This window comes from Musca domestica, unplaced genomic scaffold (assembly GCF_030504385.1).
Source record: "Musca domestica strain aabys unplaced genomic scaffold, Musca_domestica.polishedcontigs.V.1.1 160, whole genome shotgun sequence".
NCBI classification, from domain to species: Eukaryota; Metazoa; Arthropoda; class Insecta; order Diptera; family Muscidae; genus Musca; species Musca domestica.
In genome coordinates, this window is record NW_026712220.1 from 1,026,234 (window position 1) to 1,091,724 (window position 65,491).

Consider the following 65,491-nt stretch of genomic DNA (forward strand, 5'->3'; position numbering starts at 1 on the left):
GTTCAAATCTTCGTATAGTCCGTATTTTCGTATTTTTTTGTTGAAATTTTTCAAGTTCCATCCAAATGGTGAAGGGTAGTAAAAGTTCGCCCCTGCCGAACTTAGCTGCTTTTTTACTTGTTACATTTGAATCTTATTTATAAAAAGTTTTTTTTTTATAATTTGTTTTTTTTATGATTACGATTTATTTACATGTCAATTTATTTATGTTATAAAAAACTAGAACTTATCACAGCAAACATTTAAATATAGTGGCCATGTTCTTAACCAATTGTTGTTCTTTCATATATACATATGTAATCATTATATATAATTATGTACAGTTTACACTTAAATGTTATACAGTTTATTATAGTTTTAGGATCTAGTTTACAAAATATATTCGGAAAACTAATTTTTTTTAAATCCCATGCAATTTTAACCAATTTGTCAAATATTTCAATTCCCCTCCCCTTACTACATTACGAATTATTTTTATATTCTATGAATACTAAATTTATAGATTGAAGTAGGATGTATGTGTTTAGCCTTTTACCAGTGCCTTCAATTGTTTCTTTTTCTCCGCTGCCAAACTGTTGGCAAATTGTTTGCTGGCCTCTTCTCTGTATTCTGCCAAATTGTATTTTGTTGCCTAAAAACATAAATTAATACCATTTTTTAAATGTCACTATAATTAAGATATTAATACAGACATTGAAAGCATCTTGAAACTCGATTTGTGCCAAACGATTGAGGCCTCTGAAATTACGTCCTAGAATGCGGCCAAGTTCGTAGCGTGATATCTGATAACGTTCGGTAGTGGTTTTCACTTCAGAACTATCCGTGCTATCTTCACTGCTCGTTTTCTGTTTAGAAAAAAAAGAAGAAAATGATCAAAAATCCATTCACAAAAGCTCTTCGCCTTAGTAAAAAGGCGAAAATTTAAATTATTTTTTTTTTTTTAGAAACTAATGTGCTTTTTTTTAAATTAATCATTATTTTCATTTCATTATTTTTCACTTGTGTGTCCAAATTTCCTCAAATTTGAACACTTTCATACAAACCGGTGCTTCAGTGCTTGTACTGCGTGGTGTGGGTTTCGACGGCGCTGGATCCGAAAATTGACTATTGAACATATTATACACCTCATTCAAGGTATCTCTCGTATCAGTATATTGCTATATGACGAAAATGGAAAATTTGATTTAATTAATACAGTAGCCCCTTCCGGTCACATTTCATACTTACCTCCACAATTAGATTTTTGGTTATGACCATTTTCTGAAAGAAATCCCAAATGCCGCGTTTCGCCCGATGACCAGTCCTTTCCTCGAGCTGGACTGGTCTATCAATTGTCGTCGAAAGTGAGTTGAAACCGTTTCCATCCTCATCGTTCATTTCCATGTGAAATGATTGGGAGACATTGAGTATGAGAAGTGCAGCTATAAAAATTAACTTCATTTTCGTTTCGCTGTAAAAAATTAAATAGATTTATAATTTAATTAATTTGTCATAAAAAATTGGAAAATAACATTTAACATTTTTTTCATCAAGTATGCAAAAATTCTGTAAAGAAAGGTCAAAAGTCGGGCGGGCCGACTTTATGATACCCTACATCAATATACGTATTTAGCAGAACTACCAGTTACAAATAAACCCTTATATAACCTTTTAACCTTTAACCTTTTTTAATCCGTATTATTACTTTGGAGCAGTTGTAATTTGGAAATAGACATTTAGGAGATATATCCAACTCTGAATCAGTTTCCACCAAATGTGATGGAGGCAATTGTACCTCTCGTGCCAAATAGCATTGTCATAGAGTGCATAATATGACATATTAAAATATATTTTTCGCAGCACCAGATATATCGGAACCGAGTTTCGACAAATGTCGTATTTACTTCTAAGATAAATTCTGTTGACTGTAAAAAAAAATCAGTAAATTTGAGCTGATTTACATATTAGGTGCACAATAACTGTCGAATCGGATGAAGATATATGGTAGCTATATCTAAATCTCAGTAGATGTCAATAAAATTTGGCTGAGGTATTTCTTAGCTGTATCTGATATCTGGTACCAAATATCATTGTTGTGGAGTTCATACTACGAAAGTGGGGGACTTAGACCTCAAATCGGTTGAAACATACACATGGGAGCTATAGCTATATCTTTACCGATTTTTTCATACCTTGAAGTATTTCCACCAAACTCAACTCCATTTGGGCCATTTAAATTAACGTCAATGGGATAAATATATATGTATAGCCTCAGTCAGTTATAATTATTCGAAATGTGAATCCCAGAATAGAAGAGATTCCAGAAGGAGTGGGCCGAAAAATTACATATTTATATAAGATCTCTATTTGACAGAAATATTTTGATAAACCACGTTTGAAAAGAATTGCAGACTTTTTTGAATGTTATTATAAAAATTTTAACCCTTTGTGGGAAAGGTGCCATAAGCAGTGAGCTGATGTACCCCTTCTTCACACCAGATCTTGTTATACCCTCCACCATTCTATGGAGGGTATATTAACTTTGTCATTCCGTTTGTAACTCGTCGAAATATTTATAATAGTATATATTTTCTGGACCAGCGTAAAATTTTTAAACGATCTAGCGATGTCCGTCCGTATGTCTGTTCGTCTGTCTGTTGTAATCACGCTATCTTCCGAACGAATTGAGATATAAGGCTAAAATTTTGCATACATGCATAGTTTACCAGTAGGCAGGTTAAGTTGGTAAATGGGCCATGTCGGTTCACGTTTTCGTATAGCCCCCATGTAACGATACCTCCCGATATTCGGTATTTTCATGATTTTTGCGATAGTATTTACAGGAATTATTTCAAGTTTCATATTTGAAGTTCGTAAAGGGTACTACAGTCCATGACAAAAATGTTTGTATGCAGGTCCACGTCTTCATATAGCTCTGATATAACGGTACCTCCCGATATTTGATATTTTCATGATTTCAGCGACATTATTTACCGGAGTTATAACAAATTTCATATTTGAAGTTCGCAATGGGTACTACAGCATATGACAAACATTTTTGTATGCAGGTCCACGTCTTCGTATAGCCCCGAAATTTCGTATTTAAAGTTCGCAATGGGTACTACAGCTTATGACAAACATATTTGTATGCAGGTCCACAGCTTTGTATAGACCCCATATAACGGTTGCTCCCGATAATCGGTATTTTGATGTTTTCAGCAACATTATTCACCGGAATCGTTTCGTATTGAGAGATGTTAATGGTTACTACAACCTATGAGAATAAATTTCGTATGCAATCCGTATATCGTAAATAACGGTACCTCCCGATATTCGATATTTTGATGATTTTAGCGACAATATTTACCGGAATTATTTCAAATTTCATGTTTGAAGTTCGTAATGGGTACTACAGCCTATGACAAAAATGTTTGCAGGTTTACGTCTTCCTATAGCCCTCATATAACGATACCTCCCGATATTTGATATTTTGATTATTTTAGCGGCATTATTTACCGGAACGGTTTCAAATTTGGTATATGAAGTTCGTAATGAGTACTACAGCCTATGACAAAATTTCGTAAGCAGGTCCACCTCTTAAAGTTTTTTTTTTTTAAATTTTTCAATTTTTTTCCAAATGGTAGAAGGTATTAAAAGTTCGGCCGAACTTAGCTTCTTTTTTAATGGTTTTACTAAAACTATTGGGATGTGTGAACTTTTTAGAGAATTGCATGAAAATTTTGACCCTTCATGGCGTAGTTACCAGAAGGAGTGTGGCGATATCTACCATCTCCACAAAAGATCTTGTGTTATATATAGAGTTGTGCCTAGTTTAAAAGAAATCGGATGCTCCATTCGAATTTAATGAGCTTTATTTCTATTCAAAATTTTGGCCCGTGGGGGAGGTAACAGAAGGAGTGGACCCATATATCCCATATTTACATCTGATTTTGTGTTACTTAAAATAGTGGAATGTGTGAATTTGAAATTGGATTCCTTTTTCATATTTTATTAGAGTATAATTATTCCAAATGTTGACCCTTCGTGGGGGAGGTACTTGATGGAGTGGGCCTATATTGTCCATTTTCGTATCTGACCTAGCACTGACAAAAATATGGGCAATTGCAATGTTTTCACAAAATCGTATGATATTTTCTCTTTCTATAAGGTAAATTATTTTCTTTAAAAATGTTGACCTTTTGTATGGAGTTGCCAGGAGGAGTGGACCGACATTGCCCATCTCCAAACTCGATGTGAGTTTGATAATAATATTACATTGTTCTAAGTTTGGACCAGATCGGATTCACCTTTCGAGAGATATCGTGCGCACCAGCCAGTCAGAAGAATGGACGGGCGGACGGATCGACTCCAAATGTTCTGAAATTCACACCTAAGGTCTAAAACCGTTATTTCGATGAAACAGAATGATATATACCCTCCGCAGGAATAACCAGAATGCAGGCTTTGTTACATATAGTTGTCACTACCAGGTTATATCATTGCTAGATCTATGTTTGAAAGAAAATATTATTTGCAAAAAACTTTAAGAAATTAAAAAAATATTACACATCTGCTTACGAAACTCAATATTTTTACAAGGGTGTATGGCAGGTTAAAGGAACATAATAATTTCTTCATGCACTGTCCATCATGGTTCACTTTCATACCACTTCTCCCCAAACTAAATATTCATCTTTACATCACAGATAGACATAATTTCCCCCCTCCCACATTTCTATTATTAACACACAAATCAATACAATTGTATACAATTTATTACCTATAAATTTCATCGGCTTAATTTTAATCCTCAACAATTGTAGCATCTGAAATATTTATTAACTTATGGATTTATACATACACGCATGTATGTGTATGTTGTACGATTTATTGTATTAGAATTTTATCAACCGCAAATCTTAATCGTTTTCTCATTACTATTAACATTAATTTAATTTGCAATGTTCGATTAGACAAACCAATTACGACTATTGTTGTGCAAATTAATTTTTAAAGTGTGATAAATCAATTAATTAACCATTTGTGGAAGGGCAATCCATTTAAATGGCTTTTGAACAGTCGTTGAGTCAGTCAGTCAGTGAGTGAGTGAGTTAGTCGTCGGTTTATTTGCTGCTGTTGTTCTTGTGATTGCATGCTCAAGTGATTTTTAACATTTCTCAGAGATTTTTACAAAGCACATCGATGAAAAGAAGTACTTACTTCAAGAGTTCTGCATTTGGAGTGTATTTACATTTCGATAGTAATTCAATACTTTAAGAATTTAATCAAACCGATTACAATAAATTGAATTTTAATATGCATGTGAAGAGGATTTTAATTAATTACGTTGGCATGGTGTTAATTGGGAATGTTGAGTTGAAAAAAAAAAAACAAAAAAAAACAATAGCTAAGTTCCTTGAGAGTAGCAATTTTGAGAGTAAAGCTTTTGAAAATATGTATGTAAGAAATAAGGCCCAGTATTTAATTTACTTATATAATAAGAAATTAGAAAAACCGTGGGTAGGGTAAGTGTGCCTAAGTTCGGCATGTCCCAGTAGTCGGCACTTTTTATTTTTAAGCCCAAATAAATGAAACTATTATAACTAAATCTATTTTGTTTACTTCAAATATATTGTCAGCTATCTTTGTGTACAATTTCGCTAAGAAAAGATGATTTATTCTAATAAAAATTAAGTTTTTGTCTGTGAAGGTCCTCAACAATCCATATTCTTAAGAAAGGTACAAAAAAAAACGTCGAATCAATTTAACTAAACAAAAATATTATATTATAATGAATTAATTTATTATTATTATTAATTATTCATACAAAAAAATTGGTATGCCGACTGTTGGAAAATGTCATACCGACAGTTGGCAAGTGGTGCCGTCTACTGGCTAAAAGCATTGTTTTAATAAAACTACAAATTTATATAATTTAATAAAAAGTTATTAAAACTTTATTTTTTATTACAAAAACTATACAAAATTTCGAATCTGAATAAATTAACTTTTTAATAATTGAAAAGTTCCACTCAGAATGGTGAGCGATTAAAAACGCGAAAATCCTAAAAGTGCCGACTACTGGTAGACTTACCCTATATCAAAACCTGCGTCAAAAAACCTGTTAAGTTCGGAGGTGCAGAAGTTTCAAAACCCGAAACCATCAGGAGACAACTCTTTTTTTCCAACACCTGCCATTCGTGTTTCATATGCTGTTCCTGGAGAGTATTTAGCAATCCATTTAGGATTTAGGAAATATATTCCGTAAAAATGTTTTGAAAAATCATCATATAAACGTATGAGAGAAGACTTCCTGTTTTTCAATGAGAGAAGACTTCCTGGATTTCAATGAGAGAAGACCTCCTGGTCTTCAATGAGAGAAGATCTTCTGGTCTTAAATGATAGAAAACTTCCTGGTCTTCAATGCAAGAAGATGTCGTAGTTTTCAATGCAAGAAGATCTCGTAATCTTCAATGAGAGAAGATCTTCTGGTCTTCAATGTGGGAACACCTCCTGGTCTTCAGTAAGAGAAAATACCATCTGGTCTTTAATGAAAGAAGACCTCCTGGTCTTCAGTGAGATAAGATCTTCTGGTCTTCAATGCGAGAAGATCTCCTTGTCTTCAATGAGGGAACACCTCCTGGCCTTCAGTGAGAGAAAATACCTTTTGGTCTTCAATGAGAGAAGACCTACTGGTCTTCAATTAGAGAAAATCTTCTGGTTTTTAATGAGAAAATATCTTCTGGTCTTCTATCAGGGAAAACCTCCGGGTATTCAATAAGAGAGAGAACTTCCTGTTCTTTAATGAGAGAGGGCCTCCTGGTCTTTTAGAAAAAAGCATCTCGTCTTTTTTGAAAAAGGTACATACTGGTTTTCTACGAGAAGACCTTTCGTTCTTTTATGAAAAGACTTCTGGACTTCTCTTAGAAATTATTTTATGAGGCGACCATCTTTTCTTCCAGAAGGGCATCTTCTCATTTCTTATGAGGAGACCCTATAATCTTCTATAAAAAGACCATCTAGAAAAAGACCTTCTGGCCTTATATGAGATGACTTACTTGGCTTCTTAAAGACCACAATCTGAACTGCTAGAAGACCTTTTGCTATGCTATGAAAAACCGATATGGTAGCGTAGCCCGACGTCAAGGAAGTGGATGCAAGAAAACGTGAGCTGAACATATCGCAATATTCCAATCTGCAAATATTGAAAAATGAGCTCGGGGTAAAGCCATAGAAATTCAAAAAGTGCAAGAACTCACACCGGAACAGAAATAAATTGGTGAATTGGTGAACTGCCGAATTTGGTTCACGCCGATGAGAAAACATTCGATGTCGAGCTGTTTGTAAACAAATAAAATGATCGTGTTACATGCCAAAGAGGTCAGCTGAAAATGTGCACCTTCGGTTGGCTACTAGAACTTTAGGCACAGGCCATGGTAATGGTGTGGGACGCCATTGCAGCCTATGGTCGCTCTCCGCTCGTATTAATCGACCGTGGCATCAGAATAAATGCCGAATATTATCGCGAAAATATTCTGGAGGGTGTATTAAACCCTTTTGGCCGCAGACCTTGGACTTTCCAACAGGACTCAGCACGCGCCACTCAGGAATCAGGAATGGATCTCCGGATACCAATCCGTTGGACAATTGTGTCTGGAGTATTTTTTGAAAGCGGACACTAAAAAATACCAAAGTGTCGATCACCTCAAGCAAGCGCTACGCCGGGAATGGGCCAAAATACCGCAGAGCAACATTGGGGCAGCGTGTGACGGTTTCATTGGCCGTTTGAAGGCCATAATTCGTGCCAAAGGTGCCCAATTCGAACAAATCTAAACTTATTCTAAAGTTTGATGCTATTTCCGACATTTTTTGCTTTAAATCAATAAAATTTAAAAAAAATGTGAATATTATGGCGTTTGACTTTGTTGCAGTTTTTGTATCTCATCCTGTATATATGTAAAATTTTTGGGGTGTCCACGAATATTTCGAGTTGTTACCATCGGAATATATATATATATATATATAATATATAATATATTGGTGGAGGGTATAATGAGACCTAAACCAAATACAAGGTATAATGAGACCTAAACCAAATACTAAAAATCTGGAATAGCTAACTTCGATCGATGTATATTAGTATTTTCAATGCCTGACATCCATAATAATATCAATGCCTGAACAGAATTTCAAACCACTTCGTGATTTCTAAAAAAGAACCTGGCTAATTCGATATCGAATTTTACATTTACGAAGAATATAAAGAGGTCTACAGGTTCAATATCAATTTAAATTTTGGCATTTAGATCAACTAGCGGTACCATAATTGTTGTATTTATGTTCCTAGCTACATTTTCCAACCAAATGTGCTTCAAATTGGCATTTTGGATCCAAATGGCAAAAACATTTTTTATTTTTACAAAACTTTCATGTGACGGTTATTCAAAATTTAACTGAACGATTTAACTATAAATTCAGGTTTTCACTGAAGCATCTACAACCTTCGTGTCGATTTAGTTTGGTAAATAATTATATGCACTCGTTCCGAAGGATGCAAATTGCTTTGTTTCCCAATTAATTGCTTTGTTTCCCAAAAGTTAAAACTGAGCTTAATTTTAGTTTATTTAGATATTAATTTAATAATACCATCAAAATGTGATAAAAAAAAATAATTAACATTTAACATTCCGCTTGACATAGATGGCTATCAATAAAATCGCTCATCATAATTAATAATTAAAAATAAATGTACAAAAATATATATGAAATTTAATTTATACGTGAAATGTTCAGAATGCTCGGTGATTTGTGCAAATTGCAACAAAAAAGAAACACACACACATACACACACTTTGCCACACATTCACACAATGGTTGTATAAATTTAAATTATTTTTTGATTAACTTAACATCGATGCAAATCCTCAATGGAATTTTCAATAAAAATATCTCTGATTAAGTTAGGCTGTATTTCTAGCCATTGTTGATTGGGATGATTGTATTGCTCGCTCTGTGGGTTATATTGCTATGGTGGGGGGTTTAATTTAATTGATTGTGTGTGCGAGCACGGTCAGAGGGAAGGCAGGTGGTGTCCTAGCCAGCCACCTAGGACAAGTGATGTTGCCGCGCAACTGTTAACAAATCGGCAAATCTGTTGCTATTGTTTATAACAATTTCGTATCGAAATGATTGGTATTTTGTTGTTATGCTATGGTATTGTTGTTATTATATATACGGGGCTTTTTTGTTGTTTTGTTGTTTGCAAATAAACCAAATTGCAAAGCATTACACAAACCCATTATTAGTATGTATAGAATTTGTGTTGTAATTGTATGCAATTCGTTATTACAAATGAATGCGTACTAATTAAATGCAGAAATGTGAACGCATTTTCAAACACCCACATGATGCGTGTATATGCAAATGTACACGCGCACATACATATATGAGGAGATAGAAATATACTCATCAATTCACCAAATTAGTTAGGGTTTGGTATGGAAATGAATAGAAGAAGCCTATTGCTTTTGGAGATGATCACAAAACTTTCGGAGGTTGCAACGGATCAATACCAGAAAAAATTCTTAATTTTGAAATGGAGGTCATTATCACGATTGGGAATTCCGCATGGGGCTAGAATTTAGGGTTAGGGTGAGGCTGAAGCCCAACAATTTGGATGATCATCGAATATTATCAAGTGAAAAAAATACAAAAATTTGCGCTAAGCCGTTAGTATTTTAATTTCAGCGAAATCACAAATACCTTTTCAGAAAAGATCACAACTGACCGTTACATGGATGCTCATGTCGTATATATAGCAAAATATATACAATCTCATATATCGACATGTAAAAAAGCTGTAAGCTTGGCCGACTTTGACTTTGAATACCCTCCACCATTTGAAACGAATTTGGCAATTAAAAAAAAATATAATAATAATAAAATGCATAAAAAAATCTGTTAAAATCTTACAAATACCGAATGAAGCCGTTAGGGTCTATGCGAAAAAAACGGTGTATAATGTAGGTAAAATTATCAATATAGGGAGGTAGTATGATATGGGGGTTATACCAAAATGTGGACCTGCACAGACACTTTTTTGTAATAGGCTGTAGTATCCATTTGAACTTCAAATACCAGATTTGAAACAATTTCTGTGAAAATGTCGCTAAAATCATAAAAATACTGAATATCGGGAGGTACCGTTATATGGGGGATATACCAAAACGTGGACCCACATGGACCTGCATTTCAATAGCAGAAGTCCTGCAGACATAATATACATTTCAGTAAAATTTTATCAAACTACTTTATTTCCTTCGGAAAATAGAGTGATTTCAACAGATGGACGGACAGACATCGCTGAATAAGAATATATACACTTTTTGGGGTCTAAAATGTATATTTCGGCAAACTTAATATACTTTCCATGTTATGTTGGAGGGTATAAAAAGGGTGGTATTGGTTAGACTGCTTATAACTCAAGAACCAAATCAGAATGGCCTGTTGACTGAAAAAAAATAAAATTTAGAAAAATCGCATAAAAAATGCCAATAAAAATATGGGTATCGTCCTTAAAATTTTATATTCGTTCCAATAGTTCGTATTAGTACTCAAATATATCATATATATATATATATATATATATATATATATATATATATATATATATATATATATATATATATATATATATATATATATATTTTTTTTTAGTACTCAAATATATCAAAACTTATATTTTTATAGTTTTGCCTTGTTAAGGCGAAGATCATATGTTTTATGATTTATGTGTTTGTTTTCTCTTTCGAGACGAGCTTAATGATCAGGAATTTGCAGTGAAAAGGAAAGCCAGATAGACACTATCACACACTCACCACTATGCGACGCGTTTCGCCGTTGGTTAAGCGGCTCATCAGGCATATTTGGTGTGGATGATGGCTTACAAGGGCCGTTCTCCGGAAAGTAGTATATATTTCGAACTTATTGCAAATTAGCATATGCGAATTATACACTAGAAACTCGACTCAAGTTCTATTCAGCCGAGCCTGGCTGTGGGATTTGAACCGCGGACCTCGGTGTGCAGCCAACTAGAAGTTGCCGTCTTTACGTTCAGAGCCATTGACCCGTCTTCCTAAAGCAGCACTAAAACAAGTGTATGCATTGGAAGCAATGTAGTTGTTGTGGACAAAAAATCCATCACTACAAAAACAAAACTTTGCTGTAAAAAAGATCTACCAATAGAACTTGAGTCGAACCTGGAGGGTTTCTAATGTATAATTCGCATATGGTAATTTGCAATAAGTTCGAAATATATACTACTTTCCAGAAAACGGCCCTTGTAAGCCATCATCCAAATATGCCTGATGAGCCGCTTAACCAACGGCGAAACGCGTCGCATAGTGGTGAGTGTGTGATAGTGTCTATCTGGCTTTCCTTTTCACTGCAAATTCCTGATCATTAAGCTCGTCTCGAAAGAGAAAACAAACACATAAATTATATTTTTATATTTTTTTAATTGCATGTCCAAAGCTAGCAATGACCTCAGTATCAAATTTCAACTCTTTGGCTCTATTCCTTAACCCAATATCAAATTGAGTAACATTTGAAACGTATGTCCAAAATAATTTACATCTCTCATTCCTAGACACCAACAATGATCCAAATTTGGTACTATTTGGTACTTTTCGTACAGTTATAGTACACATTTCTAAAACCACTTCCATATTTAAACTTCAGATACTAGTAGAGACCTTAATATCAAATTTGAGGATCCCTGCCATATCTCATCACCAAATAACAAATTTAGTACCACCACTAGTACTTTTCGTACAAATATAGGACCCGTTTCAGAACCACCGCCAAATGTCAAACACAGATACGATCAGTAATCTAAATAATAAATGTCATGATCTCAATCTCATATACCAACAGAGACCACGATACAATTTCGGGATACCAACTCTATTCCTTCGCCCAATACAAAACTTACTACTTTTACTACAATTATGGTATACATTTTTTAATGTACCACCTCCATATCTCAATTGCAGATACCAACTGAGGCCTCAAATTCAAATTGGAGGATTCCAGCTATATCCCTTCATCCAATATCCAATTCAGTACGATTTAATTGTAGCATACATTTCCAAAACCACCTCCATAAATTAATTCCAGATACCAACAGAGACCTCAATATCAAATTTCAGAATTCCAGCTGTATCCTTTCATCCAATACCCAATTTAGTATCACTAAGTACTTTTCGAACTATTATGGTACACATTTCCCAACCACCGCCAAATCTCAAACAGAGATACGATCAGTAATCTATATATCAAATTTCGGGATTCCAGCTTTATTCCTTTATCCAATGCCCAATCTAGTACCACTTAGCACTTTTCATATAATTATGACACATATTTCTAAAAACACCTCCATATCTTAACCACAGACAGTAACAGCGACATCAATATCATATTTCAGAATGTTATCTCTATGCCTTCACCCAATACCAAAATTAATACCTATTTTTTGATATAAAACCCAATTTCGTACCACTATGTACTTTTCGAATTCCAGCTTTATTCCTTTATCGGGATTCCAGCTTTATTCCTTTATCCAATGCCCAATTTAGTACCACTTAGCACTTTTCATATAATTATGGTCCACACTTCCAAAAACACCTCCATATCTTAGCCACAGACACCAACAGCGACATCTATATAAAGTTTCAGAATGTTATCTCTATCCCTTCACCAAATACCAAATATAGTACCATTTAGTACTTTAGTACAATTATGGCCTATCTGTGACCAACCGAAACCTCAATGTCAAGTTTCGGAATTCCAGCTTTATTCCTTCACCCAATACCAACTTTAGTACCTTTCGTACAATTATGGTACATTTTAAAAAATACCTCCACATCTTAACCACAGACCCCAACAGTGACATCTTTATCATATTGCAAAATTTTATCTCTATTTCTTCACCTAATACCAAATATTGTACCATTCAGTATTTTTCGTACAATTTCAGTAAAAATTTGCGAAAACACTTCAATATGTCGAGGCTACATACGAACATCGGCTCTAAACAAATTTCCAGATTTTGAGCATTATCTGTTTACCCGATTCAAAATTTTACCAAATACAGTACTATTCAGTACTCCTTGTACACCTGTAGATTACATTTTCAAAAACCCCATAGAACCCAATAAAAAATTTCGAAATTCCAATTTAATCCGAATTTCCAAATTTTGTACCATTCTGTACAGTTTGTAGACTTAGTACATATTTCAAAAACCACCTTCATATATGAAACTTACTTTCCCTCATTTATTCTCATATCACGTTGTAAGTTTTAGGCTCTATCCCTTCACGTAAGGCCAAATGGTATAATTTTAGAAGTTTAGTACAGTTTAAAGCCCCTCCGTTCACATAAGACGAAATGGTATCATTTTAAAAGTTAAGTAAAGTTTTGAAAGTTTAGTATCATTTTGGAACTTTTCGTTACCTTAAGTTGGAACTTGTATCCTGCACTCCATCGTTGACCCTCATTTCAAATTTCAGAATTCTAGCTCATTCTGTTTGCCAAATAATTTTACCCTTTTAGTATGACTCCAATACCAAATTTTTAAAATTCCAGCTTGATCCGTTCATTGTTCCAAATTTAGTACCATTTACTGCTTTAGTAGATACTTCCAAAGTTTTAAACTCGATCCGTTCGCATACTTTTCATACCCTTTTAGTACGAATTTCTCAAAACCTAGCCCTATTGTAATGTCTACTCACCAAGTCTGGCCCTCGTGAAAAAAATTCAAGGATATAGCTTCAGTCGATTTGTCTGGGCGTTGATTCTGACTTAGTGACCTCCTGACAAAAAATCGAAAATATTTTCAAAAATATTTGAAGGTCATCCAGACAAAACTAAAGACGTTTAGAAACATTTTTTAGATGTTCAAGTTCTAGGATGGGCTTTATCGGTTTCCTCCGGTATTTTGATAAGTGGGTGTAATTTTCCAAAATTGTCTGGAGACCCTAGCTTCAGTCGATTCGTTTGAGCATTGGTTCTGAGTCGGTGATCTCCTGACAAAAAATCGAAAATATTTTCAAGAATATTTTAGGGCCATCTAGACAAAACTAAAAAAGTTTTGAAACATTTTTTCGGTTTCCTCCCGACATTCGTCATTTTAATAATTGAGTGCAATTTTCCAAAATTTCCTGGAGACCCACTTTTAAAATTTTCCGCCACAGTTTCAAGAGCATATCTGTATATTTTGTTCTTGAACGCATACGGCTACATTCAATTCGTACAGTTCAAAGGGATTGCATTTCATTTTATCGTAATTTAAATGATTTTGCAAATGAATTCTCCACTAAATACGACCACTGGACTGTATGCAGTAGTAACCTGCACCGACACCAACACCATTACCATGACGTCCAGTGCAATCATATCCTGCAGGACATATGTGCAGCTGTCTGGCATCGTTTACGCCCCCGCCTACGCCTACACCCAGCTAAAAGCCAAACAGGCAACCTAACATTAACATTATCTGACTGTATGCGTGTGATACTACAGGTGTATTATTAGCTTCTCATGCTCATTTGCAATGTTTGTGAGAGCATATTAGGTGGCGTGCAGGCGGGTTATATATGCAGTGTTGAACCCCACACCCATTTGTGGCTCATGAGGCCAAAGGCAAATTACCACCCCATCGAATGCATCCAGCCAGCCAGTCAAATGTACGGTGTTATGTTAACTTAAATATTGAATACCTCAACCGACTAAATGCTCGACAATCTGTATAAATTTGAATACCGATGTGTGCGGAAGTGTGCGAATGAATGGTGATGGAGGATTAAAGACTATTTGAGTGTCGACTGCTTTTGTATCCTGGTTGAAATAATAATGTGTGAGTGTATGTGTGTGTGTGTTGTAAAGGCGCCATTGTACTTTTGTCAGTTTGTGCCCTGTGCATTTATGCAGATTACTTTTGATTTGAATAAATTGCTATTATCGTCGAAATGCATTGGTAAAATATCAAAATAATGAAGCATCTAAAGACCAGCACTTATGATTAAAATTTGAAGTAGTATAGAAATAGGTATGTTCACGGATAAGTGAACATCTTTTTATAATAAAAGAGAATAGCGGGGCTACCTAGTGTAGATGAGAGAGATTTGTTAAACTGGGATCTTCTTAATACAGTCCACATTAAATAGGATAAGAAAATGTGGTGAGCAGACCTTCGAGTTAGAAATAAATAATGTAGAATTTTCAATTGCTGCATGTGTTATGGTGGAGTTAGATTATGGGATGTAATCTTTACTCAGACTGATAAGCAAGTGTAGCATGTTTGCTTGCCACATGTGAGATAGCTATGCGTGTGTATGACCTCCCCCTAAGGTTTATGGTGGCATGGTGCATATGCATGTGTACAGTTGGTATCTATCTCTCTCTCTCTCATTTACACTTAATTATAATTTAGGTTAAGTCATATTATCACAACTAGTTCTTAAGAAATATTTTTAATAAATAAATTCAGTGTCTTACAAACGCTCAAACGGAAAAGACTTTTTGTCTTTTAATTGAACCCAGTTTACAAGGTACAAAGGGGTTAACAGTTTATAAAGGTAAAATGTGTCTAATCGGAATAGTGTCCTAATACCCTGTGTCTACATATCTGAATGGGAATATCGTTATTTTTTACCAAATATCGATAACGAACAACATCAGTCCATTTCTTCTGGAGAATCCGCCACAAAAGTTTAAAAATTTTCTAAAAATCTTACGGCTTATTCTAGTCCAAATTAGTAGTATTTCTATGGCTAGCTAAGAGCACCATTGATCATGGCCTTTTTTAATGGTGTTTTCAAAGACTCCCCAACTATTTATACAATACTAATTTCTTTCAAAGACCCATGATCCATATTTAACCAACCAACCAACTTCAGACTGCTGTCATTTCTAAGCCACTCGTCCGATAGCTGTTAAAGTTATTCCAGTGACAGCTTATTATATTGTTTACAAGCGTACAAAAGCATTTTGGTGAGAATTTTCCACAAAAAAAATTTTTCCGGATGGAATTCAAGCGTGATAGTGTGATTTCTTAATATTTGGCTATCGTATATTTTAGTGCCAATCTTGCTTTTCAAAATACTCCAGACACAATAGTCCAACGGATTGGTATGCAAAGATTTTGGTGGCCATTGTGCGCTGGAAATGAAAGTAAGGAACCTCATATTGTAACCATTCTTGGGTGGCGCGTGCTGAGTGCAAATGGTGCGATAATATGCGGCATTTATTCTGATGCCACGGTCGATTAATACGAACGAAGAGCGTCCATCGGCTGTTATGGCGGTCCGCACCATCACTGAGTTCTGGTGGCTAACCGAAGGTACACATTTTCAGCTGACCTCTTTGGCAAGTAAACACGATTATTTTGTTTGTTTACAAGCTGCTGGACAACGAATGTTTTCTCATCGAAAAAATCAAAATTCGGCAGTACACCACTTTCGGCCGAGCGAAGCAACTCTTTACCTCTTTTGCGGAGTGTATTTTCTTTCTGTTGCGGTGTAAGTTCTTGCCCTTTTTGGAATTTCAATGGCTTTACCCCGAGCTCATTTTTAAATATACGCTACCAGTATCACTGTAACGAACGATGGTACAAGCCACAAAAGATTTATTCACATTTAAATCACACTATCATGCTTGAATTCCATCACGAATAACTTTTTTTGGGGAAACTTCTCAACACAAATTGTGGAATTTGAAAATAATATATTTTTTGAAGACCAAAACTCGCGTATTTTTAAAGAATATTTTGAAGGACCTCAAGAGCAAAAATCGACCACTATAATGCTTTTTTTTTTTTTTTTTTTTTTGGTGGACGTCCTACCCTAATCTCATCCATTTCTTAAAATAATATTTGAAGGACTAAAAATTATTAATTGTTTAATACTGTATTTTGAAGAAGCCCTTTGTGAACATTGTAGGCTTTTTAAGAATATTTCAAAGGAGTTTCGCACCAAAAATCGTGGATATAATTTAAAACAGTTTGAATTACTTCCAGACCAAAAACGGTGAACATTTTTAAAAATTTTGCATTGCCTTTAGACCAGAAATCAAAAAATCAAAGAGTGTTTTTAACAACTTTTCGTGGATTTTCTTTTTTGCCATCGCTGAAAAACGTACTGTCCAAAAACCATTGATTTTTTTGAAGGATATTTTCAGGGGTAATCCTGACCTAAAATCATGAATTTTCAAAAAAACCTCAAATGATTATTTTTATCAAATACATAAAAGAGTCTCCTGAAGGACCAACTAAACAAAAACGGCGATCTGACCAAAAATCATGGGTACATCAATACTTTCAAGGAAAAATAATGAATATTTTTAAGAATATTTTAAGGGACTCTCTACCAAAAAGGCTTTTATTTCAAAAGAATTTCGTTCTAGAGCCAGACAAGAAACCAATTTTTTTCCTTTTTTATACCCTCCACCAAAAAAAAAAAGTATGGAGGGTATATTAAGTTCGTCATTCCGTTTGTAACTCATCGAAATAATCATTTTAGACCCAACAAAGTATATATATTCTTGATCAGCGTAAAATTCCAAGACGATTTAGCCCTGTCCGTCCGTCTGTCCGTCTGATCTCTCTTTTGTCTGCAGGCAGGTCAAGTTCGAAGATGGGCTATATCGGTCCACGATATCGTATAGCCCCCATATAACGGTACCCCCACGGTATTCGGTATTTTGATGATGTTAGCCACATTTTTCAATGGAATTGTCTTAAAATCCCCACAAGTAGTTCCTTGTGAGTACTACACCCCCTGAGAGAGAATTGTCTACACAGGTCCACGATATCGTATATCCCCCATATAACGGTACCCCCGATATTCGGTATTTTTATGATTTTACCCACATTTTTCATCGAAATTGTCTGAAAATCCACACAAGGAGTTACTTGTGAGTACTTTATACCTCGGCAGAGAATTATCTATATAGGACCACGATATCGTATAGCCCTCATATAACGGTACCCCCGATATTCGGTATTTTGATGTTCTTAGCCATATTTTTCAACGAAATGTTAACAAGGGTTTCGTTGTGAGCACTTTACCCCCCGACAGAGAATTCTCTACATAGGTTAACGATAACGTATAGCTCCCATATAACGATACCCCGCGATATTCGGTATTTTGAAAATCCACACAAGGAGTTCCTTGTGAGTACTTTACACGCAGACATAGATTTGTCTTTATAGGTCATCAATATCGTATATCCCCCCATATCGGCACCTTCCTATATTAGATATTTTAAAGATTTTAAAAGAATTTTAATGGATTTTAATTTTTTGAAAATTTTCTAATTCGTTCCAAATAGTGGAGGGTATTCAAAGCCCGGCCGAACTTACTGCTTTTTTACTTGTTTTTTGTTTGATTTTTGGTAGTGGGTTTTAAGGGACTTTTTAAGGACCTACTAACCCAAAAACCTTATTTTTTGTAGGAATACTTAAAAGTGTTTTTTAAGTCCATTTTAAAGGACCAAAGACCAAAACTTCTAAATAAAAATTATTAAATTTTTAAGAATAATTATTTTTAAATATATTTTGACGATTGCTTTACCTATAAATTTGGATTTTAATTTTTTTTAAGTTAGGAAAATGGCAATGTCGGTCCACTCCTCTTAAACTTCATGTAAGTATTTTACAAAATGAATATCTAAAACGGGAAACCATCCACAAATTGTATGAAAAAGGGATTAACAAACGCCGTTAGACAAATCATTACAATGGAATATGTATATCACCAGTTTTTTTTTTTTTTATTTTCAAAAGAAATTATTTTCCAGAAATTCTTCTTCCACTTCTTCCCTTGGTGTTTTAAAGTAGCCCACTCAAGCCTTTCTCTAAGAACAATTTAGAAAAGTTTTGTGGCACCTTTGTTTGAAAAACTCTTCACAGAAACGATTGTAAATATTTTAATGACACCTGATGTGTCTATATGGGGCAATTTCATATCATGAATGTAATAGATTTTCAAATAGTATTTGGTTGGTTTTATTTCAACACATCTCTGCACAACTCCTTTTTGTGCCATTGCGAGAAAAAGAAGAAGAAAAGCTAAACGCAGAAGAAAAAGGAAACACCAATCTGCAGCAAAAGAAGGTAAAGAAGGGTAATCAATACAAACACTTCAATGACCACCATCGTCGCCACTACCACCTCAATGACTTCCGCAATCATGAAAGCATTTTTTTGGGGGTTTAAGTAACAAAAACTTAACCAGACCTAAGAAGCAATCTCTTTCCATTAAAGATATTATTCCCGAATTTGTTGGCAGAGGTGGTGGGGAAAGATTTTTAGATGCAATTTTAAGGGCCTTAGTGTATGTTGAGAAAAAAATTGAAGCCTATTGTAAGCCCTTCAAAACCTAAAACTTAATAAACATAATCAAAACAGTGGATAACGTAGTCAAATTATTTAAATATGCATTTTTCCAACCAACCAGAAAAAGAGGTTAGCCCACCAAATGTTAAGATCAAGGACTTGAGGACTATTCATAGATCGTAGATTTATAAGATTATTATTATAACCAAAAATTCTAATTTCGTCTTACAATTTTTTTAATAAGAATTATTTAGAAGGATCTGCTGGTCAACAATCGGGACTTTTAAGGATTTTTTTAACTTACTAACAGGAATTTTTTAGAATATTTTGAAAGATCTCCTGATCAAAAATCTTGAATTTTCTGGGAATACTTTGCACGACCTCTTGACGTGAATTTGATTATGAATATTTTTGTGGATCCAATCCAAAAATTTTGGAACTTTTTTTAATCATTTGATATTAAAATATATATTTTTAGGAAATATTTGCATAAATCAATTTTCAGAATTTCTTACAAGCTTGAAAATTTTTTCACAATGACTGGATGTAATTTGGCGCTTTTTTCTATGGATATAAGTATTTTAATAAAAATCAGCAGCAGATATCGTTGTTTTGGTGGGTCCCCATACAGTTACTGTTCAAAAATGAAGAAAATTTTCTGAGGTCTATTTGGCGTTTTACGCTTTTAAAGTTCTATTCCACTGATGACCATGTTAATTATTTTACTAGGACTTGAGATGCCAAATTAAAAAAGAAAAAAAAAAACAATTTCAAAAGTATCTGTGGGGTCGTTCGGCAAATGTATACCTTTAGCCAACATCCGTTTATCAAAACATTTTTATACCCTACACCACAAGGTGGTCAGGGTATTATGTCTTTGTGCATTTGTTTGTAACAGGCAAAAGAAAACGCGATAGACCCATAGTTCCTCTTGATGATCTGCATAGAATCACTTTCTGAGTTTATTTATGCATGTCAGTCCGTCTGTCCGTCCGTCCGTCCGTCTGTTCATGTATTCTTGTGAACAAAATGCAGGTCGCATTTATTATCCGATTGAGATGAAGTTTTGCAAACAACATTTGTTTGGCCCAAGGACGAACCCTATTGAAATTGGAGATAATCGTTAAAAATTTAGATATAGCTCCCATATATATCTTCGTCCGATTTACCTTTTATTGTGCACCAAACGTGTAATATCAGCCCGAATAGTATGGAATTTTGCACATACAACCAAATTAGGCCTGAAAATAAGTATGCCAAATTTTATCGAAATCGGTTCAGATATAGCTGTAGCTCCCATATATGTTGTTCATCCGATTTGTTATTTTTGTCCTCCGCAGCCGTAATATGCTCTCTGTAACAACATTATTTTTGGAAACATATCAAATACAGCTCAGAAATACCTTTGCTAAAATTTATCGAGATCGGTTCAGATTTGGGTATAGCTCCCATATATAACTTCGTCCGATTTACCATTTATTGTGCACCAAACGTCTAAAATTTGTCCAAATGGGATGGAATTTGCCACATACGACCGAATTTAGTCTAGAAGGTAGTATGCCAAATTTGGTGAAGATCGGTTCAGATATAGTTATAGCTCCCATATATATTGTTCATCCGATTTATTGTATTTGTTACCCACAGCCGTAATATGCACTCCGTAACAACGATATTCAGGGAAATATATCAAATACAGCTCAGAAATATCTTTGCCAAATTTTATCGAGATCAGATCAGATTTGGATATAGTTCCCATATATATTTTTATCCGATTTCAAATTAATTTCGCACCAAATGGACAATACAAGTCCGAATTTAAAAGATATAAATGCTTCGGCATATTTAGTCCTTTGAATTTTAAATTATAATTATAATCATAGCGTGTATGATTAAATTCTCCCATAAAAACTTTTAATTATTAAGTGGAGCTCAACTAAATTAGCAAAGTGGTGCAGGGTATCATAAAATCGGCCCCGCCCGACTTTAGGACTTTCTTTACTGGTTTGACTTGTCTAATGATTACTCAAAATATTGATACTTTATGGGGGACATACCACCAGATTTTGTGTTGGAAATATCGGTATGTTTGAAATTTGAAGATATTGCATGTTTAATTCGTTTTATATGAGATATATAATTATTCAAAATTTTACCCCGTTATGGAGGAGGTACCAAAAAGAGAAGACCGATTTATTCCGTCTTCGCACCAAATCTTTTGTTAATACAAAAAAAAAACCCGGTGTGTAAAATTTGAAGAAAATCGGGTGCTTATTTCGCAATTTCTGAGAGGTATAATTATTTAAAAATTTGACCCGTTGTAGGGCAGGTACCAGAAGAAATGGTCCGATGTATTTCATCTTCATACCAGATCTTGTGTTGATAAAAATATTTAGATTTGCAAACTTTGAAGACAAACGAAATCTTATATCATATTGTATAGGAATTATAATTATTCGAAATTTTGACCCTTTGTGGGAGAGTTACCAGCAAAAGAAGGCGGCTGTATCCCACCTGTATACTAGATTTTATGTTGGTGAAATATAAGTATGTGTTACGTTTCGAAAGAATCGCATGATCTTTTCGCCTGTTATGAGCGTCATGGTTATTCAAAATATTGACCCGTTGTGGGGGAGGTACCAGAAGGAGTGGTCGTTCTTGATATCAGATCTTGTGTTGGTAAAATAAATGGAATTCGCGAAAATTAAAGACAATGGGACACTTATTTCACAAAATGTAATGGAGGAAGTACAAAATGGCTCGTGAGCTGAACATATCGCAATATTCCATTCGGCAAATATTGAAAAATGTGCTCGGGGTAAAGCCATTGAATTCCAAAAAGAGCAAGAACTTACACCGCAACAGAAAGAAAATAGACTCAAAAGAGCTAAAAAGTTGCTTCGCTTGGCCGAAAGTGGTGAACTACGGAATTTGGTTTTCTTCGATGAGCAGTTTGTAAACACACAAAACAATCGTGTTTATTTGCCAAAGAGGTCAGCTGAAAATTGGCACCTTCGCTTGGCCACCAGAACTCAAGCGCCGGCCATTTGAGGTGGGCCGCCATAACAGCCAATGGTCAGAATAAATGCCGAATATTTTTGCTGCAGACCTTGGACATTCCAACAGGTCGCAATTGTCTTCTGATCCTTACGAAATTTTGTATGTGCATAGGGTTAGGATCGGTATGGAAGTCTATTGCTTTGGAAGGTGTGCACCAAAAAGTTTTTTTTTTTCTTTTTTTGGAAAAGTAAATACCACTCAAAACGGATCAGGACAGAATTGGGTCAAAGCTTTTTTTTTGGGTTTTGTATGAAAAAAATTCGAATTACCGAATCCAACCAGAATAGGTTTGGCCCTAAGGGATCTTTCGAAAAGTAATAATGACATAACCGCACTCAGCACGCGCCAAAGTGTCGAACACCTCAAACAAGTGCTTCGCCGGGAATGGGCCAAAATACCGTAGAGCAACATTCGGCAGATTGTGACGGTTTCATTGGCCATTTGAAGGCCATAATTCGTGCCAAAGGTGACCAATTTAAGCAAATCTAAACTTATTCTAAAATTTGACGCTATTTCCGACATTTTTGATTTCATTCAAAAAATTTAAAAAAAAATGTAAAAATTAGGTCGTTTGACTTTGTTGTAGTTTTTTTACCTCACCCTGCATATCGGTTTACTCTTTCATATGTACACCTGCAGCCCGCCCAATTTCTTAAACAAATCTGACCTTGAATGGTAATATTTGTATCCAATTTAAGTCAGGTCGCGAATAGAAAAAATTGTACAGAAAAAATTTGTAAACATATCATAACTCGCAGAATTTTCTCAAGCTTAATACATCCCAATATTTTTAGAGAATTTGAATGCAGTGCCATTATGATATATAAAAAATAATAGGTTTGCTAATAAAATTTCGGCAGTCGTAAGTACTTATAGATCAACCTGATAATCAATTATATCTACAGGGACTTGTCGCCCGATATAAGTATTCTTATATTCTTTGACTTATTAAAATCGGCAAATATATAAAACGCTTGCATTAAATAACCCATTATTTTCAACCAATCGGCAATGTTAAAAGTAGTATACTTACATTACCTTCAATGGTTTATTCGGCTCATGTGAGTCTCATGTTTTTTTCTGGATAGGTACAACTTCTACAAATATCTCCAAAAATTCAGAAAAATTTACATTCCAATTCATAAATTTATTTATATCCCAGCAATGTCAAAATTATATATCCAGAAATTTCAAGGCCCCAATTTTCATACCTCCAATACAAACCCTGTGAATAATAATGGTTTGGTATGTGTTTGCGGAAATATTGGTAGTTTACTTCTTTCTTTCTTCTTTTTTTTTTCTTTGGTCGATGCAGTTCCCGAGAATTTTAATTATACCCTAATGGTGTATGATACTTGGTGGCTGGCCACTAATGCAAAAGCAATAGCAACCACGACAACAACAACAACAACACTGCACTTGGCTTTTTTTATTAGTATTTGCCTTTTGAATGTCTTTTTCATTGGCAATGGCACAGAGCACAAACAGTTTTTCTTCCCTTGCACTTCTTCTTCTCAACTTTGCCTAACAACTTTTCCATGTTTATTTTTCTTGTTATGATCCTTTTGTGGGCGCAATGAAGATGGCTTCCTGGTAGGACAAGAAGACGAAAACGAAGGACGCCTTCGTGGCAGCGTCTTCCACACCATCCTCATTGTCATGGAAAGGAAAAAAAAAGTTGTTCGCTGTGGCAATGGTTTCATTACACTTTTTTGCAGGTCGCTTCTACTTGCTCTTCGAGATCATACACACAAACAAACACAAAAAACACGAATAAACTGCAATGAAAATGGAACTTTTCTTTGGTGCATTTAGCTCTCTGCCGGCACATGGGTGTGTACAGGAAGATAGCTTTGAATATTTTATTACCTCATTCTGATGTCATTGTGTGTTCGTCCAGAATTGGTGGCACAAAACTTTTTGTCTGCATTTTTGATTTTCTTCCACTTCTTCGGACATTCTCAAATAACAATCGGAAGATTACAATGATTCAGTTCAATGACGGCATCCGTTCCATTTGATATCATTGTTGGCTAATTTCTTAGTCTGTGTAGTTTTTATTCTGGAAAAACTCTTTGAAATTTTGATTGGTAAGTTTTTCATTTGCTTGGAAGTTTTCGTTTTTTTTTTTATTTCCTGTGAGCAGTGAATATTTGTGATTAAGGCCAGAAGAATTGGAAAATTGTTATTTTTTTACATTGTCTTGAAATAAGTGGGCTGTAAATTTTTGCAAAGATATTTTCCATAATAAGAGTAGTGGAGAATTTCCAAAAAAAAATGTAATAATTAACCAAGTTAAAATTAATGCATGGAGGTTAGTTGATAAAATAGTTCAAATAGTAGTAAAATAGTTTGCACTTCATTGCACACTTATTAGAGATTCTTTTATATATTGCATATTTAAGACTTCTGTTTTTTTTATACCCTACAACACTATGTGTTGGGGGTATTATAAGTTTAATTGGGCCAACAAGTTTTGTAACATCTCGAAATATTGGTCTACGAAATAAGATGTCGTATACGGATCTTCCTATCTCGCCGAGCTGAGTCGATCTAGTTATATGAGTCCATCCGCCCATGCTAATTTGCAATCACTCTACCGGTCCCAATTATGGCCCGATGTGCATGAAATTTGGCATAGATTTGGGGTAAGGTCAGAATAGAAGCCTATTGTTGGGGAAGATGATCGCAAAATATTTAGGGATTGGAATGGACCAAAATCAGAACAATTTATCGATTTCGCAGTTGCTCTCCAGGTCACAATTGTAGACCAATCCAAGCGAAATTTAGCATCGGATGACAGTTTGGAGAGGGGCAGATGTATACTAATTTGGATGTTCATGTAATAATATGGCTAAAATGGACCATAACATTTATGTAAAAACCAGTAAGGAAAGACAAAAGTTGGGCGGTGGCGGCCTTATGATACCCCACACCACTAAGAATATATGGCAGATTCACGTGTAGCAAATAAACGTTCATATTGGCAAATTTGGTAATAATTGAGTAGTAAGGCTTTCGCGCGATTTAAATTTGAAATGAGTTAAAAAGCAGTAAGTTCGGCCGCGCCGAACTTTGAATACCCTCCACCATTTGGAACGAATATGCACATTTTCACAAAATAAATTCCGTTAAAAATTCTGTTAAAATCTTAAAAATACCGAATAAAGCCGTTATAAGGGGGCCTATACGACGTGGACCTATATAGGCTTCGTTTGTCATAAGCCATATTCAAATTCGAAACTTGAAAAGAAGATTAATAATATAGCTAAAATCATAAAAATACCTTATATAGGGAGCTATCGTTATATTGGAGCTATACGAAGACCTTGACCTGCATAGATAATTTTCTGTCACAGGCTGTAGCATCCATTACAAACTTCAAATACGACATCTCAAACAATTTCGGTGAGTATTGTACCTATAATCGTCAAAATACCGAATATGAGGAGGTACTATATATAGGGCCTATAAGAAGTCCTGGACCTGCATAGACAATTTTCTGTCACAGACTGTAGTTCCCATTACGAACTCTAAATATGTAATTTGAAACTACTCCGGTGAGTAATGTCGCTAATATCAACAAAATACGGAATATCGGAAGGTACCGTTATATGGGGGTACCTTCCGATATCAAAACGTGGACCTGCGCAGACAATTATCTGGCTTAGGCTGTAGTATCCATTTCGAACTTCAAAAAAAATTCCGGTGGATAATGTCGCAAAAATCATAGAAATACCAAATATATGGAGGTACCGTTATATGGGGGCTATACGAAGACAAAAAAAGTTATTCGTGATGGAATTCAAGCGTGATAGTGTGATTTCATTAAATTTGGCTGTAAAACAACAAGTGGCTATCGTTAAAGCACTCCAGCATTTAAATGTAAATATTTTTTTTGTGTTTCGTACCATCGCTCAATACCGTGATATTGGAAGCGTAGCCCGACGTCAAGGAAGTGGACGGAAGAAAACAGCAACATCAGCAGAAATAGTTAGAAAGGTAATAAAGCGACTTGATCGAAACCCCGCATCGCTGTGGCCGAAAAATGGCTCGTGAGCTGATCATCAATTCGGCAAATATTTAAAAATGAGCTCGGGGTAAAGCCATCGAAATTCCAAAAAGTGCAAGAGAGAAAATAGACTCAATAGAGCTAAAGAATTGCTTCGCTTGACCGAAAGTGGTGAACTGCCGAATTTGGTTTTCTCCGCTCCGATGAGACAACATTCGTGTCCAGCAGTTTGTAAACAAACAAAATGATCGTGTTTACTTGTTAAAGAGGTCAGCTGAAAATGTACACCTTCGGTTGGTCACCAGAACTCAAGCGCCGGCCATGGTGTGGGCTGCCATAACAGATGGTCGCTCTCCGCTCAAATTAATCGACCGTGCCATTAGAATAAATGCCGAATATTATCGCAAAAATATTCTGGAGGGTGTATTAAAGCCTTGGGCACGCAAACATTTTGGCCGCAGACCTTGGACATTCCAACAGGATCGCACTCAGCACTCGCCACCCAAGAATGGTTACAAAATAAGGTTCCTCGCTTCATTTCCAGCGCACAATGGCCTCCATAGTCTCCGGATACCAATCCGTTGGACTATTGTGTCTGGAGTATTTTGGAAAGCAAGGTTTTTAATAAAAAATACCAAAGTGTCGAACACCTCAAGCAAGCGCTTCGCCGGGAATGGGCCAAAAAAACGCAGAGCAACATTCGGGAAGCGTGCGACGGTTTCATTGACCATAATTTGTGCCAAAGTTAACCAATTCGAACAAATCTAAACGTATTCTAAAATTTGATGCTATTTCCGACATTTTTTGCTTTTATTCAAAAACATTTTTTTTTTAAAATGTAAAAATTATGGCGTTGATTTTGTTGCAGTTTTTTTATCTCACCCTGTTTTATATTATATATTACATAAACAAGGAATAAATACTTAACATTTTTCGATATTTATAGAAGTCCCTCTTAAGTCCTAGTTTGAATATTGATTATTAAAAACTAGACCCTTATTGTCCAAGTGCAATAATGTGTACCCGACTGTAAAACAAATATTATTCCTATGCAAATACAACGCTGCAGTGTTTCTAATTCTCTTTCTCTCACATCTTATCTTCTTTTGCAATTTACACTTTTATTTCGTGCCGGTGACATCGAACGAAACACACAAAAGAATTAATATTGATTGCTTAAGTTCTGTGGTGAATAAAACATATATTATTATAGTGAGATCAATTTAATAACTATGTTTAGTGTGAAGTGTTTTAAAATAAAATAATAAATTAAATTATTATTAAATTATGATGCAATGCTATTGAATTCCAAAAAGGAAAAATTGGAGCGAGAGCGCAAAACAGAAATAAAAAGTGAGTGTGAGTAATTTAGCAGTGGGAGACGTTTATTAATGCAACAGTGACGTTGTTGGTGTAAATTGCTATTTTGTTTACATTTTCATTTCATGGAGCGTGAGATTAGAGAGGTAAGCATAACAATAAAATAAAGATCTTATGCTAGGAACACAATTGGAGCGAACGACGAATTTCGCCCTACGCGGCGACAAAATAAGCCGCGAAAATTCGTCGTATGGAACACAATACCGACGAAATTATAAAACAGCTGATGAAGTTGTTTACTTTTTGCTCATTTGTTGACTACAATGAATTATACAAGAACACATAATTCTTTACGTTCTCTATTATAATTTCACTTATGTCCATCTTCTCTATTATAAATTCACTGATATCCATCTTCACTCAGGCGCAAGTACACAAATAAATAAACAAATTAATTATGTTTTTTTTATACGAGTAACAGATAGTAGAGTGACCATAACAAATTTTAAAGTAAAAAGTAACTTTATTTACTAAAACACATAAAATTCGTACAAGTATGGCCACCTTGTACTGTTTTGTACGCCGGTCGCCGGCGTATGAAATAGAAATAAAGCTAATTGAGTTCGCGGCGACCGACGAAATTTTCGCCGGTGCCGTGATTGTGTGCACTTCCATATACACATATGTGTTTTATTTTTGACGACGAACATACGCCGCGAAAAAATCGTTCGCTCCAATTGTGTTCCTAGCATTATGTGTTGATAAAAGTAGGAGAGGTTATTTTCCCAGTATTTTTTAACATAGAAATATTTGGGGGTATATTAGGTTTGTCATTACCTTTGTAACCAACCAGTTAAGTTGTTAAGGGAATTGTTATATATAATTGGGCCAAAAAATTTGTAACACATCGAAATATTGGTCTACGATGTTATATATCGATTTTTAATCACAATATAGAGTGTAAATATCGGAATGTGTCATTGTTTTGTGGCTCTGATCATTTTTAAACGGAGTAATGTGATGGTGACAATCATTACAGAAACATTACCGCAAATTATAGTGTTTTAAGGTATTACAGATCGAGAGAAAAAAAAAATTCGTCCGATAAAAATTCCACTGTGCGACAAATGTGTAATTTTAGTCCGAATAGCATGAATTTAGGCACATATGACCCAAATAAGTCAAAGGTGAAACGCTTGCTTGAGGTGATCGACACTTTGGTATTGTTTAGTGCCAACCTTGCTTTCCAAAATACTCCAGACACAATAGTCCAACGGATTGGTATCCGGAGATTTTGGTGGCCATTGTGCGCTGGAAATGAAGCGAGGAACCTCATTTTGTATCCATTCTTGAGTGACGCGTGCTGAGTGCGATGGTGCTGAGTCCTGTTGGAATGTCCAAGGTCTGCGGCCAAAATGTTTGCGTGCCCAAAGCTTTAATACACCCTCCAGAATATTTTCGCGATAATATTCGGCATTTATTCTGATACCACGGTCGATTAACACGAGCGGAGAGCGACCATCGGCTGTTATGGTGGTCCACACAATCATAGTGGCCAACCGAAGGTGCACATTTTCAGTTGACCTCTTTGCCAAGAAAACACCATCATTTTGTTTGTTTACAACTTGCTAGACAACAAAGGTTTTCCCGTGGGAGCGGAGAAAACCAAATTCGGCAGTTCACCACTTTAGGCCAAGCGAAGCAACTCTTTTGAGTCAACGCTGGTTCCGATCAAGTCGCTTCTTTACATTTCGAACCATTTCTGCTGATGTTGCCGTTTTCTTCCGTCCACTTCCTTGACGTCGGGCTATGCTAACAGTATCACGGTAACGATGGTACGAGACACAGAAGACTTATTCACATTTAAATGATGGAGTGATCTAACCATATCGACTAGTGGTTTTCCAGCCAAATATAAAGAAATCGCACTATCACGCTTGAATTCCACGAATAACTTTTTTCTGGAAAATTCTCACCAAAATGTTTTTGTACGCTTGCAAATGAGCTGCCACTGGAATAATTTTAACAGTTGTCGGACGAGAGGCTTAAAAATGACTGCAGTGGGAATTTGGTTGTAGTTTTTTCATCTCACCCTGTATATACCTATCTCACCCTGTGTATACCTTCACGTTTTATGTACACCAAATGTAGAAGTAAAATAAAAAAAAAAACAAGTAAAAGGCACCTCAGTCAGACCGGGCCGAACTTTTAATTCCCTCTGACATTTAGAAGGAACTTGAAAAATTTAAAAAAAAATTTCGTCGAAAATTAGCATTTAAATGAAAATCTTTGTATACGAAAACGAGGGTGTGCATTTTAATTTTTTCTCATAGGCTGCTGTACCCATTAGGACTCTCAAATACGAAATTTAAAACTATTCCCTTGAATAATGTATCTAATTGAATCATTAATAAAATACCGAAAAAGGAAGGTACCGTTATATATGGAGTATGCGAAGTCGTGGAACTGCATAGACAATTTTTTGCTTTAAAAACGAAATTTGAAACAATTCCGTTCTCTAATACCATAAAAATAGCGAATATAGGATGGTACAAATATTCTTATCTAGGGGCTATACGAAGACCTGTTAAGTACTTTTCTGTCATAGGTTGTAGTACCCATTAAGTTCCTCCAATACGAAATATGAAACAATTCCGGTCTATTATAATGTCACTACAATAATCAAAGTATTGAGACATACCGTTATATGGGGGCTCTTCGAAAACGTGGACCGACGTAACCCATTTACGAACTTAACTTGCCTTCTGATATCAATTCGTTCGAAAGATAGCGTGATTACAACACATAGACGGACGGACAGACACACAGACAGACTGACATCGTTAAATCCACTTAGAATTTTACGCTGTTATTACTCTGTTGGGTCTGGCATGAATATTTCGAAGAGTAACAAATGAAATGACAAAGTTATAATACCCTCCATAGCAGGGTGGATGTCTGGTTCCAAGAGGAAAATTTATCTTATTGCAGGTTTACCAATTCACATTCCTGTCCGATATACATATGTTTATGCACCTCAATAAATGTTGCTATGTTTATGATTTAATTGGTGCTTTTATAACAATGACTTGATTGTTACAACATAATTGGGTGTATAATTAAATACGTATTTGGTATTTCGAGAACAGATTCTTTTCAAATTCCTATCAGTACAGAAAATTGTACCATGCTCAAGTTCTATTATTTAACTTACATAATCATCTCTTACGTACATGGGTAACAAAAACGTTATATTTGATGTTTATCATCGAACCCATTAACTCCATGTCAAGGTGATTCTAAACATGAACACATAATTAAAACTGGTTATGTTTTATAAACAAAGCCTAAATTGAAATTACAAAAAAAAACGAACTATACATAATAACATGTAAGAACATTAAAAGCTCGCCTGCAGCATTTATAAACATATTAATATTCCATTATGAAATCGTTTGTTTAAAACCCCTACAAATTCCACCGAACAACCGACCGACCTTCAAGCTTCATCGTGGATAGCAGTTAGTTTGTTCTTTCCTTTTTTTCTTTGTTATCTAGCGTCTGTTTGCCTGCCATTCATCTATTAAAGTTAAGTCGTGAGCATTTATGAATTATTACCCCTAACTACAGATCACGTACTAAAAACATAATGTGTTCTCATTTTTTGTTCTCACACCACCCCGTCCTCCCCTCCATATAATAAGGTTAATGTTAACAATTTAATAGCATATAGAACGGAGAAAAAGGTAAAAATGAAATAAAAAGGAACGAAAAAAAAAATACTAAGCGTTCCATGCTGACGGTGTAAGCATTGCCATAATTTCTTTGCAATCTCAGGTGTGTTGGGCCCAGATGGTCCGTCGTCTAATAGTTGAACATGTGAGGGGATTTTCGAAAAGGTAAATATTTAATTTAGTCCTAGATACACAAGTTGGAAATTTATTAACTTAAATATATAATAATTAAATGGTGGAAAAGTGGGTGGCTGGATGGGAATACAGTGGCAATGGAACATGACAAGAGATGAAGAAAGGATTTTCAAAGTCATAAATGTAATATTGTAACTATAATTGATGTGCTACCACATTACGGCTTGTATTCTATGTTATGACAATGTGTCATAAATTAACTTGGTGTAATTTTCAATTATTACAAATGCATCTTCGCATACAGATGATATTTAATATGTATGAACTTCTCCACGACGTAACTTTTAAGGATCGAGGAATTGCTTATTTTTAGATAGATTTCATTGTGGAGAGAACGATGAGTTTGATAAGGTTTTTTGCATCCTCAAGGGAGAATAACTATTTTAAAGGCAAACTGGCCAATATAAAAAAAATCCTTTTAAATTCCATTGACTAAGTCGTCAGAATACCGTAATCGCTTAGTACCGTTACATTAGGTGTACGTGAATCTGTCGCTTAAGATCCCTGAAATTTGGGACTTGGTCATATTTATAAACCGTAGTCAATTCAGTAGAAAACAAATAAGCAAAGGATATAGACATGCGGGGCTGACCATGTGATACGATACACTATAATATATTACAAATCTCCCTTCAGAGAAATAAATTTTAGTTAATTTTTTTTTTAAATTAACTAAATTTATATATTCCGAGGGCCATCTAAAATATCCTGTCCTAAATTCTATCCTCTTGCGAAATTTTGTGTTGATCAGACTATAATTGCGGTTTTGGGACATTTCAGTCCCTAAATCTTTTGCGATCATCTTGAATAACAATATGCATCTATTCTGACCCTAACCCCACCCTCATGAGAAATTTCATGGTCAATACTAGTGTTGTAGGATGTAAACATTTTTTGGTACTTTCTTATGCGATTTTTATATATTTTACTCTTTTCCGCCATTCTGAATTGGTGAGAATTATCGAAACCAGTTCAGCCGTTCTCGAGATATAAGCGATGCATAAAATTTTAGAATAAATTTAAATTTGTTCGAATTGGTCACCTTTGGCACGAATTATGGCCACCAAACGGCCAATGAAATCGTCATTGGTATAATCATTCTTGGGTGGCGCGTGCCTAGTGCGATTGTGCTGAGTCCTGTTGGAATGTCCGAAGCCTGCGGCCAAAATGTTTGCGAGTCCAAGGTTTTAATACACCCTCCAGAATATTTTCGCCATACTGTTCGGCATTTATTCTGATGCCACGGTCGATTAATACGAGCGGATAGCGATCATCGTCTGTCATGGCGGCCCACACCATCACCATGGCCGGCGCTTGAGTTCTGGTGGCCAACAGAAGGTGTACATTTGTTTACAAACTGCTGGACAACGAATGTTTTCTCATCAGAGAAAAACAAATTCGACAGTTCACCACTTTCGGCCAAGCGAAGCAACTCTTTAGCTCTTTTGAGTATATATTCTTTCTGTTGCAGTGTAAGTTCTTGCACTTTGTGGAATTTCAATGGTTTTAACCCGAGCTCATTTTTCAATATTTGCCGAATTGCCACATGTTCAGCTCACGAGCCATTTTTCGGCCACTGCGACTCGTGTTCGATCAAGCCGCTTCTTTATTTTTCAAACCATTTCCGCTGATGTTGCTCTTTTCTTCCGTCCACTTCATTGACGTCGGGTTACGCTACCAGTATCACGGCAACGAGCGATGGTACGAGACACAAACGATTTATTCACACTTAAATGCTGGAGCCACTTGTGGTTTTCAAGTCAAATATAAAGAAATCACACTATCACGCTTGAATTCCATCACGAATAACTTTTTTTTTCTGGAAAATTCTCACCAAAATGCTTTCGTACTCTTGTAAACAATATAATGAACAACCACTTGTCAGACAAGTGATTTAGAAATGACAGCAGTCTAAAATTGATTAAAGTTTTTGTATATCGAATATCAAATTGTGGTTTTATAATTCACACAAGTAGCTTTATGTTATCCCTGTTGCAGTTGTCTTCGTAAGTTACTAGTAAAACATACTCTTTATATACAGGGTTGCCCATATTCGACGGACCCATGTTTTTTTTTTTAAGAATCAAAGAAAAAAATAAAAATTTGGCGGTTGGCAATGTTAATCATTTAATTTGTTCCAAGTAGATTTGTTTACATCAATTTTTGAATATGATATCTCTCAAATGGCCGCCTCTGGCGTTGATGACGTATTGTGCCTTTTACTGCATTATCCATCGTTTTTGCCAACATTTCGGCCGGAATAGCGGCTATTTCTTCACGAATGTTGTCATTGAGCTCTTCTACGGCTCTTGGCTTGTTAACGTAAACCTTTGAATTCAAATATCCCCACAAGAAGAAGTCAGGCGGCGTCAAATCGGGCGAACGCGGTGGCCAGTCCAAATCACCACTTTTCGACATTAAACGGCCCGGAAACACATTCTTCAGAAAATCGATTGTTATGCGACTTGTGTACGGTGGAGCGCCGTCTTGTTGAAACCAGAACTGCCTCATACGCTTTCGACGAATAATTGGCATCACAAAATTAGTCATCATGTCGCGATAACGCTCCTGATTGATGGTAACAGCATGGCCATTTTCATTTTGGAAGAAAAACGGCCCTATTTTGTACGGGAACAAATGCAAATCAATGCGAATAATCCGTTGTAAAGTGGACCGAGCCCAACTGCTGAGAACGGCGTTTTTGGGATGTTCTTGTGGACCTCTCAACACTGGCTCGTACGGCAGCGACATTCTCGGCCGATCGCCTTGGTCGACTTTTTTATGGCCTCTTCGGATTAGATAGAGCCTTACCAGTCGAAAATTTTTCGTATAAACGCTTTATGGTGTTCTTAGAAGGCTCACTTCTCACATTTTTAATGTTTTAAAAGCACGTTGAGTTTTCACAATTGACTTCTTCTGTTGAATGTAAATTTCAACTATTTCGGAGCACTCGCGTGGCGTATATTGGTTCATGGACTGACGCTTTAAACGCGGTATGTCATTAAGCGATGTGACATCTCTGTCAAAAGATATGGCGTTACCAGATGGGTCCGTCGAACATGGGCAACCCTGTACTTGCACCACATAGCAATAAAAATGGTTAGTCCGCAATTAAACTTATTAACATTTATTATTCATTTGCTATCATTCTCAACAAACCCAGATCATTGCTGACTGTAGTTAGTGTCAGTCTACCCAAACATTTTACACGAATCGTGGTCGTCAAAATATTTCAAAATTACAACATAAAATTGAGTCAAAACAACAAGGAACACGTATCCATCGCCATTCCCCAGACGCTACATAGTAGACTCCTTGGTTTGTGTAGCTTTACTTACAAATGAAGGAACAGAATTTTATGTCGGCATCATGGTAGTACTAGTGAAGGACATGAATATCATATTCGTTGGAAATGGCATGAGGAATATTAAACCATAAAGGAAGGACTGTTTGGGTCCCTTTTTATTTCTTTGCTGTTCTTTGTTAAAATTGTTGTATTACTTATGATACCAAACATTTTACTTCTGTTTTATACCTTTTACTTTCTCGAAGTTTTAAATTTGTGCTACCATTTTGACTTTTTTATTTGCCGAGAATAATTGTCAAGTGGCGCTATCTGATTAGGCCAAGTTACAAAGAGGTAACAATTTATAGAGGGTCGCAATAACCCGTACAATAAAATGTATATACCGACGAAATATAACATAACCTGTCATTGGAAGATATTAATATTTGTATTAAAAGGTGTACTTTTTAATAGAAACATCATTTGCCCTATATTTTTCATCCATACTTTATTTTATTATATTCGTCAACGTAATCAGCATCAATGTAATAGTCAGAGTTGCGCTTTTCATGTATTTTTGATTCCGTAATTTTGGATTTTTTACATACGATTCTGGTCCATTTTACCAGCTAAAAATTATCCGGTGACCATCCAAAATACTAGGCTTCAGCATTGTTCTAAACTCTAACCTCATAAAAAATACCACATCTAATGGTCCTTAGATAATAACTAAAGGTCGACCGCAAAGCCTAGAACATTTTTAGGTTTTTGTTCCATTTTTTGGGTTAATATCATACTCTGCCATATTGTTTCTGTAATTACTAAAAAAAATTGGTTTTTGTCAAATATTCCCGATGGCCCGTTTTCACACCTGACTTGCCACTAATGCAGTGTGATCTCACCCAACTGCAACCAACTTCAAACTGTAATTTCTAAGCTATTCGTCCGACAGCTGTTAAAATTATTCCAGTGACAGCTCATTATATTTTTTACAAGCGTAAAAAAGCATTTTGGTGTGAATTTTCCAGAAAATGATGGAATTCAAGCGTGATAGTGTGATTTCCTTATATTTGGCTAGAAAACCACAATTGGCTATCGTTAGAGCACTCAGCATTTAAATGTGGATAAATATTTTGTGTCTCGCACCATTGCTCGTTACCGTGATACTGGTAGCGTAACAAGGAACTTGACGGAAGAAAACAGCAACATCAGCAGAAATGGTTCGAAAAGTAATTAAGCGACTTGATCGAAACCCGCGTCGCAGTGGCCGAAAAATAACTCGTGAGCTGAACATTTCGAAATATTTCATTCGGCAAATATTGGAAAATGAGCTCGGGGTAAAGCCATTGAAATTCCAAAAAGTGAAAGAACTTACACCGCAACGGGAAGAAAATAGACTAAAAAGAGTTAAATAGTTGCTTCGCTTGGCCAAAAGGGGTTAACTTCCGAATTTGATTTTCTCCGATGAGAAAATATTCGTCGTCCAGAGGTTTGTAAACAAACAAAATGATCGTGTTTACTTGCCAAAGAGGTCAGCTGAAAATGTGCATCTTCGGTTGGCCACCAGATCTCAAGCGCCGGCCATAGTTAAGGTGTGGACCGCCATAGCAGCCGATGGTCGCTATCCGCTTTTATTAATTGGCCGTGGCATCAGAATAAAATACGAATATTATCGCGAAAATATTCTGGAGGGCGTATTAAACCCTTGGGCACGCAAACATTTTGGCCGCAGACCTTGGATATTCCAACAGGACTCAGCATGCGTCACCCAAGAATGGTTACAAAATGAGGTTCCTCGCTTCATTTCCGGCGCACAATGGCCACCAAAATTTCCGGATACAAATCCGTTAGATTTTTGTGCGTGGACTATTTTGGAAAGCAAGGTTGGAACTAAAAAATACCAAAGTGTCGATTACCTCAAGCAAGCGCTTGCCGGGAATGGACCAAAATACCGCAGAGCAACGGGAAGCGTGTGACGGTTTCATTGGCCATTTGAAGGCCATAATTCGTGCCAAAGGTGACAAATTCGAATAAGTCTAAACATATTCTAAAATGTGATGCTATTTCCGAAATTTTTTTGCTTTCATTCAATAAAATTTAGAACAAATGTTAAAATTATGGTGTTTGGCTTTGTTGCAATTTTTTTATCTCACCCTGTAATATCTCCTACTTTTATTCATGACTTATGAGAAAATTCTAAACATCTATTTCACCCCCGAAATATTATTCAATGACCATCCGAATTGGTAAACTTCTGCCCAGCCCTAAGCTCTAACCCCATGAAAAATTCCGAGTCGTTTGGTCAATAATTGTTACATCTATAGCAACTGCAAAATCAAGAAATTTTTCTGTAAATATTTTCCAGCATCTCCAAAAACAATAGGCTTCTATTCTGACTTTGATCCCATCTCCATGCAAAATTTCGGGATGATCGTTCCATATTGGCGACATTTGACATGATTACAATTTAACATGGAGAGACGGACAAGCATAGTTACATCGAATCAGCTCGGCGATAGACAGAAAGATTCATATGACACATCCTATGTCTTGGACCAATATTTGGAGGTGTTGCAAACTTTTTGGCCCAATCAAACTTATAATTACAATAATAACAATTACATTCGTATTTTTAGTTTTACTATCATATTCTGCCAGATTTTTCCTGTAATTACTGGAAAAAATTGAATTTTATCAAATATTCCCCTAACCCTTTGTTGGCGAGATACTAGAAGAAGTCGAATGATATTGTCCGTTTTCACACTTGACTTGGCACAACAATTAAGATTCTTAAGGTTTGGACAAGAGCGGATGATCCTTCCTTTCATGGAGTAAATTATATTATGTGACAATTCGGGGGAGGTACCAGAAGAAATGGACCGATATAGGTCCACATTGTTGTTCAGATACGGTAACGGTACTACTCGATTTTCGATTTTTCAGGTTTAAGCAACAATTAATTCAAATATAAATTGATTTGCTATGATCCAAGACTGCTACTCTCAGAAAAAAAACTTATATGTGGTTCCACTATTTGGTATAGCCCTAAATATAGGTTCAAAGTTAATGAAATCTGCAGAGACTTTTACCATCCAAATAGAGCTGCAATTTATTGTTTCGAATTGTTAGAGTATAATTATACTATTCACTACTTCTAACCGAATTGTCTTTAAATTGGTAAAAATCAAATTAGCGCACTTCATCCACTATTTTACATTCAATCAATAATGTCTGCAAATTGTTAAATTCCCTACAGCAAAAACCCCCATCACACATAAATAATAAAATCCACCTGATTTTGATTTTGAATCGTATTAATCATTCCACAGATTGGCCTTGACTTCCACATTAAAATGCTAATATAACCCACAAATAAAGTTTTAATTCAGGCATTTAACCTTAGCAATGAACACGCACGCACACACGCCCCTCTCCACTTTGCATGGCCGAAGAAGACGACGAAATGAATACTTTTTTTCTGTCAAAAATACCAAAATAAAACATCTTCTTAAATACCAAACCAAAAAAAGACAACAACAACAGCAATTATCATGGCAAAGATGAATAAACAAACCAACAACGAACAGATGGATGACTGGCGGAACGCATAGAGTCATTTAGCCAAAAAAGTTGAAATATTTTTTCAACGAAATGTAAATTTTTAAACGTTTCAAAGTCAAACGCGATGTTTGGGATACCCACAACAACAACAGAAAGTCAACACTTCAAAGTGAAGTGAAACGTCATAAGCTAAAGTGTGGCTTAAATGTCATTTAAGAGTATTGTTGTTGGTTATTTTTTTGGTTGGTTGGCAGGCTGGTTGGCCGCGAAGCCAATTCTATGCGTCAGACAAACAAAAAAGCGTATTGTGACGTATTGGACGATCATTTTAAATTAGCTTTCATCCATGTGCGTGTTGAAAGGGGGAGCGTTCAGTCAGCCAGCAAATGCACCAATTTATTTTGTTGGTGCCAGATTTGTGCGTATGTGTGTTATTTATTTGGTTAATCTTGAGTAATGGCATTTAATTTTAATTGGTAGTAAAGACTGCTTGGGTTGATATTTATATTTCGGGAACGGCATATGATACGGGAACGGAATTTTGTAAAAATATGGCAAAATTGCCGTTGCACTATGATTCAGAATCGAGGTGTAGTTTTTATCTAAGTTTTGAACAAATAAAGATGTCTTCGTAATCGTATTATACCCTCCACCTTGGAAAGGAGGGTATATTAACTTTGTCACTCCGTTTGTAACATCCTTAGATATTCGTCGTAGACCCCATAAAGTATATATATTAATAAACATCATAACATTCTAAGTCGATTTAACGATGTCCGTCTGTCTGTCCGTCTGTCTGTTGAAATCACGATACAGCCCACATTATTTGACGTAGAGCGCCAAAATTTAGCAGAGCAATTTGTATTGTGTCTAGGATGGTTGGTATATGATATATCGGTCCACGTTCTGGTATAGTCCCCATATAACGGTACCTCCCGATATTCGGTATTTTGATTATTTATGCCACATTTTTTTCACGGATTTGAATGAAAATGGTACTTGTAGGTCATAATGGGTCCCTGTGCGTGTGGCAAAACATTGCATGTATGGGTCCACGTTTTGGTATAGCTCCCATATAAAGGTACCTCTCGATATTCGGCATTTTAATTTTTTTGGCCACATTTTTTTACAGATTTGTCTAAAAATTGTTATTTGTCGGTCATAATGGGTTCCAGCTCCGGTGGCGAAACATTGCATGTATGGGTCCATGATTTGGTATAGCCCCCATATAACGGTACCTCCCAATATTCGGTATTTTGATGGCTTTTGCCACATTTTTTCACTGATTTGTCTAAAAATTGGTATTTGTGTGTCATAATGGGATCTAGTTCGTGTGGCTGAACATTGTATGTATAGGTCCACGTTTTGATATAGTCCCCATATAACGGTACCTCTCAATATTCGTTATTTTGATGATTTTTGACACATTTTTTCAAGAATTACTCTGAAAATTGGTAGTTGTAGATCATAATGGGTATCAGTTCGTGTGGCGAGTCATTGTAAATATAGGTTCACCTTTTGGTATAGCCCCCATATAAGGGTTCCTCCCGACATTCGGTAATTTGATGGTTTTTGCCACATTTCTTTTAATGTTTCCTTTACCCTAAGGTGGAGGGTATTAAAAGTTTGGCCCGGCCGAACTTAATGTCTTTTTACTTGTTTTCGTTTTTGGGCTGGTAACAATCGTAGGTCTTCCTCAATTTAAAAATCATATATATTTTTCACTGAAAGGTTATGAAAAATGTTTGTACTTTGTTCGTTGCGATTAGCCTAATTTTGTTAATACCGAAAAGGCTGTAAAATGGCACTATATGTATTTAAAAATTATGCTTGCAAACATTTTTATGCCCTACACCACATATGTTTATGTGGTTGTTTGTAAAATGGAGAAGGAAGCGAGATAGATCCATATTTACTTTCGAGGATCTTCATAGAATCACTTTCTGAGTCGATGCATATCAGTCCGTCTGTTCATGTATGCTTGTGAACAAAATGCAGGTCGCATATATTATCCGAGTAAGATGAATATTTCCACAAATCTTCCCAAGGACGAACCCTATTGCAATTAGTGAAAATCGGTTCAAATTTATATAGCCATCCTATATATATCTTTAACCGATTTCAAGTTAATTGTGCACCAAATGGCCAATATCAGTCCAAATGACTTGAATTTTGGCACATTCGACGGAATTCTATCTGGAAGCAAGTACATCGAATTTGGAAAAAATCGGTTCAGATATTACTATAGCTCTCATGTACAGGGTGAAAAAAACTGCAACAAAGTCAAAGTTCATAATTTTTACATTTTTTTTTTTAAAATTTTACTGAACAAAAGCAAAAAATGTCGGAAATAGCATCAAATTTTAGAATAAGTTTAGATTTCTTCGAATTGGTCACCTTTGGCCAGAATTATGGCCTTAAAACGGCCAATGAAACCGTCACACGTTGCCCGAATGTTGCTCTGTCGTATTTTGGCCCATTCCCGGCGAAGCGCTTGGTTGAGGTGATCGACACTTTGGTATTTTTTAGTGCTAACCTTGCTTTCCAAAATACTCCAGACACAATAGTCTAACGGATTGGTATCCGGAAATTTTTGTGACCATTGTACGCTGGAAATGAAGCGAGGAACTTCATTTTGTAAGCATTCATGATTGGCGCGTGCTGAGTGCGATGATGCTGAATCCTATTGGAATGTCCAAGGTCTGCAGCCAAAATGTTTGCGTGCCCAAGGCTTTAATACACCCTCCAGAATATTTTCGCGATAATATTCGACATTTATTCTGATGCCAAGGTCGATTTATACGAGCGGAGAGCGACCATCGGTTATTATGGCGGCCGACACCATCACCATGGCCGGTGCTTGAGTTCTGGTGGCCAACCGAAGGTATTAATTTTCAGCTGGCCTCTTTGGCAAGTAAACACGATCATTTTGTTTGTTTACGGGACAACGAATGTTTTCTCATAGACAAAAACCAAATTCGACAGTTCACCACATTCGACCAAGCAAAGCAACTCTTTAGCTCTATTGAGTCTTTTTTCTTTCAGTTGCGGTGTAAGTTCTTGCACTTTTTGGAATTGAAATGGCTTTACCCCCAGCTCATTTTTAATATTTGCCGAATTTAATATTGTGATATGTTCAGCTCACGAGCCATTTCGGCCACTGCGACGAGGGGTTTGGTTAAGACGCTTCTTTACTTTTGGAAAATTTTCTGCTGATGTTGCTGTTTTCATCCTCTGCTGTTCTCTTCCTTGACGTCGGGCTACCCTACCAGTATCACGTAACTGGGCGATGGTACTAGACAAAATATTTATTCATATTTAAATGGTGGAGTGTTCTAACGATAGCCAATTGTAGTTTTTTAGCCAAATATAAGGAAATCACACTATCACGCTTAAATTCCATCACGAATAACTTTTTTCTGAAAAATTCTCACCAAAATGCTTTTGTACGCTTGTAAACAATATCATGAGCTGTCAATGGAATAATTTTAACAGCTGTCGCACGATTGGCTTAGAAATTGCAGTAGTCTTATGTAGGTTGCAGTTTTTTAATCTCACCCTGTATATGTTTCATCCGATTTGGTGTTTAAATCCCTCACATTCGTAATATGCACTCCTCAAGTTTCATATTTTGCACCAGATATCAGATACAGCCCAGGAATACCTCTGCCAAATTTTATCAAAATCGGTTCAGTTTTGGATATAGCACCCATATATATCTTAAACCAATTTCGTGTTAATTGTGCAAAAATTTCAAAAATAGCATTAGCTCCCCTATATATGTTTCATCCGATTTGGTCATTAAGTCCCTCACATTCGTAATATGTATTCGACAACAGGGATATTTGGTACCAGATACCTCGGAAATACCTTTACCAAATTTTATCTAGGTCGGCTAAGATTTGGATATAGCTTCCATATATGTCTTCAAGCGATTTCAGGTTTATTGTGCCAATAATGGCTAATATCAGCCCAAATTAAGTGAATTTTGGGACGTACGTTTCCATTTTGTTGAATTCAGCTCCGATTTATTTTTTTAATATAATCCTTCTCGAACTGATATTATGCACTCTATAGCAATGTTATTTAGTATGAAAGATTAAAATGTCTCCGTCAAATTAAGTGAAAATCGATTCAGAATTGGATATTCCTCCCATATATTAGTTCCCTCTGAAAGCAATTTATAACTGCTCCAAAGCCAAATGTTGTTATGTGGTATGATCTAATTCAAATAAATTGTTTTGTTACGGCAGGTCTACTAAATATGCATAGTGGTGTAGGGTATTTTATAGTCGTTCCCGCGCCACTTTTGACTTTTCCTTACTGGTTAATATTGTCTCAATCTTATAAAATTTCAGAAGAAATCTATTTTATTCCATTAAAGGGTTTGATTGGAACATTTCCTACTTATTATTTTTAAATGTACAAATATTTCCTTCAACGGTTTTTTGTTGATTGAAAATTCGTAAAATTATTGAAAATTGGGTTTGTTTATTAATAACGTATCCTATCATGACAACAATACTGGACATCATTCATAAACACATTACTTGTCTTCACATGTCCATAAAAACACGCTTCCTAAAATAGAACGAGCTTTGTTGTTTTAAATAACATTTCAACTAAATAAATGTCCAATGACCCCCAGATATCAATTACCACTTGTCAAAGTCAATTTGGAATGCCCGACGGCGGATACCGTTGTCAATTCACCGGTCAAAAAAAAAAAATTAACCAAACAGACAGACAGACAAAAAACCTTCGTGCATAAAAAAATCCAAATTTTAATTGGAACGAATCAAATGGAAAGAAACATAATAACAACATAATTCGGACTTTTCAAATGCGTTAAAATGTGTTGGCCAGTTTTTTATTTGGATTTACATGCCGTGAAGTTAAATGCGCAGCCGATTTACTTGGATTGGATTGTCTGCCCAAAAGAAATTCAAAATTATTTTAGTTGCTTGTCATCACGCACAATTTTTTGTTGTTGATGTTGGTCAGTTTTTTTTTTTTTTTTTTTTGCTGTTTCTTTTCGCAGTCTGTTACATTAGCAAGAAATAAAAATAAATATTCATTGTCCACTCTTTGTACGGAAAGTATTTTGAATGGACGGATGAGGAATGCCAGCAGCAGTGATTTATGAAAATGGAAATTGTATAGCTTTCCGTTTTTGTTTTTAACAAATTTGCAAATTTTTTGGTTAAAATTTTATAAAAAGTTGATGATATTTCAGTACCAAATATTATATTAATTCAACTACTTGAAAGAAAAAATAGAAAATTCTGATAAAAAAGCAGAAACAAACCCCAGTATAAAATTCAGTAGTATTTTTGGAAATATATGCACATAGTTTAAAACATATTTAAAATATAACCAAGAATTTAGTACCTTCTAGTACTTTTCATAAGCTTATGGTAAAAAAATATTACCAGTTACCAGTCCAAAAACGAAAATATAATTATAAACGCTTCTGTGTTTATTCGAAACATAGTTTAGGTATTTTTAGGTAGTATTTTCATCATATTTCGTTTCCAAAATCCACTAATATTTTAAAGTTTACCATTTTGTTTAATTTTAATATTTTACCTCATAGAAAATAACTTACTTTCTAGAAAGAGAATGGATCATTAGATATTGTTGCGTATCACAATATTTCTACCAACTCTACCACAACGGATCAAAATTTTGAATAACCATAACACTCATAAAATGTGAAATAACCGATTTCCGATTCAAACTAGACACATCTCCTCCTTTATATTAATATATATACTCCATTTTAAACTTTTTTTTTCAATGTTTATACCCTCCACCATAGAATGGAGGGTATATTAAGTTTGTCATTTCGTTTGTAAAACCTGGAAAAATAAATTATTGATTCGACGATTTAGCGATTTCTGTTCGTTTGTCTGTCTATGAAAATTACTCTAGCCTCCGAATGAAACAATTGATAAAATTTTACTCATATCTATGTTAGGTCTGCAGGAGTTTTGGTTTTGAGAAGTTCACGGTTTGGTATATTCCGCATATAACTGAACCTCCAGATATTCGGTATTTTGATCGTTTCTGTCACATTTTTCACCGGAAATGTTTTAAATTTAGAAATTGGAGGTCTTAACGATATGGCAGAAAATTGCTCAGCCCCATACAGCGGTACCTCTCTATACTCGGTATTTTTATGATTTTAGCGACATTACCCACTGGAATTGTTATAAATTTCATATTATAAGTTCGTAATGGGTGCTACTGTCTGTGACCGAAATTTACCTATGCAGGTCAATGTCTTCGCATAATAGGGACTATGACGATACCTCTTGGTATTTTGTATTTTTATGATTTTAGCTACATTATTTACCGGAATTGTTTAAGATTTCGTAATTGACGTTCGTACCATATTTGCACACATGTTTTGTACTTCGCTCATGAAAGTTAAAAAAAAAAACAAGTAAGCAAAGGCTATAGTCGTGCGGGGCCGACCATGTGAAACCCTACAACACTACAATATGTTAGAAGCCCCCTTATATCCAGATCGATTTTGGAAGATTTCACTTTTAAAATTATGTTACGGGGCACTGACCCTACCAGGGACATTTACTCAATATATAAACACTCTGTCATGTTGTTAGTTGTTGTGGACCATTTTCCATCCAAAATAATAGAATCCTTCACTGTCCTTAACTCTCTTCTCAGGTCTGTCGATTGCCTTCAATTGTGCGTTCAGGATTTTTTTTCTGTTTTTGGTTCATTTGAACCCTTAAATATTTTGCGATCATCTCCAAAAGCAAGCCAGAAAGTTCAGCTTTTGTGTATTTCGGATATCGCCAGTAAGTAATGCTGGTATTTTTTTTTCACACAAAAGTAGTGGTCCATTCTATTCGCTGTCCTAAACTCTAACTTCATGCGAGATTTCGTGCCATTTGGTATATATTTCTGACCTTTATAACGGCTGCAAAATCAGGAACATTTTTAGTTGTTGGTCCATTTCAACCCCCAAATATATTGCGGACATCTTTAAAACCAATAGGCCTAGCTCTTCTGAGCCTTACCCTACCCTTGTCAACATTTTCGTGAGGATCGGACGATAATTTCAATCTATAATAATAACCCCAACCTGTGTTGTGAGGTGAAAAAATATTACAAAAAGTACACTTCAATATTCTAAGTCAAATTGAAAAAATCGCATGCGATAAAAAATAAGAAATAAAATGTCACATCATACTACAAAATCTATATTGACATCATTATTGGCATCTTTTAATGCGATTTTTTTAAGATTATATTCTTTTATGCCAGGAGAATATTCTGAATTGACAAAATTTGTCAAAATCGGTCCCGCCATTCTTGATATATTAGATTTCTAGATAACATCATCTTCCTTTGCATATATACATTGTATATATTTCGCTATATATATCCGATATATTTACTATAGGTATATACGTAAAGGTCAAAATTGACCTGTCCGTCTGTCCATGTTAATTTGTAATCACGCTACAGGTCGCAATTATGGCCCGATCCTCACGAAATTTTGCATGGAAGTGAGGTTATAGTCATAATAGAATCCTATTGCTTTTGGAGATGACCGCATAATATTTAGGGGTTAAAATGGATCAAAAACTGAGAAATTTGCTGATTTTTCAGTTGCTCTACAGGTCGCAATTACAGATCAATCGACGCGTAAGTTAGTATGGGGCTAGAGCTTAGCGCTAAGTCTTCCAATTTTGCCATTCGTCGGGAAATATTTACTGGGCGAAATAGGCCATAACATTTATGTATATTTTTATCCCGGCGAAGTCACGAATAGACGAACAGGTCAATTCGAAATGTTACGTAGATGCCGCTAGTAAATGAATCGAATATGTATAGCGAAATATATACAATGTGTATATACAAAAGAAAAGAAATGTTAGCTAGAATGCTTATATCTCAAGAATGGCTGGACCGATTTTTGTTTTTTTTTGTTAATTCTGAATGCCCGCCCTTTTGGCATAAAAGTTAAAATCTAAAAAATCGCATAAAAAGATGCCAATAATGATGTTAATATCGATTTTGTAGTATTTTGTGAATTCTGTGATTTTTTTATTTTTTCATATTAAACTTACAAGGCAGGTTGGGGTTGTTGCAATTATCGTCCGATCTTCACGAAAATTTTCAAAAGAGTAGGGTTAGGACTATCTTTTAAAGATGTCCGCATTATATTTAGGGGTTGACCAGGGTTTTACCAACAACTAACAATGTTCCACTCGTTACAAAGGTCACAAATAAAACCAAAGGACACGAAATCTCGCATGAAGTTAGAGTTTAGTGCAGCGAGCCCGTTTATAGGGGTAAAAACCGATTTTTTGTATTTTTAGTTCTTATTTTTGGAAGCCCTATTTACAAAAAATCACTTTTGGCATTACCTTTGATTTTAGTTATTTTGAGACTCCTGACCATATTTGCCAATCAATTTTCGATTCAGGCTTTGAAGCAATACCGGTAGTACAATATTGTATATATATAAATAGTATATATATATAGCAATATTGTATAGTATAAATATTTCAAAAATAATTATTTCAAAAACCATGCGCAGAAACAGTCCGGAAAACTAATTCTGAATAAAGCGCAATTTCTATATTTTCACATGATACCAAGGTTACAATAAGTTGAAATATTTTGTACTCTCCACATATAAAGAACATATTTCAAAAATTGCCTTATGCGGCGGAATATTTCTTACCTATACGTTTGCATGCGATAAAACGCCGGTATGTCATTATTATTATTCCGCCTTTATGACCTCCATGTATTTTCTGCATAAATTTTGAACAATAACACATTGTACAACCTTATAATTAATTTTGGACTCTGTTTGACATTAATGTGTGCACTAATGCCACTGGAACTCCGGCATACCGCTCGTCAAAATTACTATTAATTCAAAATCAACAAATATGACACTATATGTACGTTTTTAGGTGACTACTTTGACAGTGTCATGCTGTTATTAATAATCAATTACCGTTCATGCTGTCATTGTTATATAATATATAATGAAACAACTCAATCTACTGATTTGGATGAAGTAAAAAAAAAAACACTAAATTCATAACAAAATAAAAAACTTTTCACAGACGAAGTTATTGTTGAAATATTTGTTATGTGTTAAAAAAAAGACCATATCATTACAATCAATTCGATTCGCAATTAAAATATGAATTGAGATATTGAGTAGACCTATCTCAACATCAATTGGTGTTGGCATCTAGCTTTGAGATGTGCATCGTTATTGATCTGTTAAAAGTGTACCGATGAAAGGTAATGAAATATAATGGCCTGAATTTCATTAAGACAACGAATAGTTGCGAGATTAGGTTATACGAGGTGAGAATGATAATTAACAGTAGTTAATTATTTTAGGGTATGTTTCTGTGTGATGGTACAAGAGTGAATGCAAAGGAAAACCCTAATTTCTTCTTAGTTTAGTTCAACCCAAAAAAATGTCAAAAATTTGGGAACTTTCAAATGGCCATACAGAAAGAGACACTTAACACATTTTTCAATTAGCTATTATGCATACAGGGTGAGATAAAAGAACTGCAACCAACTTCAGACTGCTGTCATTTCTAAGCCACTCGTCCGACAGCTGTCAAAATTATTCCAGTGACGGCTCATTATATTGTTTACAAGCGTACAAAACCATTTTGGTGAGAATTTTCCAGAAAAAAATTTATGCGTGGTGGAATTCAAGCGTGATAGTGTGATTTCCTTATATTTGGCTGGAAAACCACAAGTCGCTATCGTTAGAGCTCTCCAGCATTTAAATGGGAATAAATCTTTTGTGTCTCGTACCATCGCTCGTTACCGTGATACCGGTAGCGTATCCCGACGTCAAGGAAGTGGACGGAAGAAAACAGCAACATCAGCAGAAATGGTTCGAAAAGTAAAGAAGCAACTTGACCGAAACCCGAGCCGCATTGGCCGAAAAATGGCTCGGAAGCTGAACATATCGCAATATTTCATTCGGCAAATATTGAAACATGAGCTCAAGGTAAATCCATTAATATTCCAAAAAGTGCAAGAACTTACACCGCAACAGAAAGAAAATGGACTCAAAGGGGCTAAAGAGTTGTTTCACTTGACCGAAAGTGATGAACTGCCGAAATTAGTTTTCTCCGATGAGAAAACATTCGTCGTCCAGCAATTTGTAAACAAACAAAATGATCGTGTTTACTTGCCAAAGAGGTCAGCTGAAAATGTGCACCTTCGGTTGGCCACCAGAATTCAAGCGCCGGCCATGGTGATTGTGTGGGCCACCATAACAGCAGATGGCCGCTCTCCGCTCGTGTTAATCGACCGTGGCATCAGAATAAATGCCGAATATTATCGCGAAAACATTCTGGAGGGTGTATTAAAGCCTTGGGCACGCACACATTTTGGCCGCAGACCTTCGACATTCCAACAGGACTCAGCACAATCGCACTCAGTACGCGCCACCCAAGAATGGTTACAAAATGAGGTTCCATGCTTCATTTTCAGCGCACAATGGCCACCAAAATATCCGGATACAAATCCGTTGGACTATTGTCTCTCGAATATTTTGGAAGGCAAGGTTGGCACTAAAAAACATCAAAGTGTCGATCACCTCAAGCGCAAGCGCTTCGCCGGAAATAGGCCAAAATACCGCAGAGAAAAATTCGGGCAGCGTGGGACGGTCTCATTGGCCATTTGAAGGCCATAATTTCCGTCAAAGGTGACCAATTCGAACAAATGTAAACTAATTCTAAAATTTGATGATATTTTCAACATTTTTTGCTTTCATTAAATAAATTTAAAAAAAAATGTAAAAATTATGGCATTTGACTTTGTTGCATTTTTTTATTTTACCCTGTATTTTATTGAAATTAACAACAAACCTTTTATGGCTGTAAGCTATATATTGTCTTCAAAGCCATTTGACCAATCAGACAGGAATTTTAATTTAGTTTTCTAATTGAAATACTCTTCGATGACTCTTGCTAAATAGATCTTGAGGTCACATTAGCTATATTCTGGTTTCAAAATATAATAAAAACCTTTTTTTGGTATTGAACAAGGCAAACAACAAATGTTAATCTTTTTTGTATATGGGTTAACCTTCATCTTTTATTTTGAATAAATAAAAACAGATTTAAATATGAAAACTAAATGGGCTACATCCCATTAAAATTTTGCCACCTTTATTTTTACGACAATAAAACAATGCTCGAATTGATGAGCTTGTGAATAAAACAGATGTGAAAAATAAAACCTCCTACCCATGACACAAAGCCGGTTTTATAGCGATTAACATATTTTGAATATTTTCGCACTCAAACTATGCACATTAATATTTTACAAAGGGGGAAGAAACTATACCGGTATTTGTGACACCCTCGATAGATCAGTAGCAAAAAATTGTCATAATGATTAATTAGATGCACATTGTCTTTAAAAGATGAATATATATTTTTTTTGTATTTTTAGGATTTTTGTCAGGGAGTGTCTAAGAGCAGAAGAATCAGGTGAGTACAGCAATGTGGAGATTTAAGAAAAATGTAACATGACCATTTTATATATGAAGACGAAGTGTGTCCAATTTTGCATCGAGACTACAATATTTAGGACATGTCATAAATGCACATTAAATATTCCTATCATCCTCGGTGTTAAAAATTGTGTTAGGAGAACTTCGATTTAAAGTAATTTTAAGGAATCATGGTTTTAGAATGTATTAGGCCTGCTTCTGTTTGTGGAAGATGTTTAACAAGTGGAAGTTCCATGAGAGTTGTCTCCCAAAGGCTGGGTCCTTATGTGGTGCACTATAATATTATATTGCTGTCAAATTTTGGAAACAGGACATGGACTATTTGTATATGTATAATATATATTTCTAATACTCATAAAGAGAATCATTGACTTTGCCGGCAATGTTCTTGACTTCCAGAATGTTTTCTTCTAAAGGCAAAATTAAACATGCCCAGCAGAATTTTCCCTGAGATTTCCCAGGATTCCGAGGATTTCCGAGGATTCTTAAATTCGTTATTATTTCTGAGGAATTTTTATTCAGAAAATTTACCACGTTTTCGAATTTCTATACAAATTAAATATATTTTCAACAAATTGCTATACCCTCCAACACCAAATAACCATTCTATGTCGATTTAGCTACCATTTATCCGTCTGCCAATCTGTCGATCCGTGGAAATCACTCCAATATATTGTAGGTCTGTAATGTTTTTATATCCTTCACCATACTATGGAGGGTATATTAACTTTGTCATTCCGTTTGTAACTCCTCGAAATACTCATGTTAGACCCAACAAAGTATATATATTCTTGATCAGCGTAAATTTCTAAGTCGATCTAGCGATGTCTGTCTTTCTGTCTGTCTGTTGTAATCACGATATCTTTCGATCAAATTGAGATAGAAGGCTAAAATTTCGCACACATGTTTATTTTTCCAGTAGGCAGGTTAAGTTGGTAAATGGTCCACGTAGGTCCATGTAGGTCCACGTTTTCATATAGCGCCCATATAACGGTCCCTCCCGCTATTCTGTATTTTGATGATTTTAACGACATTATTTACCGGAATTGTTTCAAATTTTGTATCTGAAGTTCGTAATCGATACTACAGTCTATGAACAACATTTTCTGTGCTAGTCCACGTTTTGGTATAACCCCCATGGTACCTCCCTATATTCGGTATATTGATGGTTTTAGCTACATTATTAACAGACTTTTTCAAAGTTCGCATTTGAATATTGCAATACCTCATGACAAAAGTTGCCTATGCAGGCCCACGTCGTCGTATAGACCCTAATATTACGGCTACATTCGGCATTTTTATTTTAACAACATTTTTAACGGTTTTTTTGAAAATTCCGATATTGGTGGGCACCCTCTTCCGACTTTTGTATATATTTTGCATCAGAATCCTCATCTTCCGACTAACTTTTAAAACAACTCAGAAAAAAGGTAAGCTTGGATGACACCAATCCAAAATATATATCCTCCTGCATAAATTTCCGATATCGGCAGGCACCCTCTTCCAACATTTTGTATATATTTTGCATCAGAATCTTTATTTTCTGATTGACTTTTAAAAGAACTCCGGAAAAATGTAAGCTTGGATGACACCAATCCAAAATAAAAGCCTACGATGAGGTCGTTAAGGAAATTTGGATGGTTGACCTTGTTAGCCATAATAGAGGGTAGTCAAATAAATTTAATTGAAAGCGTTTTCCTGTGCTTCAGTTCTTTTATGAGAATGCATCGAAGTTTAAAGATCTTCAATTGTATGAGCAAGTTCTCAAGCCTACAGAATGTCTTCAAGCCTACAAAGCAGGGTTCCTATTCATGTGAAACCTCACGTAAGTTATTTATTTGTTCAAGACATGCAGAAGGTATTTTGTCCAGAGAAGACCTATATAAGATATTCGTCTCAAAGAAGACATGCTGAAGCTCACAGCAGGGGAAGCCTTCATGGGACGGTATTTTACTCAAAGAAGACCTGTTGATGTTTTTCAATGCAAAAGTTCAGACCTGTAGAATACCGAATTAATTTATTCTAAATAAGGCCAAAATAACAAATAAGGTCTACTATTCATGGTTCTCCAGAATACAGAAGAAGGTCTTATGATCAGATACATGCCCTGGTAGCACGGTCTCTCTCCCTCGGGAAAAAAATATATGTATATTTTACATGGAATTGGCACCCCTTAATGGTATCGAAATGCGAATTTCAGCGTAATAGAATTCTTGCCTTTCAAATTGGAATTACTATCTTAGTTTTTATACTTGAGTACAATTTTTCATCACCCCTTCACATCAGAAATTAAGCTTTGACATTCGCTTTTAATAAATTTTGTACTATACTTCTAAAGAAGCTGGGCCGAACTTTCGTTCCACCATTTGTAGAAAATTTGAAAATTTTCCAAAAAAAAAAAATCCGTTAAAATCTTAAAAATACCGATTCAAATGCAATATTCAAATGCGAAATGAAATAAAAATTCGGTGAAAAATGCTAAAATCATCAAAATACCGAATATAGGGAGTAACCATTATATAAGGGCTACACCAAAACATGGAAACGTGCAGAGACAATTTTCTGTCTTAGGCTCTAGTATCCATTACGAACTTCAAATACCAAATTTGAAACAATGCCGGTGAATAATGTCGCCAAAATCATCAAAATGCCGAATATCGGGAGGTACCGTTATATGGGGGCTATATGAAGACGTAGACCTGCACAGACAATTTTCTGTCGTAGGCTGTAGTATGATTTACGAACTTCAAATGCGAAATTTGAAACAATTCCGGTAAAAAATGTTGCTAAAATCATCAAAAATACCGAAAATAGGAAGGTACCATTATATGGGGGCTACACCAAAACGTAAACCTACATGGCTCATTTTCAATACCAAAAGTCCTGCAGGCATAACATACATTGAGTAAATTTTTTATCAATTAACTGCATTTCGTTCGGAAGCAAGAGTGATTTCCACAGACGGACGGACATCGTTAAATTGACATAGAATTTTATGCTGATCAAGACCATATATATATACTTTCTGGGATCTAAAATGTATATTTCGAGGTGTTAAAAACGGAATGATAATATACCCTACATACTATGGTGGAGAGTATAACAAGTAAAAAAAAAACTTCTAAATTAGGCCAGTGGAAAATATCGCTATACTCCTAAAAAATACCGAATATGGGGAGGTATTCTTATATGGCGGTTATACGAAGGCGTGGACGCGATTTTGTGTTATAGGCCACAGTACCAATTCCGAACTTTAAATACGAAATAGGAAATAATTCCGTTGAATAAAGCCGCTAAAATCATCAAAATACCGAATCTTTGGAGGTACTTTTATATGAGGGCTTTTTAAAAAAAAGTAGCCTTCTATTTCTACCCGTTCCGATGATAGCGTGATTGCAATAGACAGATAGACATCACTTTATCGGCTTAGAACGCTCATCATGAATATGTTTATTTTGCTGGGTCTAACATGAGTGTTTCGAGAAGTTACAAACGGAATGACGAAATATTTTAGACCTAACGAAGAATATATATTTTTGATCAGCGTAAAATTCTATGGCAATTTAGCCCTGTCCGTCCATCCGCCTATTGTAATTACACCAGATTCAAAACGAATTAAAATTGAAAGCTAAAATTTTGCACAGATCTGTCTTTTGTGTGAAGGCAGCTCAAGTTCGAAGATGGGCTATATCGGTCCACGATATCCTATGACTCCCATCGGTATCGGTACCCCACGATATTTGGTATATTGATATTTTGGGTACATTTAGCAATGGAATTGTCTGAAATTCTACACAAGTAGTTTTTTGTGGGTTCTATACCGCCTGTAGGAGAGTTGTCTATACTGGTCAACTGAACAAAAAAATTGACTTGTACTTTGAACACAAAAATACATGCATGTTCGTATTGTTGAATAATATTCTCGTTACAAACAATTGCAAAAAGACACCCCTTACCAAAGTGTGGTGTGCAGATTTTCTTAATAGAACTTTCAATGCAATTAGCTTTTCCGAAACTTAATTTTTTTTATTATTCAAAACAAGTAACTTCCGAATGGATCATACTTATTGTTCATAAATCAGAATCTCCATAATACCTTTTGCCTTTTCATGTCACTACCACACAAAGAATCACTACTTATCAGTCATGCACGACGACATACTGAGGTAGTACTACTTTTTTACTTCGTAAATACCAACGACCTTCACAAATATTTTTGTATTTTTCTCATATTTTTTTGCAAACTTGTTTGTTGTCGTTTTTTTTTTTTTTTTTTGGCGTTTTCAGTTTACATTTTTCATTTAAGACCAAAATGGACAATGAGTAGTACCAAAATATAGTTAAAGACCATGCTGCACATATCTACATACTTGTAGATAGTCCATACATATACGAATCTGAATATGCAAACAGATGGTTAGATTGAAAGATATCAGCTACATTGATTGGTTGGTTGGTGTATTAACCCAAATTCAGTACTGAGTCAAATGGTAAACACAGCATCTCGTTTACCTTGACGCTGGCTGTGATGGGAATGAATGAATGACTGACTGAATGAGCATCAGTAGCACCACCTGATTTAGTCGCAATCGCTTGTTGACAACAATCTAAAGAATTATGAAGACCTGGTTGCTGACGACCGCCAACAGCAAGTGCAGGTAAGACGATGAGATTTTCAGTTGAAATGTTCAAATTTTTATTTTAAACAACTTGGGAAATACTTTGGAATTTGTTCGTTCTCTCCCTGCTGCTGTAGTTAACAAGTAACTAAGCCAACCAGCAAGTGAGCGAGGTAGCAAGTGTGAGACATCGTTTAAATGTTGTAAACGTTTTCATCTATTTTTACGGGTTTTGAGGCGTTTTTATGTACTTTGTGTTATTAGTGCGATATGTGAAGTAGATTTTTTTATTTCTGTTTTTATTGTGATTTTCCTGAGAGAAAAAAAGACTCACTTATGTTAAAATGTTGAACTTTTGCCTTAAGTGCTTGAACCATAAAAACGTCGATGAACAAAGTACCAAAGTGGTGGTGAGGATTGTGGTATTGTTGTGCTTTTGCATTGTTTCAGTTATTATGTGGGTCAGGGTTATCTACAACAAATAAAACACGTTAAACTTAATATGTATACTTGTAATTATTTTGCAAAAAACACAAAAAATATTATTTAATATATGCTTGACCGTACATAGTAGGGGTCTTTTTAACATTAGAATGGACAAACCACAAAGTATGTTCTTTGCTGCATTAAGTATTTAATTGGAAATTTCAATAAAACAACTTAAATACCCAGTAAGCATTGGATTTAAACATGTTCAACGACAAGGCAAGCAAATAACGGGATGTTGGGGGGTTCGAAAATGAAAAATTAAGATATATTTATTTATTTGTAAGAAAACTAGTTTTTAAGCGTTAATTTTGGCCGGCAGGGTCTAATTATGCCCTCCACTTAATTTGAACGTAATTCATAACCAAGTCGCAAGTGCGGTTGTAAATATCAACAATCTGGAAATATTATTTATGGTCATAATCCAAATTATCAAATTCTAACCAATAAAAATTTTTGTATGGGGGGATTCAGATTCCGGGGTTTTGAATATATTGCGAGATTTGAGATTTTTGCTCAAGAGGTGTTTTTTGCACAAGTATTCGAAAATAAAAATACAGCCACTTCAGGTTGAAAATGTGGTTAGCACCTTTTTATAGCCTAACCCTAATATGGAGTGTATATTAAGTTCGTCATTCCGTTTATAACTCATCGGAGTAATAAATTTAGACTCCACAAAGTATACATATCTATGATATCGCTATTATGTAAGGAATTGAGATGGGGTGCTGAAATCTGGTACATATGCGTTTTGGATTTGATCTTATCATATAACGATACTCCTCATTTTAAGAATTTGCACGACTTCTGGTACATTTTTCAACAGAATTGTCTGGAATTTTGAATTTGAAGGTTCTAACAGGTTCCTAGCCACATCCCAAAAAAAAGTTAATATGGGTCCACATTGTGGTACATCTAATAATTCGGTATTCTGATGGTTTTCTCATTTTTTTCGACGGAATTGTTTGAAATTTTTTATTTAAAGTCGCTAAAGGGGGTCTATCTGACTTACAAAAAAAAAAAAAAATTAAATAAATAAATAAATAAAATTTGATATATGTGGGGAGGCCACAATTTTTTGCTTGTTAACACTTAACATCGGAAGCTGCAGCTATATGTGACTTATGTGAAACCGAAGACATATAAAGAAAAAGAGGCATGTTCTATATTTTGAGCACCGGAATTGCCAATGTTTGAATAGGAAATTACAGATCCAACCCGATTCAAAGCAGGATTAATTAACAATAAGAAGAATTGTATATCAGTCGCAAATAAGGGAATAGATCTTAGAAATAAAATTTCAAATTTATTCAGGCATTTATTTATTTATTTTTTTTTTATTATCTATTTTTTATTTATTTATTTATTTTTTTTTTTTTGAAATCACAATACAGCTTCCTATGATTAAGATTTAAGGATTTGTTTACACAAATGTTTTAAATCCTTTGTTGTGTTTGTAGTTGCCTGAAAATATCGCAAACAGCCGTCCATATAGATTCAAATTCGTTTTTTGTATGCCATATCCAAATTTCCATAGGAATTGTTTCAAAATTGGTTCGGTACATATTTCCCGGCAACGTATAAGTACCCCAAATGGTACCTCCCGAAATACGGTATTTTTATTGGGTCAAATAGTTTGTAACACCTCGACATATTTTTTTGTAGAATAGAAGACTTTCGCTTTTGTGGGATGTTTGCAATATATTTAGGTAATAATATTGATCACGACTTAAAATACCCTCAATCATATGGCTACAAAGGGTATATAGACCCAAGGTCTCTTTGGACGGAATCCGTTTCAGACATTTGAAGTCGCTTCAGTGGTCTTCGTCCGTCTGGCTAGCTGGTGCGCACCATAACTCTTAAATAAAGTATCCAATTCGCTTCAAACTTGGTACATTATATTTTTATACCAAATGCAGATCGAGTTTAAGGTGAGCAATATCGGTCCTCTCTATATGTACCTCCTTTACAAAATATCGAGAGTTTCAAAAGAAATAATTTACCTCATAAAAAGAGAAAGGATAAGCCGATATTATTGAAACTTCTGATATCCAAATATTTGCTCCAGTGTTATGTTAGGTGCGAAAATGGACAATATCGACCCACTTCGTCTAGTACCTCCCTCACAAAGGGTTAACATTTTGATCAATCATAACTGTTATAAAATGGGAAATTAGAATTCGATTGCCTTCAAACGACAGATTGGAAGATGAGGTATATCAGACTACTCCTTCTGGTACCTCCCCCATCAAGGGTCAAAATTTTGAGAACCTTATAACATGCAAAACAATTCGGCGATTCTCTTCAAGCAAGGGGTCAAATTTTTTAATAATTTTTACTCTCATAAAATGCGAAATAATCCCTTCTTCTTTTAAATTTGTAACAACGCATACTTCCACCAACATAAGATCTGGTGGGCTTATGATCTTTCGACACAGTCTTTCTGGTACCTTATCAAAATTTCGTGAGGATCGGACAATAATTGAGATATGCATATAATACCCTCAAACCGAAGTGTTAGAAAATTTACAATTCAAAATTGTAAGTCAAATGGAAAAAATCGCATGCGATAAAAAATATGAAAAAATTGACAAAAGATATTCACTTTTTTATTGGTATATTTTCCCGCGATTTTCATAGATATTATTGTTATTTTTCCAAATTGATGGAAATTGTGAAAATCTGTCCAGCGGTTCTTGATTTATAAGCAGAATAAATAAGATCAATTCTTTTACATATATATTTTACCTATTTTGCTATATATCCGTTTTCTTGGCTATTATCATCACTGTAATGGTCAGAAGTGATCTTTTAATGTATTTGTTATTTGGCTGGGATTGAAAATATTCGCGGTTTAGTGAAAATGTTCCTATTTTCTTGCATAAAAATTAAGGGTCTTTTTTAACCGCTAATTATTGTCTAACTCCATGTAAATTTTCGCGTCGATTGGTTTATAATTGTAGCCTATAGAGTAACTTCAAAATCAGGAAAATTTTCTGTTTTTTGTCCGTTTTAACACCTAAATATCGTGCGTTTATCTCCAAAAACGATAGGGTTCTATTCTGACCATAACCCCACCTCCATTTTCAATTTCGTGAGGATCGGTTCATAATTGCGACCTGTAGAGTGATTACAAATTAACATGGACAGACGGACGGACGGACGGACATACATAGCTAGATCGACTCAGCTCGGCGAGATAGGAAGATCCATATATACTTTCCTATGTGGGAAACCAATATTTCGAAGTGTTACATAATTTTTGGCCCAATCAAACTTATAAAACCCTTAACACATAGTGTTGTAGGGTATAATAATATATATTCACTCCATTTGGTTGATATTAGCCATTATTTGCACAATAAGCTCTATATATATATGTCTTGTACCAAATATCATTGTTGTCGAACACATATCACGAATATGAGGGACTTTAACACCAAATCGTATGAAACATATATGTGAGCCATAGCTATATCGGAACTGATTTTCTCCAAATTTGATGTACTTGCTTCTAGACTGAATTCGGTCGGATGTATCAAAATTCAGGTTATTTGGACTGATGTTGGCCATTTGGCGCACAATAAACCTGATATCGGATAATTATATATATGGAAGCCATCGGACTGACATGCGTAAATCGACTCAGAAAGTGATTCTATGAAGATCCTCAAAAGTAACTATGGGTCTATCTCGCTTCCTTCTTCCCGTTACAAACAAATGAACAAAGACATAATACTCTTACCACAATGTGGTGTAGAGTATAATTACTTAAAAAACTATTACTAGCTGTAACGACTACCAAATTGCTAATTTTTATATTTTCAACAACAAGAATTTTTACAGGCTTACTGCTATTTTTCAATTGGTAATATAGAATATCAATTACTGGCTCTGCTATAACGATTTTCAAAGTAAACTTTATGAACCTGAATATTTTGGCTTAAAAGTTAACATATCATACTCTCACATTTAATACGATTTATTGTTTTATTATTTTTTTTATTTAATATACATACAAATAAATCGCTTAATTTAATATCCATTTCATCGAGGTAATAACGTTTTCAATGAAGAATATTTTTTTGTATTTTCACCATTTCATTTGCGTGTGCCTTTCTCACTTTATTACTATTTAAATCACAATAAAAATATTTATATTTTTCACTTTTTTTTAACACTACGGAACGAAAAATAAAAAAAAACACAATTGCATTTGGAAGCAAAAAAAAAAAAACAAAATTTGTAAAATAAACACGACACCAATGCACAATAAAAACACAACAACAACAATTCAAAAGCTAACAAACATTCGAAAGCATTGCACAATTTGAATTTTATTTATTTTTTCGTTTTGTTTTCTATTTTCACTGCACTTTTACTGCACCACCACTCCAGGCATGTGCATATCAATAATGAACGCCTCTCTCACACCTAAACTTTCGATCAAATCTTTTAATCGCCGCGCTGTGACGCAACTTTATTTTCCCACTCTTAAGAGTTAAACATAAATTAGCTTTTCATTCGATGTGATGACATACATTTTATCACTTCTCGCTCACGACAGAAAATCTCCACTCAATAGGCTGGCTCTTAAAAAAGCTTTTAACTTAAAACGCGCACGTTCACTTCTAACTTCGAAACAGAACTAAAGTTACTACCGCATAAGAAATCAAATCAAACCAGCAAAAAAATAGCATACGCTGCGCATGCGCTCCAACAGCGACAGCCAAATGTCCGTCAGTCAGTCAGGCAGTCTCATTGACTTAACTGGCTGGCAAATCCATGGACAACAACAGCAACGATTGTATTAGCGTATAATGAACCACTTAAAGGCAGTTGTAGACAACAACGACGACTGAAGAAGTGAATTCCCAGACATGAGTCTCCATGTACTTGCTCCCAAAAATCGTTGTTCGTAGATTCATTGTAGACTTTTCCCCCTCCAACTATAATATTGTAGATATTTCCACACAGATACTCACCCATACATGGAAATGGGGAAAAACATTAAATTTTATTTGGAGACTTTATTTACGGCGCGCTCCAGTACATAACGAGTTTGGTGTTAGTGGTTCGTTTGCTTTTTGTTTACATTTATTAGCTTGGTTTTTGTTTTGTTTTCATATTCGCTGGATTGTTGTGGGCTACGAGTATTACCAAATCGATAAGAGACAGAGGGGGAGAGGGCAAGCAAACACAAACATTTTCATGTGAATGGACTGGCTGTCTGCATGACAGTCAACCAGTCTGTCATACCTACATATGCTACGTTGTTGATAAGTGAATAGGAAAAATAGCACGCTCACAGCATTTTTTGTGTATGTTGCTGTAGGTCAGTTCACCAGCGGAGACTTATTAATTTTTTTATGAACTCATTGACAATCGTTTGTTTTTTTTTTTTGTCCACAAAGGGAATGCGAGCATGCGTGATACGATGTTTTGACTTGGTAAATTGTGTTAATAGGTGTATCAGTCAGTCATCATCAGTGGGCTGCGCAGCCGCACTAAATGCACATGCATGCATCAGGTGCGGTGCATCGAAGCATTCATCTCCCTAAATTGCATAATATCACGTAACCTAATGGTTACTTGAGAAGACGCAGTTATATGAGCCGTGCGCCTTTAATCTCCCACATATAGGTTACTAATGCGAATGTCATAATTAAGGAAATAATAAAAACTCATGAGTATTTAATCCATGGTTGAAGTAAAAAAGTATTTTTAATAGCAATTTTAAAATATAATTTAAATAACTATATTAATATTAATTAGTGATAAAGATAGTTACGCTTAATTACATTGCGTTTATTTAATACAGTAGGAATAAATACATCGTCAGAAAGATCCATCAATCCTCATAAGTCATCATTTTTTATTGCAGCTATTTAAAAAACCTACCTTTCGCAAAAATCTGGTTAATTCCTAAGTAATGGTAGTAAAGCTAATGGGACGAGGTATTGATATAGCTCCCATATACATTTCACTCCCGATTTCACTTTTACTTAGCATCTAAAGCGTAATGCATACCCTCGGCCTATGTTTGATTATATTTTGACTTGTCTTATAATTATTCAAACTGTTGACTCTGAATGGCCTATTTAATATATAATATAAATATTGAGACGTGCCAAGTTTGGACTATATTGGTAACTTCCTTCACTTTATATGAGATATGTGATAATTTTTAGAAAATGTGTAAATGTGCGTGTGGTACCAGATATAGTCAACCAAAGCATTCCATTTTCATACTTCATCTTCTATGACAAAATTACAAGAAAATCGATCCATTTCTAAGCGAAATCATAAATTCCTTATTCATCTCACGTTTATGGTTGAGAGAAATATCTACATATAGCAAGTTGGAACGAATGGCTGACTTGTTTCGCAAGTTTTGATAAAAGTATTGAATATTGGGATCCATTGAGGGTGTGGTACCAGAAGGGGTTTGCAGATATATATCATCTTCACAACAGATCTTGTGTTAGTGTAATTTGTGTTTAATTTGAAGAGAGTTGGATGTTTATCTCGCTTTCTTTAAACGTTTTGTTTATCTAAATCTTGAACCTCATGTGGGGGAGGTACCAGAAGAAATGGTCCGATCTCTACCCTTTCGTAACAGATCTTGTGTTAATGGAAATATTCAGATGTACCAAGACTGAATAGAAAAGGAAGTTAATTCGGGGTTTTATGAGCTTCATGGATATTAACAATTTTGACCCTTTGGGGGTAGGTACCAGAAGGAGTGGACCGATATAACCCATTTTTATAACATATCCTGTGATGATAGAAATATTTAGATGCACCATGTCCGAATGAAAACGGATGTAAATTTCGCGTTTTAAAGCATTGACCCTTTGCGGGGAGGTACCAGAAAGAGTGGGCCGATCAGACCTTGGGTTAATAAAAATATTGGGATATGTGAAATTTGAAGACAATCGGACTCCTACATCACATTTTATAAGAGTTTTAATTAATCAACATTTTGGTACTTGGTAACTTACCTAGCACTGACGCAAATATTTGGATTTGCAAGGTTGGAGCAAAATCGGATTATGGTTTCTCTTTCTGTGCAGAAAATATATTTTTTGAAAATTTCGAGTATTTGTGGCGGAGGTACCAGAAGGAATAAACCGACATTGCCCATCTCCGAACTCGATCTAAGTTTGAAAAAAAATATTACAATGTACCAAGTTTGGACCAAATCGGATACTCCCTTCGAGAGTATCGTGCACACCAGCCAGACAGATAGACGCACGGACATCGTTAGATCCACTCCAAATGTTCTAGAACGGATTTGGTCCAAAAAGTCAAGTCAAAATTTGCAAGGAAATTGAAAAATTGTAAAAAATTTTCGTCGAAAAATACCGTTTAAAATGAACCCGTTATAAACGAAGTCGAGGACCTGCATTAGTAGTTCTTGGCATTGATACCGAACTTGAAATACGATACCTAAAACAGTTCCCTTGAGTAACGTCGCTAAAATCATCAAAATAGCGAATATAGGAAAGTATGTGCGCTAGACGAAAACATAGTCCTGCATACTTGATTTCCTGCCATAGGTTTTAGTATTCATTAAGAACTTCATATACGAAATTTGAGACAATTAATAATAATACTACGATCAGATACTCCATTCGAGAGTTATCATGCGCTCCAGACACGCAAACGGACGGACGGACGGACACCCTAGATCGACTTCAAATGTCCGGATTGGGTCTAAAGGCACCAAGGGTCTGAAATCGTTATTTCGGCGAGGCACGTTTTTGCCGTATCAAATGATATATACCCGTATCATAATATATATTATAAGTGTGATTGGACCAACAATTATGTAACACTTCGAAATATTACTCCTGCACATAGAATGTTATAAATGGATCTTCCAATATCGCCGAGCTGAGTCGATGTATATTTGTCTCTCAATGCTAAAATATAATCACGCTAAAGGTCGTAATTATGGTCCGATCCTCACGAAATGTTATATTGATGTGGAGTTAAGGTTCAGGATGGCCCATTGTTGGGGAAGATTATGGCAAAATGGCCCAAAAACCGAAAAATCAAATGTTCGGACCCACCCTAGTCTTTGCTTGCTGGTATTGTGAGTTGTATAGTGAGTGACAAACACAATAAAGCTTTTTCTCCTTGTCTTTTTTGGTTTTTTCTTTTTTTGCCGAAAAGATACAAACGAAATTGTCAGAAAAATGATAGGAGGAAACCCATTGTTTTGAACAGAAGTTGGCTGTTTGTTACAGTATTTCGCCAAAATTGTATGTGTATGACGGGGAATTAATATATAAACTATTTTTACATATCAAGATCTTATTTGCGGATATTGCAGGACCAAATTCTTTAAATGTTTTTTTGACAATTTTCAATTTTATTTTACAAATTTAAATATAAATTAAATGAAATTAAATAACACAATTAACAAAATAATGGCAATGGAACCCTGGCATATCAAAGTTATTCGGAAATGGACCAGAGTTTTTTAAAAATTTTTATAAAAACCCATTTTAAAACGAATAAGTTTGAATACGAAAGATTCTAGTGGAAATAACTTTTATACAAAAACACAAACAATTCAGAACAAAAAATATTTGTTAAGTTAGACTAGGATATAACAGTGATTTCATCAAAATCCAAATTTTCCACCAAAATTGCAAATAGCCTGGGGCTAGTTCCGTTATTATTCAATTATTTTACATTTTATTTTTTTTTTTTCAAGTTATTCAGTTTTTACATTTTATTAATAAAATTTAATAATGTGATCAACTTGTTTTTCATACGAAATATCATATTTTCCATATGACAAATTAACTAACATACACATAATGTCAAAGTTGTTCGTTTCTGATGTACTTCAGTCATTCAACAACAGCAACACTGCGAGTTTCTATCACTACCAGAAACAAAAACAAAACAAAAAAACTGCCTCTTTTAATTATGATTTAAACATTCAAGTGTTTTTAATTAAAACATTTTGTTAAACTATTACAACATGACGACGACGACGACAATGATGCCGACTACCTGTGTACATTGTTACACACAAATAGCACACATTTAATAAAACAACCACAACATTAACACGCGACCGAGTGTTTTTTTATTTCGAACAGTATTTTTTCCCAGTGGCAAGTGGCGGTTGCAAAAAAAAAAACGCAACAAAAAAAAAAAAAAAAGATGACATATATATAAAAAAAACCAAAACCCAACACAACAAATCTGAAGTGATGGCATTTGAACAAACACACACAAGAGGTGAAAAATTGTAATAAACTCAAACGATTTATGAAAAACATAGACAACAATATTGTAATCGGATTTTTTTGTTTCATTACATGAAAAAAAATTAAATTACAAATATTTGATTTAAACAAAAGAGTAATATTTACATATTTCTGTTTGAGTTTATTTTCAACAAAGGTACATGAATTCTTTTTTAGAGCAAGCTTTAATATTAATATAGAATTTTGTAAATAATTTAACACATTTCGCTCTTCGATATGATTTTTCGACCCCTTTTCAAAATAAAGTTTATGTTTAAAGGGGTAAAATTGTAAAAAAAAATTGTGTGTAGGTAGAAAGTGGCATCTGTCAGTAATTAAAAAAAATCATCCAAAAATATCCACCTCCGCCCAAAAATACCTCCTCCACGATGTTAGGGGTATATTCGTGAAACCCATATTTATACCCTACAACACTATGCGTTGGGCGGTATTATAAGTTTGATTGAGCCAAAAATTATGTAACACCACCGAGCTGAGTCGATCTAGCTATGTATGTCCGTTCGTCTGTTCATGTTAATTTGTAATCAAGCAACAGGTCGATCCTCACGAACTTGAAAATGAAGATGGGGTTAGGATCAGAATAGAAGCCTATTGTTTTTGGAGATGATCGCAAAATATTTAAGGGTTGAAGTGCACCGAAAACAATCGACGCGGACTTTGCATGAAGTTAGAGTGTAGGGCTGGGCAGAAGCCTGATAATTTGGATGTCATCGGGCAAGCTAGGCCAAAAAAAAAAAAAAATCTGAGTTTGCAGTCGCTGCACAGGTCGCCATTGAAAACCAATCGACACGGAAAAAGAAAGGATAATCCGATTTAGCAAAAACTTAGCAAATCTTAATATTTGCCTCAGTGCTGGGTCATGTGCGAAAATGGACAATATCGGTCCACTCCATCAAGTCTTTCCCCACAAATGGTCAAAATTTTGAATAATTACAACTCTCATAAAATGTGATGTAAGAGTCCGATTGTCTTGCAATTCTATTGTTGCAATTCGATTGTTG

The 65,491-nt window shown here is 35.1% G+C and overlaps 1 protein-coding gene across 1 annotated transcript; it reads right to left on the bottom strand.

Moving 5' to 3' along the window:
* Positions 1 to 508: 508 nt before the first annotated feature.
* LOC131801473 (uncharacterized) lies at positions 509 to 59,971 on the bottom strand. Its single transcript, XM_059120228.1, has 5 exons — positions 59,739 to 59,971; positions 1,228 to 1,450; positions 1,044 to 1,157; positions 693 to 845; positions 509 to 631 (listed from the first exon to the last, which is right to left on the bottom strand). The coding sequence occupies exons 2-5, from the start codon at positions 1,438 to 1,440 to the stop codon at positions 524 to 526; spliced, it is 588 nt and encodes a 195-aa protein (XP_058976211.1). The 5' UTR covers positions 1,441 to 1,450; positions 59,739 to 59,971; the 3' UTR covers positions 509 to 523.
* Positions 59,972 to 65,491: the final 5,520 nt, after the last annotated feature.

What these genes read in the sequence shown, in the direction of transcription:
- LOC131801473 (XM_059120228.1), bottom strand. Translation starts at nt 1,440, where the DNA reads ATGAAGTTAATTTTTATAGCTGCACTTCTCATACTCAATGTCTCCCAA. An exon ending in CCAAAAATCTAATTGTGGAG is followed by an intron (nt 1,158 to 1,227) that starts GTAAGTATGAAA and finishes TTCGTCATATAG; the next exon opens with CAATATACTGATACGAGAGA. An exon ending in AGTTTCAAGATGCTTTCAAT is followed by an intron (nt 632 to 692) that starts GTCTGTATTAAT and finishes TTATGTTTTTAG; the next exon opens with GCAACAAAATACAATTTGGC.